Below are 71,037 nucleotides of genomic sequence, written 5' to 3'. Positions count from 1 at the left end.
CTTTTTCGTTTCAATAGTATTTATTTCTGCTCTGATTTTTATTATTTCTCTCCTGCTGACTTTGGTCTTTATTTATTCTTTTTTCTCTAGTTCAGTTAGGTGTAGTTTAAGATTGCTTATTTGGGATTTTTCTTGTTTGTTAAGATGTGCCTGTATTGCGATGAATTTTCCTCTTAATACAGCTTTTGCTGTATCCCATATGAGTTGGTATGACATCTTATCATTTTCATTTGTTTCCAGCTATTTTTTTATTTCTTCTTTAATTTCTTCAAGGTTCCATTGCTTGGTCAGTAGTGTGTTGTTTAGTCTCCACATCTTTGTGCCTTTCTCAGCTTTTTTCTTGTAATTAATTTCTAGCCTTATAGCATTATGATTGGAGAAGATGCTTGTTATTATTTCAATTTTTTTAAATTTGTAGAGGCTTGCCTTGATTCCCAACATATGGTCTATCCTAGAGAATGTTCCATGTGCACTTGAGAAGAATGTGTATTCAGCTCTTTCAGGGTGGAGTAATCTATATATGTCTATTAAGTCCAATTGTTTTAGTTTTTCGTTTAGCTCCACTATTTCCTTGTTGATTTTCTGTCTGGATGATCTGTCAATTGATGTGAGTGGGGTGTGGAGGTCCCCTCCTATTATTGTGTTGTTTTTAACATCTTCCTTTAGGTCTGTTAATAGTTGCTTTATGAATCTTGGTGCTCCTGTGCTGGGTGCATAGATATTTATAAGCATTATTTCTTCTTGATGAAGTGTCCCTTTGATCATTATATATTGTCCTTCTGTGTCTCTCTTTACCTGTCTTATTTTGAAATCCACTTGGTCTGATATAAGAATTGCAACACCTGCCTTTTTTTGCTTGCTATTAGCTTGAAGTATTGTCCTCCACCCCTTCACTCTGAGCCTGTGTTTGTCCTTGGGGCTGAGGTGTGTTTCCTGGAGGCAACAAATTGTTGGATCTTGTTCTTTAATCCATTTTGCCACTCTGTGTCTTTTTATTGGAGAGTTCAATCCGTTTATGTTGAGAGTGATTATTGATGCATGTGGACTTAATGCCGTCAGTCTCTCACTCATTATCTTGTTTTCCTGCATTTCTTTTCCTGTTTGCTTTAGGCTACCCATTTAATACTGCAATTTCTTATGCTGGGTTTCTCAGATTTTTCCTTATTTACGTTTTGTGGCTCTGTTCTGTTTTTCAGTTTAGTGGCTACCCTGAAGTTTGTATTTAGACTCTCGTGTATAATATAGGCTATTCTCTGGTGGTCTCTTACTTACTTGGCCTAGACTGAGTTAGACCCTTTGTTCTTCTCCTCCTAAATAATTATTTTCATTTCTTATTCCAACTCGTGTTATGAATTTGTAGTTAGAGTGCTAAGATCGTCCTTGTTTTGGTAGTTTCCTTACTTTACCCTAATGCTATAGTTGAATATTTGCTATCCTGTTCTGGTTCTATCCATCAGTCTCCCTAGTCTGTGGTTTGTGACCCCTTTCTCCCTTTTTTCTTTTTTCTGGTATGAGAGCCTTCTTGAGGATTTCTTGTAGTGGAGGGCTTTTAGTTACAAATTCCCTTAACTTTTGTTTGTCTGGAAAAGATTTAATTTCTCCCTCATATCTGAAGGAAATTCTCGCTGGATAGAGTATTCTTGGCTGAAGATTTTTATCTTTTAAAGCTTTGAATATGTCACTCCATTCTCTCCTAGCTTGTAAGGTTTCTGTAGAGAAATCCGCTGAAAGTCTGATAGGAGCTCCTTTGTAGGTTATTCTCTTCTGTCTTGCTTCCCTGAGTATTCTTTCTTTGTCTTTCATTTTTGCCAGTTGTACTACTATGTGCCTTGCAGTAGGTCTTTTTACATTGACAAATCTAGGAGATCTGAAAGCTTCCTCTACACACATTTCTCCATCAATCCCTAGATTTGGGAAGTTCTCTTCTATAATTTCATTAAGCACACTGTCTGCTCCATTTTCCTTTTCCATGTTCTTGGGAATTCCTATGATCCTTAAGTTCTTTCTCCTCATTGAATCCACTATCTCTCGGAGATTTTCCTCGTTTTTTTTAAAATTCTTGGTTCTCTTTCTTCCTCTGTCTGGAGCCATTCAGCCTGTCTATCTTCAATTATGTTAATTTTCTCTTCTATGGTGTCTACACGGGCATTCAGGGGATCCGTATTCTGTTTTATCTGGTCCATTGTGTTTTTCATCTCTAGTAATTCTGTTTGATTCTTCTTTATAATTTCAATCTCTTTTGTGAAGTAACTCCAGAACTCATTGGCTTGTTTCTCTATCTTTCTCTCTACCTCATTGAGTTTTTTGATTATAGCTGCTCTGAACTCATTTTCACTTAGTTTACCTAATTCCAAGTCCTCAGGACTTAATTCTATGTTTTTATTGTTTTCCTTCTGGTCTGGGGCTTTTACAAATTGCTGGATGGTAGAGGAGCGGTTTTTTCACACGGTGGTCGAATTTGGTTGCAGTTACAGCCTGCCACCACTAGATGGGGGCTGAGAACCACACATTCTGAGCTCTCCACCTTCGGGCAAGATGGCGGCACCCAGTGGCTTTGCCGTGAGGGAGGGGCTGCTTTTCTCTTGCACCAATCTGGATTCGGATCAGTTCTGTTCTCTGGTCTCACGAGGCCCTGGGTTTATGGGGTCCCCGCGCGGAAGCTTTCCCCTGTCAGCGGGTTTCCATTGTACCAGCTGCGGGAGTCCTGGATGATCCCCCAGTCGCGCGGCCCCTCCCCCACTCCTTCCCAACCCGCGCCGCAGCGATCGCAGACTCTGGGGGGGGAGCGATGTTCTCTCCTACCGTTCCAGCGCCTCCAAGGCCAGAAGCAAGGTCTCTGTCCTCCGCCTTCTTGGTATTGTAGGTCTCTAACGTGTTGGCATTAGATTTATTATCTGAAATTCAGTTTTTCCAATCCTTTGTTGTATTTTGGAGGGGAGAGAGTCCCGGGTCAGCTCACCCCACAATTTTGCTCCGCCAGTCATCTCTTTTCTTATTGAAAATGTACAGTTTGATGTTTGACACATGTATATATCCATAATATTATCACAATCAAGATAACGAACATTTGCATCATTCCAAAAGTTTCTCCCAGGCCACCACTAATCAGTTTTCTGTCACTATAGATGAGTTTGCACTATAGATTAGTTTGAAATAATACAGTATGTACTTTTTTTGGTATGGCTTCTTTCACTCAGCAGAATTACTTTGGGATCCTTGCATATTGTAGCAAGTGTCCATAGTTCGTATCTTTTTATTGCTGACTGGTTTTCTACTGTATGGATACACCTCAATTTGTTTATCCTTTCACCTAGAGATGTACTTTTGCATTGTTTCCAGTTTTTGGCTGTTACAAATAAAGCTGCTAGGAACATTTGTGTAAAAGCCTTTGTATGGACATAAGCTTTAATTTCTTTGGGTAAATAGCTAGGAGTGGAACGTTGGATCACATGGTAGATGTATGTTTAACTTTTTGAGAGACTGGCAAACTGGTTTTGAAAGTGGCTGTACAATTTTACCTTCCTAACAGCAGAGTACAAGAGTTCCAGTTTCTCCACGTCCTTATCAATATTTGATGTAGTCAGCCTTTTACGTTTTAGGCATTCTAATGGGCGTATAGTGGCATCTCACTGTCATTTTAATTTAATAATTTCCCTAATTACCAGTAATATTGAGCATCTTTTCATGCGTTTATTTACCATCATATGTCTTCTTTGGTGAAGTATCTATTCAAATCTTTTGCCCATTTTTTAAACGAATTGTTTGTTTTCTTATTATTGAGTTTTGAGAGTTCTTTATACATAATACATTTATACATCTAGATATAAATCTTTCTCAGATACGTGATTTGCAAACATTTGGTGCCACTCTTTTTATTCTCGTAACAGTGTCTTACAAATAGCAGAAGTTCCTAATTTTGTCAAAGCCCAACATGTCAATATTTTCTTTTATGGATTGTGTTTTGGTGTTGTTTTTGTGATACCCAAGCTCACAAATATTTATCCCTTATATTCTATTCTAGAAATTTTACAGTTCAAGGTTTTAATTTATGCCTATGATCCATTTTGAGTTAATTTTTATATATTGAGTCAATTTTATATATGTAAATATATATTTATAATCTATCTCTTATTGAGTGAGCTTTGGTACTTTGTGTCTTTCAAGGAGTTTTTCCATTTCATCCATGTTATCAAATTTATTGGAATAAAATTGTTCATAATATCCCTTTATTATCCTGTCCCCTTGCTGTGTTCGATTGGGTAGAAGCAAGTCAGCCTTGTCCAGGCCCAGACCATCCTTCCACTCACACCAACCACAAAGGCACCACAGCACCTTCTCTTTTACTCCAGAGAGCAGCCAATGTGTTTGGATGACCCTGGCCTCACTTGGCCAACACTGATGGGTGGCTCCTTCATTGTTTTGCTCTTGAACCACTGACTAGGCCCAGCACTATGAGACCTGGGCTTCCCTTCAAGGCAGGCCCAGCTGCGGATCATGGGAATGTCCTCCATTTGGGGTATGTGATCCAGGAGGGAAGAATTCTGCGGAAGAATCGCAGCGGACTCCTGGAATTTCTGACTGAAAGATGCAGGCTAAATGAGCCGCATGACCTGCTGGGGCCACATCTCAACCTCCTGAAGACTCGGTCTCTGCCACAGGGCACCGCACAGACCTAGATAAAGAGAACCAGGCCTGGTGGAGACTCTGGGACGAGCATGCTGGCGGACTCCACTATCATGTATGTTTTAATAGCATAACCCCTGACACCTGTAAAATGCTTCATAACTTACCAAGCAGTTTCACCTGGTCTATCCGAGGCACGTATTATCAGCCTCAATTTAGAGATGCAGAAACTGAAGCTAAAAGAGATCAAGTAACTTACTTGCCTAAGGACCAGAATAGGGGAAAAAGTTGGGACCAAAAGAAAGATCTTGTGGTGGTTTTAAACTATTTCTGCAAATTCTTTGGCACAACTCTGTTCAAAAGCTGCATCTAATTCCCCTCACCCTCACTGTGGGCTGAAGTCAGTGACTAGCTTCTAGCGAACAGAATGTGGCAGAACTGATGCTATTTCTGTGACTTCCAAAGCTGGAAGTTTGTGTGCGTAAGATTCTGTCTGTTTCTCTCCCAAGAATCCAGCCACCAAGGTACAAGGAAGCCCAGGGCAGGCGTTGGTTTCAGCTGACCTCCAGCATCGACCATTAGAAATGTGTGGGAACAAGGCCTTAGCTAATTTTGGTCCCTGCCTTTGAGTGTTCCAGCTGAAATCCTAGAGGACATGAGTTCCCGCTGAGCCCTGTCTGAATTCCTCTGAAACCACGAGAGACAATGACTGTTATTGTTTTAAGCCACTACGTTTTGAGGTAATTTGTTACACAGCAATAGATTAACTAATGATTAATGTACAAAGTGATAAGTGCTCCAGCGGAAAAAGGTACAGAGTGTTTGAGGAGCCCAGAGGAGAGAGGGCCTCCCCTGGACAGACAAGCGAGCTTATAAAGGTGCATTTAAGTGGAGTGTTGAAGGCTGGGTAGGGTTTTGATAGTTTGGGTGCAGGGAGCATGAAAGCACCCAGGAAGAAAGGCTCAGAAGTCTGAAAGTGCTGGGGCAGGGGGAGGGGGCAGGAAAGCCATGCCACACCAAGGGTCCGGGCCTTATAATTGTGGGTGACAGAGAGCCATCCCAGGATTTTGGCAGGGAGGTGACAAGGTCAGGACAGACTGTAGGTGTTGAAAAGTGATATAGCGCTTTTTCTGTTTCCAAGGCAGATATCAATTGGCCCAACCCAGGGAGGGTATTTTCTTGAAAAATTGTTTTTCTAAACAATCCCAAGAACCCATCTCTTACCCAGCTGCCCCTGGGAGCTGTGAACACTGACCAGGATTAGCTGGGCAACCCACAGCCAGAGAGCGAGAGAGGAAGCCTCCCCAGGAAGGCAATGGAATCCAGAGCGTTGGCTTCTTGTTCCTTCAATTCTCTGACCAACACAGTGTTAGGGATTCGGGCCCCCACAGCAATTGCTGAACTTGAAAAAAGTGCACCCCAAATCATAGCAGTTTTGGTGCTAATGTCGAATCAGAGAATCGGGCCTTGCCAGTCAACACTCACCCTCCCGCCTGTCCTCCTAGGCTAGCCCTCCCAGGGGTTAGTGTGGGAAGCTAACCACTTCTCAATGAAATCAGGGACTAAACTTTCCAAAGTCTCCCAGATGCCTCTAGGGGCACAAAATCCTCAGAGCTGTCACTTCCCTTGAGACCTGGGGTGGGGAGTGCCCTTTCTCAGAGAAGGAGGGCTTGAGTGTGGTGCCCGGGCCACACGCAGAGCCGCTGAAAGGTAGTTTCCTTGGTAGGCAGAGACCGCAGGTGAGGCCCGACATCTGTGATTTCTTCTTTCTTCTCTGGAATCTCCACTCTGTTTCTTTTGGCAAAAATTCGGTTTATCTCCACAAATGTTTGACCCTTGGTCTCAGGAATAACCACACAGATGTAAACAGCAGTGAGGAGAAGATTCCAGGAAAGATGACGAAACTGTAGGCACCAATGACCTCCTAGGTGGAGACCAGAAATGGGGGAATGGAGCAAGAAAGAAATGACAGTGTCAATTCTGGGTGAGGCCTGCGCGAGTCATAAAGGAGTCTGTTGGTGGCCAGTTTTACTCCGTTCCCAGAGGAGTGAAACAGGTAGCAAACTGGGTCCTGCCGTCCTGTGTAAATGGACTCCTTAGCCTTTAGAAATAGGGACGTTACGTCCTCTGGCCTTTGAGGGGTGGAGAAGGCAGAGTCACCATGCACGTCTCCAGCAACAGAGGAAGGAGGCGGTACCAGGGGCTCTGCTCTCTCGCCCTGGCTCAGCTCACTTTCTCTTGCCTTTGAACTTGGCAGACCCGAGCCCCTAGTAACTTGAGTGAGGGAGCTCCCTGCAGAAGTGGGAAACTGGCGTGTTCCCAGTTTGGCTGAAGTGGCGCATGTGTGTTTTATGGACCTTGAAAGTGTCCAAGAGCAGCCCCCTTGTCAATGAGCAGATGTTCTTAGTAGAGGGAACCACTGCTTATTTCCTGGGGCCCCTCCTGCCTCGGGGGTGGGCAGTGTGGAGCTTCGAGTGGGAGCAAGGGCCACCTACCTGAGCCCCACACTGGGCATCCCCGCTCACCTAAGGGAAGGGAGTCCGAAGGCCACGACGGAGATGGAGAGCTCTGTCCACCAGGAAGGCGGCCCTGGGGAGGACCACAGGAAGACCTCGGTCCTCACCATGGAGCGGACGGGACCTCGAGGGCAGACCGCACGGGACGCGTGGAGCAGAGAGGGGCTCAGAGAGCCTGCAGGGCTAGCGGTCCCCACGGGCCCAGCCCTACACCCAGGCCCCTCGGCGCACAGTCCGTTCCAGATGGCGGAGGGCACAAGCTCACAGCTCTCAGCCAGCGCGCCCTGCTTCCTCCTCTCTCTGGGCGCTCCTCCTAGGCACACCTACTGCTGCACCCGGGCCGGGAGGGGACAGCCTCCCTCTGAGGGTCTCAGGGTCACATAGAGTCCACTCTCCCCAGGTGTCGCTGTCATTGTGAAAATCTCAGACAGTGAAGGGGTGCAGAGCTCACCGCACGCTTGCGCCTGGCAGGTGCTGCCCGCGGCAGGTCTGGGGGACGTTGGGCGCCTTGCCTCCGGCTTGGGATCTGCCTCAACCTTTTTCCTAGGAGACTTGTCTAAAGTGTTTAGAGCCATTTTTTTTCCTTCCTAATCACGATTCTTCATGAATTTTTTTTTTTTTAAAGATTGGCACCTGAGCTAACAACTGTTGCCAATCTTTTTTTTTTTTTCCTGCTTTTTCTTCCCAAATCCCCAGTACGTAGTTGTACATTTATGTTATGGGTCCTTCTAGTTGTGGCATGTGGGACGCCGCCTCAATGTGGCCTGATGAGCGGTGCCATGTCCACCCCCAGGATCTGAACCAGTGAAGCCCTGGGCCCTCGAAGCGGAGCGTGCAAACTTAAGCACTCGGCCATGGGGCTGGCCCCCCTCCTGAAATTTTAACACCACAGATATACTGGATATCTGTTCATGTCCTATATGTCTATCTATGGCTTTATACATGAAAAGAATAAGATTCTGTCCCTTCCCTTAACCAATTTCTGACCCTGGGGGGTGACATGGCCCCGTGGAAAATGCACAGCCCCAGTGGATGGAGATGGAGAGGAATTCAAGGCCCCGGAATGAGCTGCCCTTGGGACATCAAATGTGAAACTCCTACAGTCCAGTGAGGATGGGGCCCCTTCCTCAGCGCTCTGTGCCCCTAAGTGGGCACTGGAGGGAAGTGACCTCTGCTGCCTGCGGGTCCTGCTTCCCTCCTGCCCTCCAGGGGACAGCGGAGCAGTCCCTTAGGACCTGCTCACCTGTCAGATCAGTCCACCATCTGATCCCGAAACTGCCATCTGATTCCCCACGATCTTCAAGCAGGAGCCCACCACCCAGAGAAGCACAGCGGCTTGCTCCAGGGGACACTCAGGCAATAAGGAGCGGTGCGGCCCAGAGCCCACGTGTCCTGACACAAACGCCAGCACTGAGGCCCTCCTGCCTCAACGTTCAAGGAGCACTGGCAAGGCTCCCTGCTGAAAATCCCCCTTAAATGTCCTTAAACACTACTGTGTCTGTCCCGTTCATGGCTGTGTCCCCGGGGCCTGGCCCAGCATAGACTAAGCAGGCATTCCATCAGTGTGTGTTGAACGGATCGACACCTTTGTTTTGGTTTATGGACAGTTCTTTCAAAACCATTCCCCAGGGGCTGGCCCGGTGGCACAGTGGTTAAGTGCGCACGTTCCACTTGGGCAGCCCGGGGTTCGTCGGTTCGCATCCTGGGTGCAGACATGGCACCGCTTGGCAAAAAGCCATGCTGTGGTAGGCATCCCACATATAAAATAGAGGAAGATGGGCACGGATGTTAGCTCAGGGCCGGTCTTCCTCAGCGAAAAGAGGAGGATTGGCAGCAGTTAGCTCAGGGCTAATCTTCTTCTTCTTCAAAAAAACCATTCCCCACAGAATGTTCTAGTCTTAGGCGTCAGAGGTGCCTTTCCCCAGGCAGTGAGAGGGGGCTCCATTCCCACACAGGGGAGGGCAGCCTCGGGTCTGGAGGCTCCTGAGAGGTGAAGGCCCGAAGCTGCCAGTGTGTGGACCTGGGCCTAAGGCAACAAAGGACCATGACTGGAGGTGAGCGGGCCACGGGTGGGCTGGGGGCCTGGAGGCTAGAGCAAGTGTGTAGAGGGTCTGGACATGAACTGAAGTGCCCCCAGTGGGGTCTGTCTGGCATGGGCTCCCTCTTTGCAGAGGCTCATCTCCATCTTGGGTGACGGACCTGAGGCTGGGCGCCTCTGGGAGCCGCAGGGGACTGGTGGGGCCCCGGCCTGGCTGTGGCACTGGTTGCCACTTAGAAAATGTTTGTTGAATGAATGGATATCAGCTGGAGTGGACTTCAGGAAAAAAGTAAACTGAGCTGAGCTTTCAACTATGGGTGGAGTTTGTATAGGAAGAGAGGAGAACGTGGAGAGAGCATCATGAGCATCACGAATCAAGGACATCCATTGCCTCCGCAAATATCTACTGAGCACCTGCCATGTGCTGGGCCCAGGATGGCTGGTGGGGGTGTGCAGGGACTCACCGGGCCCAGTGGAAGTCTGCAGTGTAGGCGAAGACACAGCTGACACCGAGGTAAGACAGCTCAGAGACCCTGCTCGGTGCGGAGGGGTGCGGAGGGGCGGGGCTGTCTGTGCCTGAGGGCCTGGGACCTCCAAGAACTTGAGGCCAAGTGCCTCACATGCGTATGAGTCCACCTGTGGGGCCCACCTTCCTGCCACGGGAAGGAGCCACACCTGGACTTCTGAGCACCTGCGTAGGCCTCAGGCATCTGTGGGCGGGAGGGAGGAAGAGGAGTACAAGGACTGATGTCTAGCATTCTGATTTCCAGATGGCTTCCACACGCCTCACGTAATTGAGAGAAGTGTCACAGGAGGAACACCTCCGGCTTTAGGCTCTGCCTTCACAAATACTAACCCGCTTAATCTTCATGACAGCCCTGTGAGTGAGGGTATTATTGTTTCGATCCTGCAAATGTGGAATGAGAGCACAGAGAGCCTGAACACAGACCACGAGGGCACGGTCCCTCAGGGATCAAGCAGTGGCCCAAGTCAGACGATCAGCAGGGGACGGAGCTGGCACCCGGACTCTACACTACCTGACAAAATCCTTCTAGAAGCCACCGGACCAGGAGAGCTGGCAGACCACGATCTCTGCTCCCATAGCCAGGACAACGGCTGGCACAAAACCAGGGAACAGACTTCAACCAAACTAAATGGGGACCCCAAACTGACTACGCAGGTCACTATGTCACTACAATTAGGAAGAATGCTGCAAAGCAGGAGTGGGTCCAAAGCTGGCGGTGGAGGTGGGCTGGGAAAGGCTCCTTCAGTGAGGTTGTCGGCTGCGAGGTGAAAGATGAGCTGGGAGAAGGACGGCCTCCCGGAATGGAAGGGAGGGACGTGGATGACGTGGGGACACGGAGCTGGCGGAGGCTTCTGAGCAGAGGAGTGACAAGCTCTGATTCGTGTTCAACGGAGACAGTGGTGGGCGGCAGGGCAGAAGCAGCAGGCAGGTGGGGTCCCTCTCAATACTTGAAACAAAAGAGGAGATGGCTGAGGCTGAGGGACCGTCCTGGACGTGGTGCCAGGGGGCAGCTGCCAGCCACGTCTTCGGGCAGAGCCGATGGGACTGGCGTTGGTTGGAGGGAGGCAGCGAGAGAAAGAGTTGCCAGGGACACCCCAAGTTTTCCTGAATGTAACCAGCAGTTATCTTTGTAGATAATGCCCAGTTTTATTTACTTCTTTTCTCTTGCCTAAAGTCCCTAAATGTTACTAAGAACTAAGATTAGTTTTAAAATAAGAAAATAAGGTCTTAAAAAGGAAACTTTAATTAAAGCAGAAAAGGCGTGTAATTAGCGTTTTCCTCGCCAGCTTCATCCGTCACTCTCTGCCTCGCCTGTCCCTCCACAGGCCTCGTGCCTTGCTGTTCCCTGAACACAACCAGCTTCGTCCACCTGAAGGTCTTTGCACTCGCCTGTAGTTAAGGAGCAAGTCGTTACAGAGAGGGCAGCTTGGAAAAGAAGGCAAACGGCGGACATTGTCTCTGAATTACAGAATAACCTCTTCACACGTTCTCACCCTCGTGTACAATTGCACAGTTTCCAGCTGTGTAGTTTTAATTGACAAGGGTTTCTGTCCGCTGGCACAGTTACTGCAAGGATATACAAAATGCTGGTTGTTTTCAGGATATTCCATATTATGGCCATCCTATGTATTCTCAAAACTTTCGTAGAAGATGGATAATAAATACATGCTGAGAAAACTACAAATTAAAATGATGTCTTTCTTGCTTGGGCGCCTATTGTGCTTCCATCCGACCCTGATGCTCTTCCCAATTACTCCACAGCCTCTCCTAACACTTTCTTGTCCCGTTTCATCCTGATCTGCTCCCCAAGATATTTTTAATATTAGAGACTGACATACGTCCTGGCATTAGGATTTCAAGATGAAAGCTGTGCCCCATTTTATAACCTGAGGGGTTCTTTTGCCAACACGTTTATGAACCAGACTGAGCTCATTTGCTAGAACATCACGTTCCTTCCTCATGTTCTCCATCCTAACCTTCTAAGTTGCCATGTGTGTTGCTATTTTCCTCTCTCTCTCATCACAGGCAATTACATTTAATTATTACCTACCCCAACATTATTTATTCTGCCAACCACGCCGACCTCTGTTTTCTTCTGCTTCTTGAATGGAATGAAAGCCCCACAGGCCATTGCCCATTCACTGGCTTCTGCCTGGGCTGTCTGCCACTCCCAACATCACTTGTTAAACATCCCTGAGTCCTTGAAGGCCGGGTGCCACCTCTTCCTGACACTTTCCTTGAGCCCCAACTAGATTCCCCATCCAACCTCCGACGTTTCCTGAAGTGACCCCCCCACACACCTTTTTTCAGATCTCTGCCCTTCTCTCCACATCATTGATAGATACAGTTACAGCAAAAAAATCCCATTCCCAGAAAGCAGTGCCACCAGTGGTCACAGCTGAGTGGGTCCAAGGTAGGCTCCTGACCCAAGCTGTCAGCTACCTGACCTGCATTGGGAACCAGAAGTTGGTCCCAGGAAACCGCCAGCCCGTCTGTCCAGCTGGTCTCTTGTAGAGAGGCTAAAGGACTGCTGGCGGCAGACATTTTCTCTTGGGGACTGGAGAGCAAAGGAAAAGGTTCTGTAGCAAGAGAACAGCAAGGTGGGCCTGTGGGCAGAAGCGGAGCTGGGAGACAGAGCCTCCTGGGTTCCCTCACGACGTTCCATGCCTGCGTCCAGGCTGTTCCTGACGCCCGTCTGCATCCCCGGCCTTCCGCTGGTTGAGCTGTTTCTGTAAATTAAGTCCAGTTTTGCTTAAGCTATTTCCATAGGTACCTCGCTCCTTATAAACAAAAGCATCCTGGCTACCAGAGGGTGACTGCCCGGCTGCCCCGTGTTCAGGACCCTGGCCTCTCCCGCCCACAGAACAGCTGATTCATGTCCACCAGCTTTCCACTCTCGTTCCTCTTGGATGCAGAACTCAGCGTTGCACACTTTGAACTTTGATATAATATGAACAATACAGCACTAATACGAATACTGTTCATCATAGTTCACTGAACGTTTATTGGGTTCAATTATGATTTAGTTATGATTTGATTAATGGCTTTCTGGTGGACTGGAAGTTCTGAGAGGACCTTGCATGGACGCCTCAGAAGCCCCCACTGCAGGGCTGATGTCCCACCTGTTGCCGGGCACTCGGGCAGCACCCTTACGGCCCTGCACACCGTGTTGAAAGCTGCTGGCCGCCTATGAGCACCATGACAGAGATGAGCTGCCACAGAGAGGCTGAAATGTGAAGAAGTCGAGCTGGACAGGCAGCCCTTGGCCTTCTTGGCCTGGTCCTCCATGTCATTTCTTCCATCTCATCCTCCACATCAGCCCAGCCTCTCATTTCCTCAGCTGTGGGGAGCAGAGCAGCCCCATCTCGTCACTGACACTGGCCTACCCAAGGCTTAGGGAAGCAGGGGCTAACTCCCCAAGAACTTGGCCCACCTCTGGCCACAGCCTAACTGTTTTCCCAGCGTGAGTGCTCATTTGACCCCAGCTAGGTCCCCAACACGGTGATGCTGTCCCCAATCACAACCACAGCCCCAACCTGGCCAAGCTCTCAGCTCTCAATACAGATCAACCAGGATGCCAGCTCTGACCTTGACCATGTTACCCCTTGGACCACACCCCAGGGTTGCCCTGGACTCGCTAGCGCCTGTGGTCCCTCTATCCTATCTCGTTGGTGCCTCATCTTGGAGCGCATCTCCCCGTCTTGTCACCGGGCACTAGGGAGGACATCTTGGCAGGGCTGGGAGGTGGCAGGAAAGTGAACAGGGTGAGAGGGTCTTGACAGAGCAGCCTGTGTCTTCAGCACTCGTCGAGCTGATTCTTCATCTCTTTTCTGAATCTGGATACACTGTGGCTCTCAGGGAGGAAGTGCAGAGAGAGGGACCGAAGCAGCGCGGAGACCCCTGTCACTGTCAAGAGCCCGGGTCTGGAAGGGAGCAGCAGCAAGAACTTGAGACTGACCGGCCAGGGATCCCTGGGGGCTCTGGGCGCCCTCCAGCTGAGCTTGCTCTCCTCTTACAATGTCACTCACCCTCAGCATTCTAGCCCTCCGTGAGAGCCAAGGACAGCAGGGACCTAGTCCTTGCCAAGATGTGGCTGCCCGGTGTCCCCCACAAGGGGTTCCACATTTGAAAGTAGAGAAAACAATTATAATTTTTAAAAGATATGTTAATTCATTTTGCAGGAAGAGCGTGGCTTTGCTTAGGAACAGTATGTGATTTAAAAGTGTGAGCCCTAGGGGCCGGCGGCGTGGCCAAGTAGTTAAGTTCTCGTGCTTCGCTTCTGCCATCTGGGGTTTTGATGGTTCGGATCCAGGGTGTGGACATGGCACCGCTCATCAGGCAATGCTGAGGTGGTGTCCCACACAGCACAACCAGATGACCTACAACCAGAATATGTACCTATGCAGAGGGCAAGAAGAAGAAAAGAAGATTGGCAACAGATGTTAGCTCAGGTGCCAATCTTCAAAAAAAAAAAAAAGCGTGAGCCCTAGAGAAAGTGAAGCCATGTCTTGTTCGTAATTTTATGGCTGGAAATGGCATAATATCTACCTCACTAGAGGCTGGGGTTGGAGAGGGGGGTGGTCCCAGCACTGTGGCTGTGTGAGCTCCTTCTGGAAGGTTTGGGTTAAGGCACGGTGCTGAGATTCAGCTAACCCTCCTAGCTATAATGGGAACTGGATGAGTTATTTAGCCAAATTCTCAGTTTCTCATCAGTAAAATAAAGATGATGATATGAAGATGACAATGATGATGATAAAGTGCCACGCACAGAGTGGCGAGGGTTGAAAGCGACAGCACACACCAGGCATCCGGACAAGGGGGCTCTTGGCAACAGCAGGCCAGCATGGCTTCTGTCAGGATCCCCTTCGCCGATCGTGTCTAACGTTTAACCTCACGGGGCAGTTTGGGAATCGTTAACTCTAATGACCTTTCCTTGAGTACCTGCTGGGTTCTGAGCTCTTCACCCTACTGAGGGGAATCCCTAAGACATAAATCCACCCATTAAAGGAATTTGTGTGGAATTGGATAATTTGAAAATGTTTATTAAAAAAACAAAAACAGGGGCTGGCCCGGTGGCACAGTGGTTAAGTGCGCACGTTCTGCTTCATCCGCCAGGGGTTCACAGTTCAGATCCCGGGTGCGGACATGGCACCGCTTGGCAGCCATGCTGTGGTAGGCGTCCTACATATAAAGTAGAGGAAGATGGGCATGGATGTTAGCTCAGGGCCAGTCTTCCTCAGCAAAAAGAGGAGGATTGGCAGCAGTTAGCTCAGGGATAATCTTCCTCCAAAAAGAACCCCCAAAACACCCCACTGTGTTCTTGTAGGCCTTTAATGCCGACCTGCATTCAAGCCACCCTTCCCCGTCCCTTCTCTGGCCCACTCCCCTAGATGACAATTTCCCCTTTCTCCTCTCTCCTAAACCTCCACCCTCCCCAACCCTGCCACGCTCCCCCTCCCTCAGGCAATGGCCTTGCCTCTTATTTCACTGAGAAAGTGGAAACAACCAGAAGAAAACATCTAACAGTGCCACGTCCACTTACATAACAGTAACCATGGCTGTGTGCCCACCTGCTCCTGCACGGACTTCCTTCCCTACTGGACCATTCCTATACCAGTCAAGCCAGGATACTGTTATTTTTCCCAGCTAAAAAACTACTTCTTCATGGGGCCAGCCCCGTGGCATGTTAAGTGTGCACATTCCGCTTCGGTGCCCTAGGGTTCGCCAGTTCAGATCCCAGGTGCGGACACGGCACCACTTGGCAAGCCATGTTGTGGTAGGCATCCCACATATAAAGTAGAGGAAGATGGGCACGGATGTTAGGTCAGGGCAGTCTTCCTCAGCAAAAAGAGGAGGATTGGTGGCAGATGTTAGCTCAGGGCTAATCTTCCTCAAAAGAAAAAAATACCTCTTTTCCCCACCCTACTGCCCCTTCCAGCTTCCACCCAACTTCTGTCCTCCCCTTTATAGCAAAACTCACAAGAGGTGTGTATGCCTCTTGTCTCCACGTCTTCTCCTTCCGTTCCCAAGCACAATTTGTCCCCATCACTCACCAAAACTCCCCTCATCAAGCTCACGCACGTCCACCAAGCTGCTCATTGCCCGACTCAAAGGTCACCTCTCGGCCTCCTCTGATTTGATCCGCCAGGAACATGGGCACAGCTGAGTGAACAACTGGCCCTTCGTGGCCCCCACGCACCCTCTTCTGCTTTGACCTCGGCATGCTGTGGGTCCCTGTATAACAGCTAGATCTTAAGTAAACATGAGGGAAGCCATCTTAGGGAAAAGAAGCAGTACTGTAACTATGCCCCGCCTCACTAGTCTCTGTGAAGACATTCTAGCCTGCACGTAGCCTAGATGATTAAGCACCTCTCGCTTTTACAAAATACATGATCTTCTAGTTCTGTGACTCTTGCTTACGCATATCCCCAGCTGTGATAAGACAACTTTGTTCTCTGAGTTCTTCAGGAACATGATGACGTCCAGAAAGGAGAATTCTGTGTTGGTACCCATCATGAGTGACAGAAGAAAGAAATAATATGGCACCTTGAAGTTCGTCACACCAGATAATCAACATCCCTGACCCCCTCCTCCCCTGCCCATTTTCCTGTAGAACTGTCTCAAGGTTCTGCATGGTTGTAAGATGGTTTCAGGACACTAGTCCGCCACCTTCCGATGACGCTAGCTAATTGGATAAATTTTCCTTTCTCAACCACCAGCTTGTTTGCAATGATTGACACCAGATTGCGGTGAGCAGAATGAGCCCCTTTTTGCTCGGTTACACCTGTAGGATTGCCCAGGATGGCCTGCAGGCTGGAGATCTGCGCTAGGAAGATTCCCACAACGACAGAAACCTTGGTCATTGCTCCCAGAGTGCCCCTAAGGTTCTAGGGAGCCGACTGTCCCACTTACACGGGAAGGGCACTGTAGGAGACGCCTGGTTCCAGCAGAACAGAAATCAAGGGAGGAGAGAAGCAGCCCCAGCCTCCTGTGAGCAGGGGGCCTGAGATTTAATTCAGCCGCACTCATCATCCCCGAGCTTCTCCACGGTGTCAGCCGCCACCGACATGCAGCTTGCACAGCCCCTCTGCCCTGCCGCGGGGATGGAAATGGGCCATGTGGACTGTTGAGTAAGGAAACCCGCGCAGAATCCTCAGACCCATGATGAGGACGTCCTCTCCCTCCTATTTCCAGAGTTGGGGCCGCTCGTCACAGACAAGGAGTGTGCCCTTAGGTATTGGGACTTCAAGACAACTCTTTTGCTTTGACTTATTTTCTGATTTTACTAAAGCACAGTTTACTTGTAGCACTTTTTTAAAAAGATAGGAGAACCTCCTCCAGTTAAGAAACCTCACTCCCTGGCTGACCGAGGCCCCAGATTCTGTATTCATTTGCTTGAAGCCCCTCATTCTCAGTGTAAACCGTACATCCTCCTCGGAAGATACCTTGTAAAACTTTATCAGTTATTTATACTTTAAGATAAAAGTGTACTTTTAAAAGATCTTTCCCTGATAGAATTTTTGCTTTTTTTTTGCTTGACAAGCAGCGCCATGTCTGCACCTGGGATCCCAACCAGCGAACCCTGGGCAGCCAAAGTGGAACGTGCGTCCTCAACTGCTGTGCCACCGGGCCAGCTCCCATGATAGAATATTTTATTAAACGAGGGGAAGGGGAGAGAGAGCATGAGGTTTGCAAGGGCCTGGGAACAAAGATAAGAGGATGCCTCAAGAGAGAAAAGGGCCAGGCAGAGCCAGGAAGGCCCTCGTCCTCTGCTCCAACCTCGGCCAGTGGTGCGGGCCATGTCACCTCAGGCCCTTCAGACCCGAGCATGTGCTTGGGCCTTCGGCTGTCACAGACTCCCAGCACCACCGAGAAAAGGTGATCAGCTCAAAAGGCTTGGTCATTTCGCTGACCCCCATCAGGACAGCTGGGACGGTGGTAAAGACACTGTTGATCAGCAGGGCCCCCCTTCTGCAAGGACAGCAGAGCCCAGAGGGCAGGGGGCTGAGGCAACAGCTCTCCCAACACCAACTCCTGTTCTCCCAGCCAGCCACTACAGCAGTGCCAGGGATGTGCCTGAGAAAGGCTGAGGGCTGGGTACAGCGGGAAGGTAGGGACCACTGGGCAGAAGTCCCAGGAAGGAAGGTTTGGGGCCAGTGGGGCTGGGTTGGGGTTGGGAGCATGCTAACAACTGGAGCCGACTGAAAACAGTAGGGAAGGAAAAAGGAATGGGCTGCCTCTGCAGGTAGGGAGCTTCCTGTCACTGGTGGTATTCAAGCAGAGACTAGACTAGAGGAGGTTGTTGGGAATGTTGAACAAGGGATCCCCAAAACATGTGGGATACGGAGTTGGACTAGATGATCTCTAAGATCCCTTCCAAGGCTGGGAACCACGAGTCTGTGATGGAGAGGGAGGGGCTGTCAGAAAAACAGAATCTGCTGGATGCCCCCAGCCTACCCCCAGGATCCATCCTGACCTTCCAGACCGGGCTGTATGCCCCAGGCTGACTTGCATCAGTGGCTCCCTTGCCCCTCCCTCCCCAACCTTTGGCTTGGGTTTTGCTGAAGGAGAAACAACAGTGGATCAGGAATGAAGAGAGCGCCCCAGCTGAGGGTGGTTGCTGGCTGCACCGCACTTAATGTCCCCACTGTGCCCACCTGGAGGACCATCAGGACCCTGACTGACACACGTGCGCTGAGCCAGTCAGCCAAGGAGGTGGAGTTCTGATGCCAGGACTGGGGGCTGAGGGGTCTCTAAACCCAGAAACCCAGAGACCCCTCCTGAGGGGTGGCCATAGGGGTTCTATGAAAATCCCCTGCTTGGCAACACTGTGGACTCCCCAAATATGCAGACTGGCTTTCTCAGGCTGCTGCTCTCTCCCTGGGGCAGCTGTACCCCTGAGAGCTGCCGACAGAGCCCGGACTCAGAGCTGAGGACCAGCCAGCCCTGAGGCCCAAAGGGAACAAACCGCCCACACATGCCTGCCCTCCTCCAGCTCTTCCTGGCGAGCAGAGGCCTCGGCTTAGCTCAGGGCTGTCCCGACCCCGCCAGGACGAGGCCGCTCGGCCACACCTGCAGGTCTCAGGGTCCTCACCTGAAAAGTGAGGTCAGTGACGGGACCATCTCTGAGGTCCCAACTTCTGTTACTCTGGGGTTAGGTGAGGAAGTGGAGGCCAAGCCTAGGCTTCTAGAACAGTCCAGTCACTCTTGATCTAGCTGAGAGCAGCACACTCTGAATTACAAAAAAGCCTGGCTTATGGCATAATTATAACATATGGAATGTTCTCTTCATTCGAGTATACAATGTATGGCAAATTCACTGTTAATCAAGTATTTAAAAAAACAGGTCCTATGGGTTTTGCTGTAATAAATAATTTTCATTTGGCCACATTTTCTTTTATGCATGAAAACTGAATTGCTACGGTTCTTTAAAAGTCAGTTTTCTTTGGAGGCCTTTCCACTCCCTCCTACAAACTGCCACCCTTGGCACATCGGGTCCGAGTGTGACTGTGACCCCCAGGGTGGGATCTGGCCAGGTGGAGTCCACGGTGCCGCACCCCGAGATCTCGGCTCACGCCCGCCTTCCTGGGAACCTTGACCTGGGCATCCTTCCTTATCTGTGGAGTCCTGTCCTTGTAGCAACTTGGGTTAGGCACAAAGATCAGTGAGTCCATGTAAGCCAGAAAAGCACAAGGACTGTTCCTCGTTCTCAAACAAGACATGAGCCGGGCACGTGGGGTGACTCAGGCTGAACCCCAAACCTCAGAACAACAACGCTGATGAGGCCGAGCAGGGAGAGGCTGCAGCTGTTACCACAGATCACCTGATGGTGAATTAAACCCAATCAACAAGTTTATCGAACACCTGCTGGAAGTGCTGACAAGGCACTACGCTAAGGACCATCAAGAACTTTGCTCTCGAAGGCCGTACGCACCACCTCCGTGGAGTAGATGACCGAGGAGCTGCTGTTCCTGTGCAACTGACAAGGGGAAGAAATCCCAGAGAGATTCAGAGACTTTCTTTAAGGTCGTGATGTCTATGGGAAAGTGGGGACTAGCCTTCAGGCCTCCTGATTTTCAAGGTCACACCAACTCCCCGCCACATGCACAATGGCCAAGAGGCAGTGTGGTTTACTAAGGTGCATTTTAACTGGGAACAGCTCACCTCCTCTTTACCTAATGCCTCCATCAGCCAGCAGGCCAACTGTCAGCGACCCCAGCGCGCGGCCCAGAGGAAACACGGATACGGTGCAAGAAAACAGGAGCACCACAACCTTCTCGTCCCTGAATGTTCCATGTCGCTTGAAGTAGATTTTGTTACAAAATGACTTCAAGGCCTGGAAAACATTGCCCCATCCGTAGCCAAGGATATTGGGCAACTCATGAGAGCTGCTGAGGTAATGCTCTCCGTTGCCTCTTGTCATTGTACTGAAGGATGTTTCTGCCAATACCCTTGGACACAATTGATTCTCTGCTGTCACCTGAGAATAAAAAAGCCTATTGTATGATGGGGTGAGATGGGGAACCCGACTGGACAAAAAGTTGCTAAAAATTCACTGTTAAAAAATTCACTTTGCAGAGCCTTACTCTGCAAGAGGCCACATAAGAAATACTGTGTGACTTTGGGCAAGTTATATTACCTCTATAAGCCTTAGTTTCCTCCTCGGTTACAGAAATAATATATATCTAGCAGAGAAGTTGTGAGCATTCAATGTGCTATAGTCATGGTACATTGCTTGACAGAGAAAAGATGTTCCATCAATGTTAATAATTATGAGCGTAGTAATATACGCCATGAGCAACGAGTGCAGTACCTCCTATAAAGCAGATGCTGAACGGAGTGTAGCTATAAACAAATGACATTGATTTCAAAAGTGCAGCGGAACTCATGTACCCAAATGAGCGGGAGTAGTCACTGGGTCCCGTCCTTGCCCTTTCAGGGACTTCTCTCTGCAATTGTCTTCTGTCTGTCTTGCATCATTGGTCCTTCCTTCTTTGTGGCATCCTTCTGGTGAGTGTACAAACACGACTTCTGCCCTATAAAAGCCTAACACGACCCCTTTATCTCCCTTCACTAAGCCGCATTTCTTGAGCAGCAGAACTCCTTCCCACCCACCCATTCTCCTTTGAACCCACTCTAATCAAGCTTTCGCCTCCAGTTCTCACCTCAGCTGCCCTTGTCAAGGTCACTCACACCCGCCATGAGGTCAAAACCAGCGGTCAGTTCTCAGTCCTCCTCTTGGCTCATCAGCAGGGCCTGCCCTCCCTCCTGACTCATGTCCTTTACTAGGCCTCGGAGACTCTCTGCCCTCAGGTCTCCCCCACCTGACAAGAGCCCTGTCTCTTTTTTCTTTGCTTCCCCTGACCCCAATCCCAATCCCTGAATGCCCCAGGGTTTAGTCCTTGACTTCATTCTCTTCCCATCTGCAAGTGACCTTCCCAGGGGAAGGGCAGTGGAACTCAGGCCCAAAGCGACTGGGAAGGGAATCCAGGGCCCTCTCACATCCCCCTCCCGTGTCCCAATGTGCCTGGAAAGGATGACACTCTGGAGAGAAACAACCCTAGTCATCCCCTGGTCTCTAGCAGTGGGTGTCCATGAGAGTACTAGACAGTGGCTTTCAGAAGGAAGATGGTGGCCTCCAAAAGTAAGATGGCAGCTGCCTCCCATCCACCTGAGCCTGCCTTGTGCAGCGTGTTGACCACAGCCATGTTGTAGCCATACTGGAAGTCTGAGCCAAAGGCTGCGCTTGGTGTTGCCAGCACCAGAATGGGATGCAGCTGCTGCAGGAGATGAGGTCTGTGGTCAGGGACTCTGGGGGGTTGGTCCTCAGGACCTCCAGAAGTGGGGCCAAGGCTGGAGTGGGGAGTAGGGGACCCCAGGCCGTGCCCAGGGAAGGTAGAAGCAGCGGCCGGATGGGGAAGGCGATCCAACTAGGAGGCCTGGACGGCATCACTTCCCATTCCCCACACGCATTCATTCTCTCCTCGAAGACATACACGTCAGAGCATCTGTGTGTCTGGCCCAGAGCCTGGCCCGGGGAGGAGTGGGCAGAGCTTTCGGAAGAAGGTCCAGCATTGTGCCGCTCTCATGAAGCTTACATTCTAGCAAGGGGGAGGCCAAAAAAGAAAGACAAACAAATACAAGAATTCCAAACGAGGATAATGCTATGAGGACAGTAAAGCAGAGCAATGGGATGGAAGCCAGTAGCGGGGTGAGGGGCTGTGTTCAGTAGGGGGAACAGAGAAGGACTCTCTGAGGAAGTGCCTGTGGGCTGAGACCTGAATGGAAGAAGTGGAGCAGCCTCTGAGCATCTGGAGCAGAGTATTCCAGACAGAGAGCAACACACACAGGCCCCGGAAGACCCACACCGCTTGTCCTTCACTCCAGGACAGGCCCTCGGGGACACCAAGGTGATCTCGTTTCCATGGCAACCACAGCACCCAGGGCAACCGGCCAAGGGCTGAAGTCTGCAGAGGGGGCGGCAGAATTGGGGTCCAGGGCTCCAAGAAATTAGCTTGTCTAGAGCCACAGCCCCTGGGCCATCCCCCTTCTGCTTGCCCGTTAACCGCACCCCTGACCGCAGCCCCCCTTCCCCATCAGCTGCCTTGACTGTCCACAGCCCTCAGCCCTGCACACCAGGGAACCAGCCTGGCAGAGAAAAGCAGGATCCGGGCACCTTCCGTGGCTGAGCAAACAGGATGCGGGTGGCGGGCAGAGGGAGGGTGGCGTCCTCAGTGTCATCCAATCTCCCTCACTTCGCCGGAGCTGGACTCAACCTCCCCTCTCGTGTCTGAGCTGTGATGTTTGGGGATGCTGCCTTCCCCCCACTGCTGGCCCAGGGCTGGCGGCCCCCCAGGAAAGGCAGGGGCCGTGCCGTCTTCTCCTTGCTAGAAGCATTTCAGGAGCCTCCCCCTCCCTCCACAGGGCTCCTCTACTGATGGGAAAGGGACAGTGACGGTGACAGTTTCCTCGACTTGGCACGTACCCCCTCTCTGGGTGGGGGAGTCCCTGGCCCTTTTTTCTCCATGCTCGTTCAGGTGAGAAGCAGATGTGCTCTGCCTCCCAAGTGAAACTTAACGTCCTGCTTTGTGCTGACCGCTCGCAGGACCAGCCGCATCTCGGGGGGCCTGCGTGGCTTTCTTACCCTTTTGGCTTCTGGACCCTGTCGACTTTCCCCAGGAGCACATTTTCCTTAGATGCGTTGATAAGAGTCACACACAGCATGACTTTTGTCTTTGCTTCCAAGCCCCAAACCAGAAGCTCCCCAACTGCACGGGGAGGGAAAAACACTGCCCGCCATTGGTCCCTAGAAATGAGGGATCTCGGGCACCGAGTCGGGCCCAACTGCCTGCCCCCTGACGCCTCCCTTGTGATATTTCTCCATCTGTGCTTCCTTGTACGAATTCGGACTAATTGTCCATTTGGGAGAAAGAGCAAACTAAATACTTTTAAAGAAATACAACTAAATTATTCCTAATTACACTCACTATTAAGTCAATAAAATACTGAACAAAGGTGCTCATTTCAGAATGATCTCTATTAGCAAAAAAAAAAAAAAATAGAGAGTGACTGAATAAATCACGGCAACCAAGTGATTGGAATGCCAGGCTGCTGTGTCAAAGGGTGACGATGAAAAGTACACAGGGACGTGGGAGCATGTTATGAACGTTAAGTGACTGAAGCGAAATACACTGGTGTGCCTGGGTGAGAGTGTGTTGGCATGGGGACGCACAATGGCGCGCCACGGCAGTAAGAGAACGTGAGGTCCTTGTTTCTCCTAACAGTCTGCTCATGACAATCTAGGTATTCTCCGAAGGGCTATTTGTTTTCTCTGCTGTGCCCCTCGTTCCTGCTGAGGCCTCGCTAGCAGGGTCGTTAACTGTTAGGAAAGGCACGTGCCTTTCACTCTTGCTAGCTCGGCCACATAACAATGGGCCCTGGGCCCGGGACATCTTTGTACCAAGGCATAAAGAGACCTCACAGCCTGGGCTGGCTTAGCGCCCCTGGCGGGAATGAGTATCTTTCCCTGGGTCAGGCTCAGGGTGTGCTCCTGTGTTCTGCTTAAAGCGCATGCGGCAATGGCCCTCAGGCAAGCTCGCAGCATTCTGTATTTCAGACCCCAAAGGAGGAGTTGGGGTGCGTGCAGCCACACTGCCCTCCAGGGCTGCGGAGTGGATCCACCGGCCATGGGGGCCGACACATTGCAAGGGGCCGCATCTTGGCCTTCTGTCTCCCCTCTCTTCTATGAGTAGACACCACATCACTCACAGCCTGGCATGCGAATTGTCTGTTCTCAGTGACCTTGAGTCATGTCCTGGTCTCTCCCCTGGGTGGCACTTACCTACCTGCCTTTTAACCTTGGCTGCACAGCCTGGCTGCCAGGTGGACAGTGAAGTATTGACATTCATATTTCCACTAGCAATCTCTTCAAGGCAATCCAGGCCTTTTCTATCATGCCTCTCAAAATCTTCCAGCCTCTGCCCATTGCGCAATGCCAAAGCCATTGCCATGTTTTTAGGTATGTGTTAAAGCTTCCCCCACTTCCCCGTAGCAAAGTCTGCATCAGTTTCCTGTGGCTGCTGCAACAGATTGCCACAAACTGAGTGGCTTGAAACAACACACATTTACCACCTTACGGTTGTGGAGGCCGTAAGTCTGACATCGTCTCACCGGGCTAAAATCAAGGCGTCAGCAGAGCTGTGCTCCTCTCGGGACTCCGGCGGAGAATCCATTTCCTTCCCTTTTCCGGCTTCTAGAAGGCACCTGCACTCCTTGCTCATAGCCCCTTCCCCCATCTGCAAAGCCAACACCAGACTGAGTCCTTCTCATGCTGCTGTCTTTCTGGTTCTTCCTCTTTCCTGTGAATACACTGGGCCCACTTGAATAATCCAGAATCATCTCCCATCTCAGGGTCAGCTGAGCAGCGGCCTCAATCCCGTCTGCGATTTTAACCCCCCTTTGCGCTGTAACCCGACATAGTCACAGGCTCTGGGGGTTAGGACCTGGACACACTTGGGGGCATTATTCTGGTGAATGCAATCGTCTTTAGTCTGTTCCTAAAGACTCTTGAATGCTAGTCCACCAGCTCGTTATCAGCCGCCTGAATTCGGAATTCATTTGGCACATCTCCTGTGTGCCCGGTCACAATGCTCGTAGTCTAATGGCATCGTTGAAACTCTGCCTCCCTCACTTTCCTCTGACTCGACCACCACAACAAGGTCAAGCTGACGGCAAAACCAGGCTCTTCCTGCTGTTCCTTCTGCTTGAAACATTCCTTCCCCAGGTCTCAGGTCAAATGTCACCTCCTTGGGAGGCTCGTCCCTAGGACTGCCCTTTCTAAAGTAACTCCCACCCCTCGCCTGGCACTCTCCAGCACTTTACCCTGAGTCCATCGGAAATGACCTTAAAGTATTTGTCTATTTGTATTTTTGACCATTAGATCCATTATCTCCACTGCCTGGCACAGCAAATATTTGTTGAATGAATGCATGTCCTTGACTCATGATGCTCATAAATCTCTCTCCTCCACCACCCTCTAAAACACTTTATCCTCCATTCCTCCACAAATCCCACCCATTACCTTTTCCTTGAAGACCATTCCTGTTTGCATTCATTCATTCAACATTTATTAAGTGCCAACAAGTGCCAAGCTCCCTGTGAGGCTCTGGAGCTGCTCCGATAATTAAAACCATGCTCATGGCAGACTCTAAACTAGGTACGACAGTGTTCTATCTTGTCAATTCTCATTGCCCCCCTCACCTCCATCTCTCTCTCTTGCTAACTGCCTTGACCTTCACTGACCTTGATCAGCATCCAGAGAACCTCCCATCTCTTGACACTTCACAACCCCCCCAAAGCGTCCTTCCCCCCAGCTCTCACTTATCTGTGTAGGCAGCTGGGCCTGCAATGGTCTTCAAACTCCTTCCATTGCACTACTCCGTCAGTGATAAACTTTTGAACACAAACCTCCGGTATATGTATATTTATTTTTCTAATTTATATACATATAAATGTTATGTGATAAAACGAACTCTCAAACAGGAATTATGAAGGGAGGAAGGAAGAAATAAAAATAAATTTAGGCTCTACTATTTTTCTCTCTGCCTCTGATGTGGCCCCCACCCCGGTGGTCTCCCTTCCGCCCTCGCTGTCTTCAGACTGAGTCCTGGAATCCGATGGACGCTTCCTTTCTGGTTCCAGCAAAGTGCTGAGCTGGCAGCTCCGTCTTCTTTGGCGGCTCCTCTGTGTCCCTCATTTGATGGTGTTTCATCTCCTGCTTTCTATCTTCTCAGTCTGTAAACCAGGGCAATCTTATGCTAACTCGGGGCTTTAACCTGTTTGAGGATTTTGGAAACCATGAGATCTTCTTCAGGGCTGCTGGAATGACTCTTGAAATTGCAAATTAGATTAGGACACTCTGGCTCGAGTCAACCAGTGGCTTCCCATCACATTCAGAATAAAACCCCAAATCCTCCTGGTGGCCCACTAGGGAGGCCTCTGCACCATAGCTCCTTCCTCTCCCCTTCTCCCTTTCTGTTCCAGCTCCGTGGACCTCTCGTTTCTCCCTGAACTGCGGTCAGCCCTCCCTTGCTTTAAGACATTTACCCCTGCTGTTCCCTTGGCCAGGCCCACACTTGTGCAGATTCTCATGGCTGCCCCTCCCCTCAAAAAATAGCAGCTCCCCCTCCATCGCCCCTTATGCTACGCTGCTCGATTGTTCTTTATCACACTTCTCTCCCCATGACGTGGTTCTCTTCATTGCTGTGGCCCCAGTGCCTGGGACACTGTACGTGATCAACAAATGCGTGCTTTTTCCCGCAAATCTACACGCCTGCTCTCCTGAGCTCCAGGTCCATGAGGCCAACTTCCTTCTAGACATCTTTTGCATGTCCCACGAGCTCCTCCATCTCAACATGTCCAAAAATTTTACTTCCTTCTCCCAAAACTGGCCACCCAGCTCCTCAAGCCATTCACCATTGGCCCACATTAGAAACGTGGCAGCGGGGTCCGGGCTGTGTGGCCTAGTGGTTAAGTTCGCGTACTCTGCTTCTGCAGCCCAGGGTTTCGCCGGTTCGAATCCTGCGCATGGACATGGCACCGCTCATCAAGCCATGCTGAGGCAGCGTCCCACAAGCCACAACTAGAAGGACCCACAACTAAAATATGCAGCTATGTACTGCGGGGATTTGGGGAGAAAATCAGGAAAAAAAAAAAAAAGATTGGCAAGAGTTGTTAGCTCAGGTGCCAATCTAGAAAAAAAGAAACCTGGCAGGAATGCCAGACTCCTTGCCTCTGACGGCCAAGCAGTCCCTAAATCCCACTGAACCTCTGCACTCTCCCTTGCACCTCAGCCCCACCGCCGCTGGCTTTGCAGGGCCCTCACTCTCTCTCACCAGCTGGTCTCCTCAACCAAGTCGCCCCTGTCCTTGTTGCCACCTCAGCACTCTCCGAAACTCAGTGATCACTTAATGCCAGGATTATCTTGAGGACAAAGTTCAGACTCAGCTTGGCTCACAAAGACCCGCAGGATCTTGTTCAGCCTTTCTGGCTTCGCTTTCAGACCAGACTACCTGGAGTTTCCCCTAAACACCTCTACCTCTCTCTGTTCTCTCTTCTCACCTGAAACGTCTTTCCTTTACTTTCCTACTGCCTCCGCTCTGCCTGGAGAAATCCTTTTTGTCTTTCCTAAGTCCCCATCTTCCTCCTGTGCTCCCATAGCACCAGGCCCGTACCTCTCTCCTCTTGTACTTTACTAACCCATGTAAATACCCACATCCATAAATACTTCTTTACGCAGCCATCTGTGTCTATAATAAGCTGAACGTGAGCTCATACCACTATCTCCTACTCTAATCTATTCCCACCTGGACTGTTCTAGACTCCTTCTCTTGGCTCATCCGTAATTTCCCACTGCAGCAGTGAGACGGTTCCCACCACCTGCCATCCACTCACTTAATGTTTAATCGCAGCGTACAGGTATAGTGGTCTCTCACCATATTTGACCTGTGGGTTTATTTGTCCTCAAGATCGATGCTCATTCCCACGCACTTAAAAATAAGTGCTTAATACATGCCAGGCATTGATCTAAACACTATAAAACATTACTTGATTCTCACAACCAACCACGTGAGACATTTATCATTAGCTCCATTAAACAGAAGAGGAAACTGAGGTACAGAAACACCAAGTAAGTCGCCTAAGTTGCACAATTACTAAGTGGCAGAACCAAGCTTGTCCCCAGGGAGCGGACCTCCAGAGTTCTGAACTCCACAGCCTCCCCTGCGGGTAATGTGAGGTGAGATAATAATGCCACAGTCCCTTGACTTCTGACATTCTGGCCTAACTGCTCTTCAGTGTCGACAGCTTCCAGCGTTGGCTGTTTTCTGTGCCCCCTTCCGCACTGCCGACCCTCGCTGCAGGTGGAGGATGGTTCAGTCACAGCACTGCACTATTTACCTCACCCACGCCCTCATTACTCTTGTAAGCTATTTAATTCATCACCTGGGGAACCCCCATTCCACTCCCACAATAGTTGCTCCCAACTCCACCTCGTCCCCTCCAGGCCCTGGCCTCTGCCTCCCTAACTCCCAGAAGATTTCACATCCTGTCAGAGGCCTTTCAGCAGTGGTCCCTCCACGGTCCTTTCTCACACCTCAGTTTTCTCCACCTTTTTGTACACATCCTCTTCACACACACACGTCTCTAAGAAAATCCTCTCGCTCTGCTGTATGTGTAGGGACACTCCCTCCTTCTCCTGACCGCCACCTCTGTCTCACCTTAAGGACCTCAAGACAAGCAGATGCCTCCCCAATCTTAAATTTTAATAATCTAAGGGCCGGCCCTGTGCTGAGAGGTTAAGTTCGCGTGCTCTGCTTCAGGGCGCAGGGTTTTGTGGGTTTGGGTCGTGGGCGCGGACATGGCACTGCTCATCAGGCCACGCTGAGGCAGCAGCCCACATGCCACAACTAGAAGGACCCACAACTAGAATATACAATTATGTGCTGGAGGGATTTGAGGAGAAAAAGAAGGAAGGAAAAAAAATTGGCAACAGTTGTTAGCTCAGGTGTCAATCTTTAAAAAAAAAAAAGAGAGATAAAAATCACAACTTTGCAACCATTTCATCTCTCACTTCTCCCCTCTTTCAGCCAATCTTGTCTGAGTGCCTCCTCCACGCCAGGCCCTGTTCTAGGAGCGAGGTTTCTGGGATAAACAAAACTAGCCAAACCTGTGACCTCAAGGGGCTGACGCTCTAGGACAGTCAAAATGCTCGAAGCAGCAGGGAATGCCCCCCACCTTCCACTTGCTCACAGAAAAGAACACATCTTGGTGAAAAGTAACCATTATTCATTTTATTGAGTATACAGATGCAATTCTGTTGTCCCCTAACAATATAATTTATGATCAATAATCTCTGACTCAGTTAAAATCTCCACAGGGACCTGTTCCCCAGCTTCTTAGACATTATTACTTGTGACAACACACTTTCCAAGACTGGTGTTTCTGGAGGTGGATCTGACAAGAGAATGAATTCTGCTCTGAACACAGGCTTGTGGCCCCCAGAAGACTCGGAATTAAAGAAGAGTTTCTTTCTCTGGCAAAATTGTATTCCTTCCATCGCACTACCCTACCAACGATTCTTATCATAAGAGCTGGCGTCACCCGGAGTCCCACAGTGGCTCACCCAGCACAGCTAGGGGACAGCTGCTCGCTGTGACTTGGGGTTGGAGATGGGTCAATCTGGACAGAGACAGCTTGGCTTTCAGAACCGCACAGAAGCCTTTCGGACAGTCCCATTGGGGCCTGCATTCCACACTGGCCTTGGCCTAGTGCTGGATACTCATAGACAACTTTTAGTCAGAAAAAAAGCCCAGGAGGGAAGCTCCACACCGACCGCTTAACAGGCCCCTCCTCTCAAGCTACAGCTCCACGGCAGAGAGGGGGATGTCCTTCAGTTCATCCTTTGCCGGGTGCACGTCTGACACCTTATTCATCTTGGTGAAAATGTGATTGATCTCCACGAATGTCTTGCCCTTGGTCTCAGGGACAATCAGGAAGATGTAGATGGTGGTGAGAAGGCAAATCACGGCAAAGATGATGAAGCTGTAAGCTCCGAGGCCCACCTGCGGGAAGGGGAGCCGGGTTCACCTTCTCGAAAAGGTCCTCACTTCACTGCTTGTGGATTTTGTGAATCCGGGCCCCCCGGGATGCACTTACTTGAATGAACGGGAAGACCAAGCCCACAGCGAAGTTGGAGAGCCAGTGGACGGTGCCCCCCACCATGTAGGCGGCCGACCTGGAGGACTGAAGGAAGACCTCCGTGATGAGCAGCGCCGGGATGGGACCTTGGGGGAGGGAGAAGAAGAGCTGGCTCCCCTGTGGGCAGAGCCAGCCCGCAAAGGGTCCTGGTGCCCCTGCCATGTGCAAGGCGCCCTCAGCACCTGGCTGGGGGGGCAGGGGTGTGTCTCCCGGACTCCTGGTCTTGTGGAGAAGCAGTGTGAGAAGGCAAATAGCAAGAGTTCAGCACAATAGATGATATCCTGTGATTCCCGAAAAGGGGCCATGACCACCCGTAAGGCTCTCTATGCCAATCACACAGGGCACCTACACAGGCTGCTTTACTGTCATCGCTCTAATTATGCTCCACCCAACCCCCTCTGAAATAGGAAGATGAGGAGAGAAGCCATGTTGGGGCTGCATCCTGCCCTCCCTGGAGCCTCTCTGATGAGCTCAAGCCAGAAGTTTCTAGGGCTGATGCAGGAGAGGGGGCAATGAAACCACAGAACCAGCTCTGGGTACATACTGGGCCCAAGGGCATGTCCTATGACGTAGGAGATGACACAGACGATGCTGATGTAAGGCATCCAGGATACCCTGTCCTGTGGGGGGAAAACAGAGTTGGATAAACCCTGGGCAAAGGAGAGACAAAGCTGGGATGGGGATGTCAGGAACCTTGGTCCCCAGAGGGCCAGGTACTCCACCTGGGCTGGGAAAGGATGGCACCTGGCTGCTCCTTCAACAGGCAGAACCACCTGGATGCCACTGGAAAATTATCTGGAAGTGGGCAAGGGGGCTACTGAGGGTGGGGGGTACAGCTACACGTGGTCCCCAGGCATCTGACTCATCCTAACGGCTATAACAACGTCATTTTGGTCTTTTTTCCTATAACGTAAGTGAGGGCAGAGGGTGAGAGTGACACTGCTCTGGCTTCTGGGCGCCTCCACGTGGGGCCCAGCTTCCTCACCTGCAGAGCCAGAGCGACGGTCAGCACGCAGCAAGCGATGAAGCAGACAGAGAAGCCCAGGAGGAGCAGGGCCCTCCTCCCCAGGTACTCCACCACGAACACCTGGAGGGAAGGGGCGAAGGAAGCAGCGGCGATCAGGAGCCCTGCACCCGCCAGGCAGGAGGTCGGGTGGGCCCTGGTGGTCCAGCCACACCCCTGACTGGAGCTACCCCAAGAGGAAGCCCCTGGCCCATCCCAAACACCTACTTCTGAAGGGGCAGCTGTGAGGAGAGCCTGGTGGGTTACATGCCCACCTGTGTACATATGTGTGTCCCCAAGAGTATGACCTTGAATGGCCATCAGGCCACCACACTGCCCAGTCCAGGTGCTGTATTTGTTCCTGTCAGACTGTGGCCCTGGCCCCAAGTGTAAGATGTTGGAGAAGAGTCACCTCACACAGAGGAAACTACTGGAGTAGGGGGCAGGGTTCTCCATCTTTGGGGAGCCATAGGCTGTCCCCTACAAGAGACAGGCTATCTCAGGAGAGCCCAAGAGGCTAGAGATAAGGGGACCAAGGAGCATCCTGCCATCTTAGATCCGGGCTCCTTCCTTGGCCAAGACCCCCATTCTCAAGATTCTCTCCAACCTTGGCAGTGGACAGGGAGTCAGTTCCCCTGGACACTCACAGCGCAGATGGTCATCAACACGTTGACAGCCCCTGTGCCCACCGTCACGTACTGGACATCCTGGTCTTTGACCCCAGCGCTCAGGTAGATCTGGTCTGCGTAGTAGTAGATCTGGAAGGCAACCCCAGAGGCTGGTGGGGCCGGGCAGGATGCAGCCTGGACCTGGGGCAATCCTGCACCTGGACACTGCCCGCTGTCCCTGGCCCTGGGCAGCTCCGTACCGCATTCACTCCTGACAGCTGCTGGCCGCCCATGAGGATGATGATGGAGATGACCTGCCATCGCAGGGACCTCATCCTGAACATCGTCAGCACGGAGATGATGCCCGCGGCCTTCTCGGCCTCGTCCTCCAGCTGGATCTCCTCCATCTCGGCATCCACATCATCCCAGCCACGCAGCCTCTTCAGTGCTAAAGGAGGGGAGCAGAGAGGGGTCTGAGAGTGGACCATGGCTTCCCCGGAGCGAGACGCTGCGCCCTTGGCTGCTTTTCCTCCTCTCACAGGGAAGCCTTACCGTTTTTGGCAGCTGCTGCATCTTTCTTCTGAATCAGCAGGTACCTGGGGCTCTCGGGGAAGAAGGGCAGTAGAAGGAGCTGCAGGGCTGCTGGAATGGCAGTCAACCCGAGGAGGATCGGCCAGCCTACAGGGAAACCAGTGTCTCAACGTGAGACCTGGCTCTGACGCCATCTCTGGGAGAGGCCCACCAAACCCAGCATCCAGCCTCCAGCCCCCGCCCTGCCCCCATGGTGCCCAGCTGGCCACGCTGCCCCATTACCCTGGTGAGTTTTCTTTGGAGCTGGTACGCAGGTTCTGAGGGGCAGGGGCTTGACTTTCTTACCCCCGTATCCCAGCACTACGGATGGTGCCTAAGAATAGCAGACACCCTAAATAGTCCCAGAATGGGTAATGATGAATAAGCCCTGCCCACCTACCAGATGGACAAAATGAAAAATTCTGAGAATAACAAGTGCTGACGAGAATGTGGGTGAATAAGAAGTCTCCACACTGCCATGTGCGGACATGCAGCATCTTTAGAGAACAGTATGGCAGGAGCTGGTGACGCTGGCCACCTTCACACTGTGACCCAGCAGTCCTGTTCAGGTGTATGCCCAGGCCACCAGGACCCCTGAACTGGAATCGTCAGAGCAGCACTGATCAGAGAAATGAAAACTAGAAACAATGCAAGCGTCCACAATGGCAAATGGATACACAAATCACGGTGTATTCATAAAATGTAAATTTATACTGTAATGAAAATGAAAGAAGCCAGGACAGGAGCCAATCCCACAAACACCATGTCGGAGGCAATAATCTGCACAATGTGGTTCCCTTCGATAAAGTCCAGAAACATTAACTCTAACCTTCGCGAAAGGTAGTGAAACTATAGGGAAAACCAAGGATGCGATGATCACAAATAAAATGTCAACACAGTGGTTCCCTTTGGGAGCTGGAAGGCTGTGATTGAGGGGTGCACAGAGGACTTCTGGTGGGCTGGTGTTGTTCTAGTCTTGGACCTGGGTAGTGGTCACACAGGTGTTTGATTTGTTTGACTAAATGCACGTTTACGTTTTATGCACATTTCCTTACATATGTTATATCTCACAATAAAAATGGGTAAATAAGTGAATGAGTAGTTCAGGCTCCTTCTAGGAGTGGTTAGTGCCTGACTTGCCCCTCTTCTCCTAGGGCTTGCAGTAGGTGACAACCATGGATACCTGCCTGCCAGGCCCCAGTCTAATGGCTCTTCACTCCCCCATCACAGCAACATCAAGAGGCAGGTACCGAGGTCAGTCCCATTTGACACCTGCAAACGCTGAGGCTGGAGGGTGGAGGCCTCCTGCCCAAGGTCAGCATTTAGGAGCAAAGCTTGGATTCGAACACAGGCGCGGCCACTCTGGGTATTCTTAACCACACATTACACAGACTCTTAGTCAAACTTAAAACTGTGACCACCTGACAACCCGTGATTTACCATCAATCTCTTCTAAAATAGAGTCCAACTACTGAAACAGAAGAGAAATCAAGGAAGAACACCCTCATTTAGACATCATCTTTTTCAAGCCATATTTCAACCTCTGAAGCTTCCCCCATCCTATAACCTCATTGCTCTTCACCAGGAAAACGAGTGCCAGGCAATCTTAAATTCACCTCCTGCCCTGCCCACCGTTGTACTGGCTGGCTGATCATCTTCCCGACCTCGGCTCCGAATCCAGGGCCCAGCTAACCCTAGCTAACCTGGGGGCCTGCCTCACCCAGCACGGCCTACAGCAACAGTGGACGTACCTGCTGTCCAGGCCACTGCCATCCGGCCTCTGGCCCCACACTCTACACTGAAAACCTTTTCCCGAGGTCTCGGAGACCCCTCACTGCCAAATCCAGATACCGTGTGCCAACCTTGACCCCTGGCTTCTTTGCAGCCTCTGCACGGTGACCTTCCGCCTCCCGTGCCACTCTCTTCTGGAGGCTTCTCTGACACTATTCTCTTCTGGTTCTCCTTCCTTGTTCTTTGAGCACCTATTATGTGCCAGGAATTGTGCTGGAGATTCAAAAATAGATAAGGCCAAGCCCTGCCCTCCACACACTCTGTCTAGAAGAAGGGTACTGATGGTCAAATACTCAGAATAAAGGACGGAGGGACAAAATGCAGCCCCCCACCACATCTGCAGTTCCCTGAATGTGGAAGAACTTGTACACTTCTGCCCCTCTGCCCGTGTCTGGAACGCCCATCCTCCATACCCTTGGTCCAGGCCTCTCTGAGGCCCCCTCCCTCCCGGGAGCACAGCAGAGAACACTTCCCAGATGCCGGTGCTGCGGATGGCTCTGGGCGCTGCTGGTTGTTTACATGCCGTCACTGGGAGACAGGACGCTCGCCCCTCACTCCTGGGCCCAGCTCCTTACAAGAGTGATTCAAAGGCAGGAGACAGTGGCAGTTAAACATGGATGTGGGCCTGAGCTGCCTGGGCTGGTGTCCTAATGAGACCTTGGACATGTCATCCCACCTCTCCATGCCTCAGGTTTGGCACCTGTAAAGTAGGTATGATACCAGTACGTGCTTTGTAGGCTTGTTCGGGGGATTCAGTGGATGAATATGAAAGCCTTGGTGCTGGCCTACGAGGAGTACTTCATACGTTTGACTGGTGTTGTTATTAATGGTGATTCCCCTTTCAGAGTTTTGAGACCCATGACAAAGAGAGGGGAGGTCTCGCAGACACAGTGATGGTTGCAAGTTACTGTGCACCTACTGTGTACAGGTCCCAGGCTCCTGGGAGGGGGCGCAGCTCTGGAGTCACGGTCTGGATGAGACTCGCCACCTCACCCACACGTGCCAGGTGGAGGGACTGTCTTTCCTGGCTGTGGAAAGGGATCATCACAGAGCCCCCTGGGCAGCGGCATTGGGGCGGGGGGTGGCTCCAGCGAAGCAGTAACACAGGTAGCTGGCATCACTATGCCCCAGGCCCCCATACGGACAGCCACCAAGCAGGCCTAGAGACAGTCAGACAATAGCGCTTCCTGCTCACTCAAAGCCACCTCATCCGTGTCCTCAGAGGGACTAGGAAACATCAGCCAATCCTTCCCCACCAACTTGTTCAGGGCCTGCTCTGTGCTAACGCCATACCAGCATTGTGGGGTCAGGGCAGTGTGGGGCCCACAAGGACAGCCAGTCGATTAGAGAGAAAAGACAGGCTCACAGAAACGTCCAGTCGGAGCAGAGGGAGGGCTGCGGGTCCAGAGGCACCCTGAGCTTACCTTCTTCAGTTGCAAGGAGACTCCGAAGACCAACGATCTGGGCCACAAGGATGCCAACGGTGATGAAGAGCTGGGGCACCACCCCGAGAGCCCCCCTCAGGTTCTTAGGGGACAGCTCCCCTAAGTACATAGGGACAACGTTGGAAGACAGACCTGGGAGAGGGGTTGGAATGAAAACATGACCAGGAAACGTTAGTCTGGCAGGGCCAAGGTGTGTCTCCAAATACATTTATTCTTACTCAGCAATCACACTAGTTGGGATGAAACTTTCCGGAAGCTGCAGGAGTATGCAAACGCCTCTTTTAATTCTTAGTCCTTTGAACTTTTAAGGAAGGAGAAAATAGTCTGACCAAAGAAGTTATGAACAGATGCCCTTGCTTCTGGCCTGGTGGTGCCTGGGGACAGAGGCCTGCCTGACCTCAGGTCTTCCCTCCTGACTGGCTTGGCCTCAGAGAGGAAAAGCCCGGGTTGGTCTAGACACTCTCTCCTCTGCTGCTCCCTGGGGAGTCTGTTAATAAAAGGCCAAGGACCCTGCCCGCTTCTGAGACAGTATGTCACATGATAAACCCATCATAGATACCTTGACAGACACTGAAACACAAGCTTTATTTATAATAAACGTTAAAAACTTAAATACACAATGTGGAACAACTGCCACCTGGGACGTACGTAACGCCTGGATTACTTCTGAATCCCCAATATGTAAACTTGTAAGTTTTCCCATCTGACTAGAATCTGATCTTAAGAATAGTTGGAACTTGGGGCTGGCCCGGTGGCCAAGTGGTTAAGTTCGCACGCTCTGCTTCACTGGCCCAGGATTTTGTTGGTTCGAATCCTGGGCACGGACCTAGCACTGCTCATCAAGCCATGCTGAGGTCACGTCCCACATGCCACAACTAGAAGGACCCACAACTAAAATACACAACTATGTACTGGGGGGCTTTGGGGAGAATAAGGAAAAGTAAAAAATAAATCGTTAAAAAAAAAAAAAAAGAATAGGTGGAACTTAATTTTCAGGTTCTGAAGCATTTTCACGTACATTATCCCTTTTAATTCTCCTAAAGGCCCAATGAGAGGCTAGGAGTCTCAGAGGAAGGTCAGACGGGTTGTTACAAGGTGGGTTGTTAGTCCAAGTATCCTACACGTAGTCAGAACTCTCAGAGAGACGTGGGGTCTGCGGGAGACTCCGGCCACGGGGAGACGGAGTGGAAACGGAGCCTGGGGTGGGCAGAGGCCAGAGCTGCTGCTCCTGGGACGGCCTTGGGAGACACTGAGACAGGAGGGAACTGAAGGGCAAGTTCTCAAGCTTCGCCATTCTGCCCAAGGGTGTCTCTGTTTAGTATTTTAAAAGAGACATCTGCGTTCATCACCATGGGTTCTTTCTGGTTTTCCGAGCACAGGAGGCAGTCTTTAGAACAGCCAATAGGGTCTTGTAGGGGAGGCACCCCGCAGGCCCGGTGCCTCCTGTGGAGGACGCTGAGGCCCCGTGGTCACCACTCAGGCCGTTCTCAGTGGCGAGTGCTTCTGAACCTGATCAAGGACAGCGCTGAGGCGTCAGACAGCAGGAGGCTGCTGAAGAGATGCGATTCCCTTCATGTTGGTGGAAGCAATCTCTATTTTGTCTTAAAAATGACTCCCTGGGGCAACCCCAGCCGGCCTGTTCTGACACAGAGTCAGAGAGAGTGGCTCCTAACGTTTAAAGTCCTTGAGCGAAAGCCTTCAGCCTTCCTGCCAAAGCTAACTCAGCAAGCCAGTAACCCGTGAGCATCCTCTAGTCCAACTCGTATTTCTCTCTGCGCCCGCCGGCCGCGGTGGTTGTTTACTTCAGCATCAGGATGTCTAAGAGGCATGCAGCTTCATGCTGCATTTTCCTGACTTTTTCAAGAACTAACTGCAAAGGAACTATGCTTCTGCGGGTGTTCTCTAAGCTCGACCTGAGGACCCAGGCTCCTGACCCCTTTCTAGGGGGTCAGTGAGACCAAAACTATTTTCATAAAAATCCCAAGATGTTATTTTTCCCTGTCATCCTCGCTCTCTCGTGAGCACACATGGAGTTTTCCAGAGGCTACACGCCGTGTGCGATCACAAGCAGCAGAGCCCAGGAGCAGGGCTGAGGGTCTGGCTGTCTTCTACTAAGTCAGAGGTGAAAGAGATTTGCAAACATGTAAAGCAATGCCACTCTCCTCGCTAAATTTTTTGTTTCAGAAAATACAGTTATTTTCACAAAGACACGTAATGGGCTTATTATTGTTATTTTTAAAGGAAGTAAGACATTTCTTGGTTGCAATTTTCTAATATGGTAAATATTGATCAATAAATCCCATATCAGCAAAAGCTCTTTGGGGCCCTCAATAATTTGAAGAGTGTAAAGGGGAAGTGAGGCCAAAAAGTGTGAGAACAGCTGACTGAAAGGAACGCTTGCTCAGGAGTAAAGGTGGGTTTTTAACCGTGATCTGTCATCTATGGGAGCCTAATATTTCACTGTTGGAACCAACTCTGAAATGTTGGATGGTCAATCAAAAAGCGACTGCCTCAGCTCACAGCTGGCAACTTTCAGGAATCGTCTATTTTCCTAACGCTGAGCCCCACCGCAGGGCCAGGGGCGGGGCCAGGTGCCCTGGGGGCTCAGGCCAAGATGGCAGAGACCCGTCCGGGCGCCCCCAGGGAATGTGAATATGAAGTGAAGTTTGCCAGGGGGCCCATCATTCTCTCCTTGAAAGGACTTCTTCTCCCTCCAGGAACCTTGTTTTCCTCTTCTGTCCCCAGGCCTGCAACCCCTCACCATTTCCCCTGACGCCAGGCTCCTCGCCGGCCGCCGGCCCCTCCGCCCCTCCGCCCCTCCGCCCCTCCGCCCCTCCGCCCCTCCGCCCCTCCGCCCCTCCGCCCCTCCGCCCCTCCGCCCCTCCTCCGCCCCGCGTTGTCAATGAGCTCCAGCGAAAGGCTTTGCTGCTATCTAGCCAGAGGATCCCTTCATCCCTATCCCCGTGTTTGGAAGGAGAAAATGAGAGTTACTTGGCAATGCCAGAGCCGGGTAGAGGGGGCAAGGGAGGTGCCCCGGGTGCAGCATTCCCGAGGGCGCTCCCCTTCGGAGCCCACCCTGAAGGTGCACGCCCCGAGAGCAGGCGCCTCCTTGCTTTACACCCAGGCGCCTCACTCACCTCGACTGACCCTGGGAATCACTGCCTCAAGAGAACGCCAACTCGGGGGGAAGGCCACGGGCCGGCTCCAGCGACGGCTCCTCCTCCGTCTGAAGCAATTACGGGGGAGTTTTCTAGAAGCACTCAACAACAGCCTGGGCTGCATGGCTTTGCAGGGCTTGCAAACCAGCTCCACAGGGGCTGAGGTGAGAGCTAGGCCGCCAGCAGGCGGGCGCTGAAGCACTAAGGGAGCCAGAACCCACGAAAAGCCCTTCGCACACTTTAAAGCCCCACGCAGGTGACAGGCTGCTATCCTTGACTCCCTAAGTAGAGGGCTTCGCACATTAGACTGTTTCTCAAGCTGTTTTGACTCACAATAGAAAACGCAGAAATACACTTTACACGGCCACCTGGTTCACATACGCACACAGATGAGCAACTGAAACAAAAGCTTCAAAAGATAGTCCTTACTTTTATGACACGTGACACAGTCTGCTCTAGTTAAAAAAAGAAAATCCTGCTCACTAAACAGATGTCAGCACCCACTAACTGGTCCCAACCTGCAGTTTAGACAATGCTGAGAAGAGAGACTGGAATGGAAGGATCCTTCGGAACCTAAGATTCTGCATTTCAGTCTTTCAAAGAACAGCTTTCTTAGCAGGAAACGTCACAGTGAAGATCCGCCTGCTGTCCACCCCTGACACCAACGCAGGGGCTCGAGCATCTCCTCACGGCAGAGGCAGAGCAACAGCACGAATCTATACGCTCAGACACCAGTGCCTGTTCCCCTCCTCTTGATTATCCTAAATCACAGAACCGTAGCAAGCGTAGCATTGTTACCTGCACATATTCCCACCAAAAGTCTGGACAAAATTATCATCTCGTACGACCTGGCAGTTTTGCTGGTTCCCATTAAGATGGCGGGCACGATGGAAAATATGTTGTTAAACAGCAAGGTCCCTTTTCTGCAGAGGACAAATATCAATTAATTGTCTGGTTTAAGAATTCACTCATTCATTTAACAAACGTTCATTGAGCATCTATTCGGTTCAAGCAGTAAGCTTCACTGTTGTGTTTTAAGCTTTGCTGTTGACTGAAGACTGACACAGGTCAAGTGTGGAGCCTGGTGTGGAATAGTCTCTGTGGGAGCAAACGGAAATGCCCACAGTGCAGAGGGCATCAGCGGTGGCGGGTAGAGGGAAAGTCACAAATTACAATACAGTAAAGGGCTTTTTCAATCATAAACAAACATGATTTTAGTGTAATCTTGAAATTCAAACTGGGTGAGGATATTAGAAGAAAAGTGTGAGCCAACTTCACTTACCAACATAGATACAAAAATCCTAAATGAAATATCAGCAGATTGAATTCAACAGCATATATGAAAAAGAACTTTCAGTGTTAAAAACACCATATTAAAGATTACACTGGGGAAAAATATAGGATTATCAACTGAAGCAGCAAAAGAAGTCAATAAAATTTGATACTCATTATGATTTTTTTAAAAACCATAAAAATAAGGGAACTTATGTAAGCTGACAAAGGGTATCTCCTAAAAACCTATAACATCAAACTTAATAAAACTTAAAAAGCACCTCCATTTAAGTCAAGACTGGAGGTGGACTTGGGCCCTGGAGCCTGACAAAGGCACAGGGAAAACTTCTCGAGAGGCTCCTCACATCGGGCTCCCCAGGGGTCCCTCAGTCAGGCCCGCGAGCGATGGAGCCCCACCATCACAACACACACAACAAGCCACCATATGCAAGAGCTGCATGTACGAACAGCGCAGTTTCAGACGACAGAATCGGACAGAGGCTACAAAATGTATTACACGGTTAGTGTCAGAAAACAAGGAATCAAAATATGCTAAAGGGAGAACAAGAAACTATATAAAACAAAACCTATCCGAAACAATATCAAAAAGAGAGACAAATTTTCAAAACAAGTAAACAAAACTTCTTGAAATGAAAAGTATAGTCATTGCAATAAAAAATTTAGTAGGGGAATTACGGCTGAGGAGAGAATTAATGAATAGGGAGGTAGACTCGAGGAAGTTACATAGACAGTAACAGAGAGGGAGAGAGAAGAAGATGGGAAATAGGAGAGATTAAGACGTGGATTATAGTATCATTATTCACAAAAGCCAAAAGGTGGAAGCAACCAAATGTCCATCGACAAATGAATGGATAAACAAAATGTGATATATTCATACAACAGAATGTTATTCAGCCTTAAAAAGGAAGGAAATTTTGACACATGCTACAACACGGATGCACCTTGAGGATATTACGCTAAGTGAAATAACCTAGTCACAAAAGGACAAATCTTGTATGATTCCACTCATATGAGGTCCCTGGGGTAGTCAAACTCACAGACGGAAAGTTGAATGGTGGGTCCCAGGGGCTGGGGGAAGGCGGGAATGAGGAGTTCTTGTTTACCGGGGCACAGTTTCAGTTTTGTAAGATGAAAAGTCGTGGAGATGGATGGTCGAGGTGGTTGCACAACAATGTGAATGTGCTTAATGCCAGTAGCCTGGACACTTAAAAATGGTTAAAATGGTAAATTTTATATTATACGTATTTTACCACAATTTTTAAAAAATAATTTTTTGAAGAAGTCAATAGGGCAGCAACAACAACAATCAAAGATATGGAGGAAATCCATGGAGTTCTAGAAGAAAGAATATAGAAAATGGAGGAGAGAGAATATTTGTAGAACTGACGGCTGAATTTTCCAAAACTGATGACAAAGACATGAAACTTCAGATAAGGAACCACAGCGCATTCCAGAATAAATAAATTAGCCCTCGCTTGCTCACGAAGAGGGATGATTCAACAGCGTAAGGATGTCAGTTTTTCTCAAATTAAATGATAAATCCAAAGAAATTCCAAGCAGAATCTTTCCTCAGGGATGTTGACAAATTGATTTAAAAATTAACACAGAGGAGTAAAGAAACACAAATAACTAAGATAAATCTGAGAGCAACTGACTTTTCACATGGGAAAAAAATAAAATTAGCTTTCTCTCATCACTCACTATATACAAAACAAAATTCCAGATCTATTTGGGAAAAACAAAATTGTAAGATTATTTTTAAAATTATAGAAGACTATCCTTATGATTCCAAGTAGGGAAAGCTACTTAAGACACAAAAATCAGAAACCATAAACGAGACTTAAATTTGACCACATGAACATTTAAAAATTTTGTATAAAAATGATACTATATGTCTGATTAGAAAATAAAGCAACAGATTGAGAGGACGTCTGCCCAATATAACAGAGTACAATGTGGAGTTTACTTGCACTTGCTCAGAAGTGAAATTTCCTCCCAGCTGTGTAATCTTGGGTATGTTACACTGTCTCTCTGTGTCTCATTTTCCCATCTTTGAAAAGCGGATGGGGCTTTTGTAAGGATTAGAGGAATCAATAACCCTAGAAGCACTCAGGCTAGATCCTGGCACATAGGAATCCATCAATAAATTGTTAGTTGCTACTGTTCTTTAAGGAACACCTACAAATCTTTAAGAAAACCACAAGCAACTGAATAGGATTTATCACATTCTCAAGCAGATGGTTGGACAAGCAACTGTCGGCTCCATCTGCACACCAGATGGCAAGTCCTTCACTCAAAGAGAAGCGTCCTGCAGATCTCACTGTGACTTGACTGATAGATGTCCTGCCCTGGGGGTCCCAAGGAAAACTGCGAGTTCAACATCAACCCTCCAGAAAGACCTTAGGATCTTAGATCCCAAACCAGAGGTTCTATGTTTCTATTCTCAGATTCTTTTTGAAAAATACTGGAGAAGGAGTTAAGGTCTGGGTTCTGACCTTGACTCTTGAGCTAACTAGATCTGTGGTCAAGAACAGCGACTCGACCTCCCCCAGCCTCTGTGTACCCATTCGTGAAGGGAAGGGGTTGGAGGGGAGGAGCTGGGAAACGCTGTTTTTAAGGGGGCTGCTCTCTCCTGTCTGTGGAATTTACCTGGGGGAGTGGGATGTCTTAAGGACATGTTTTGGAATCAAATACAGAATTTCTAATGCTTCTAGAATTAGGGGCAAAGATATAAGCTCTGCCCTTGGCGTTCACGACACTCACAGTCAGACTCACTCTGGGACCACAGTTTCACACTGAAGTGCCTGACACTGATCTCAGCCATTTCAAAGTTTTACATGAATTTAATTTGGGCTAAATTTTGCACATTACTTGATCCCAAGGTAAAAGAATGGAGCAGTTCGTTTGTGTTCCTTTAAGAGGCAGAGATCAAGGACGCTGCACTGTGTTCTCGGGTGGGACTAACATCGTGGCCACATCATCTGGTGTTCCACCCTTCGAAAGGTGAAAAAAGAGGAGAGAACTTGTTTTTGGCTTTGGTAGGGAAAATATCTTCAAGGCAAGAGAGCAGAGACAGCAAGAGTGAGTCCGGACCTCTGAAGCATACTCTGCTCTTTCGGTATCCCACCCAGAGCCTGAGCCTCATCACCCCTACTTCTGGCCCTCAGACCTTGCCTAGGTCCCCAAACACTTGGTCAATGTCTAGTCTTATTCTTAAGATCATGTTAGAAAACAGAAATCATCACAACGGTTATAAACTAGTTTTCCAAGAACAATTTCAGCTTTAGGCCTAGGGGTCAAACTCTGAAGGAGTCTATGAGTTTTGGGGAATTGAAAATTACCTTCCCTTACCTGCCAAGTCTATTCACCAAGGGGCCAACCATGAGGGATCCGACGAAGCCTCCAAAGGGAAACATGGACACAGAAATGGACCACAGCAACGTCAAGGAAAACTCGCTGATGTATTCACTGAATCTACTGTAGTGGGTCTCATTATAAAATGCTTTCATGAGCTGGAGAACAAAGCAAAACAGAACACCCAGATCATTTGGCCTGGTTTTGCAGAAAGAGCCACCTAAGTTGTTGGGCCACCCAATGGGATGAGCTGGGCGCACAAATATCAACACTATTAAGTGGAGGAAAGGGCGAAAGTTAACAGCAATTAGCAGGGGGCACCCATGGGGAGGGCTGAGAGGCCTCTGAGAGGCCATCCGCCCGGGATGTCTCTACCACCAGAAAGGACTGACTCCAGTCTGCCAGTCTGTTGGGCGATCCCTGCCTCTGCAGACTCCTCTGTAGATTGCAAGCCTGCAGATCAGACCCTGACCCCAGAGGCCAGCCCACTGTGTGTCCAGCTGGCTGGCTCTCTGTGAGAAGCTGAGGCCTGGGCACTTGGTCCATCCCCATGGCCCTGTGCCTGTAAGTTCCCAAGCCCTGCACTGTCTCTTGGGTGTGTTCCCCTCCTTTCGCTTGAGGACCCACTGTGTGCCCTCAGTGTGTGTGTGCAGTCTCACCCTGGCGACCACGCCCGGCACGGGCTGCTCCCAACCCACCTCCCTGTTTACTGGGGGCTGCGTCTCCCTCACTACAGCCACCTACCTCGGCAGGGGAGTTGACAGCGGCCACGTTGTACCCATACTGGAAGGATGATCCAAAGGCAGCTATCAGTGTCGCCAGGGCAAGCACAGGTGTCAGCCTCTGTGGGAGGAGAGGTCAGGGCTCAGGTCAGGAAGCAGCCCGGGGTCGGACGGAACTCCCGATTTACTGCAAAGTCTTGTAGAAAGGCGTAATACAATCTGAAGATCCGCAGCCGCTCCCTAGCTTGAAACCTCCCCTCTCCCCACCTGGCATGAGAACAGGTTTTCTCAACTGTAGCACTTAGGGCCGGATAATTGTTTGTTATGGGGGGTGGAGGGGGGGGGACTGTCCTGTAGGATCAACCCTCCTCCCATCTGTGACAACCCAAATGTCTCCAGACATTGCTAAATGTCCCCCAGGTGGGTGGGGCATTGCCCCTGGTTGGGAACCACTGGGTCGGAAGGAAACTGAGGGTCACCTACTCCAACATTCCATCTACCGTCCGCACGGCTTCCCTGACATTCCTGCCACAGGGCTGCATTTGCCAACTGTAGCAAATGTGCTCAAGCACCATCTTAAACACAAAAGCCCCTAAAAATGGAAGAGGAAAAAAAAAGCAAAAATTTTTAATTGTTTAGGGTCATTGATTAATTTCCTTTAGCCCCTGGACTTTTGCTGTAACAGGCAAGGCACAGTGAAAAAAATATTTGAACATAGATTTCTGGGGACTCTTGAACAGACACACCCTATGATAATATCCCCTTTTGACACAAGAGGAAAGTAAATAGTCGTTTAAGACAAGCTTAAATGATAAGAGGGAATTCATCAGTAAAGTAATGACAAGCAGGAGAAAAATAAAGTGGAAAGAGGTTTGCTCTTAGAATCTACAGATCTCATTTTGAATTTGCCGCTGCCACTTTTTACCTTAATTTTTACAACCTTCAGCTTCCTCATCTTTAAAATGAGGATATTAGTACTCCCTCGGAGCTGTTGCAAGGATTAATTAGGAAAGCGTCGGGCCAAGAGGTGAATCCCCTGCGGGTGAGGCCTGGACACGGCTCTGAACCCTCCGCTGAAGCCCCTTCATTCAGGTACTCCGATGGAGGTCCCCGTGACACGGGACACGTGCCCCTCCAGTGGCAAGCCGAGGTCCTCATGTCTTCCTCTGGGCAGCATCCCTCCTAATCTAAAGAGGACCTCTTGAGAGATAAGTGAGGGGCAGGACAGGCCCAGAAACAACAGTCACTCCTGCCTTGTCGCGGTGCCCCTGAGCGGACAGGCGAGCCAGTTAACCTCCGCAGAGCAGGAGCAGGACCTGCAAGGAGCCCTGGTCAGAGCAAAACCACAAGTGGGACTTCGCCCTTCTTCTCCCTGCACCAAATGAGTTAGCAAGCGGTTAGTTCAGTAGGAAGTTTCTGGTGAGGAAGATAACAGCCGCAGAGCAGGCAGCCTCTCAGGGAGGAGGAGGCCCTGGTTTCCAATCTCTCCCCAGCTCCCACCATCCTCTGGGGCCAGCGAGGGGAGTGGGTGACAAAAGTGGTGGGAGTGGGTGACAGTGCCCAGGAAGGAAAGCGGGTTCCAGGCCTGTTACTGCACAGCCCTGTATTTTCTAAATGCGAGGGGTGCACAAGCAGGCACCCCGCCCCTCCCCCCGAGATGCAGGGCATGGCAGACTGAGCTCCCCTCCCTCCTGAAGTGCTCTGAGGACTCATTCCTTCACTCATTCATTCAATATACTGAGCACCCACTGTGAGCCAGGCATTGTTCTAGGTGCTGGGAACATGGTGGAGAACAAAACAAAGATCCCTCCCCTACAGCAGTCTATTAATTGATTTTGTGGAAAGAAGGAAGGAAGGAAGGAAAGGAGGCAGGGAGGGAGGAAGGAAAGAAAAGAAGAAAATGACGATAAAAATTTCTCCTCTTCTAATTCTCTTCCCCGTAAACAATTAACTACAAATGCAACAGGCTTCATGCACACTGCCAGGTGGAACTCCTGACCACTCTCTGCTGTGATGGGTCCTAAGGTTTGAAGTCCTTAGCAAAGCTCAGCTGGGGAGCTGGCTGGTAACCCAGACTGGGGGGCATCCTGCCAGGCACCATGGCAGGATGGGATGGTGGGGTCCCAGCAAAAGTGATCAGAAAGACCTCAATAGAATCTCTAATCATAGAGCACACAAATTCAACTTCTATTCTCCGGCTTCCTCCTCGAATTCAAGGCACAGGCACATTCTATGGACCCATAGGAATCATAGCTTACCCTCTGGGAAAATAGCAGAGACATTCTGAGTAGGTTCTCACTGATCTTGCTGGTCCAAATGCCTTCACTCATTAAATATTCATTGACAGCTGACTATATGTTCTAGCTGCGGTCTGGTGAGCAAAACAGCTACTCTCAAGAGGATTACGGTCCAATGGAGAAGACAGACATTTAAAAAACTACATGATAATTTAATAATTAAACTATAACTGTCACATGTTCTAAGAAGAAAAACCACAGAAGTGGTTAAAACGGGGAGTCAGGAAAGTGGCAGAGAGAGGATAGGGACTTGGGTAAGGGTGGTGGCTGTGGCAGGGGCAAGAAGTGTCAGCTTTGAAGACCATTTAGAAACTAAAATCAAAGGACTTGGTACCCCATAGGAAAATTCAAATCAAACCCACAATGAGATAGCACTTCTTACTAGGATGGTTAAAATCAACAAGACAGGTAATAATAAGTGTTGACAAGGACATGGAGAAAATTGGAACCCTCTCACAGTCTGGAAACTCCACACAAAGTTAACCCATATGACTCAGCAATCCCACCCCTAGGTACATATCCAAGAGAAATGAAAACATATGTTCACACAAACTTTACCACAAATGTTCACAGCACCATTAGTCATAATAGCCAAAAAGTGGAAACAACCCAAACGTCCGTCAACTCATGAGTGGATAAACAAAATGCGGACTATTCATATGATGGAATATTATTTGCTCATAAAAAGGAATGAAACCCTGATATCAGCTACAATGTGACGAGCCTTGAAAACATGCTAAGTGAAAGAAGCCAGTCACCGGAGACCACCTATTGTCTGGTTCCATCAATGTGGAATGTCCAGAACAGGCAAATCCATGGAGACAGAAGATAAATTAGTGGTTGCCTAGGGCTGGAGGAGAAGAGGAGGGGATGGGAGGAAATTCAGAGTGACTGCCAGTGGGTATGGGTTTCTTTCAGGGGTGATAAAAATGTTCTAAAATTGATTGTGGTGATGGCTGCACAACTCTGTGAATATACATTGAATTGCATAGTTTAAATGGTGAACGGTATGGCATGTGAGTTATATTCTCCATAAAGATACTACAGTCACACAACACAGAATGGCGTTTCTGTCAACAGCGAATCCCGCATATAACAGCGGTCCCGCAAGATTAGCACCATATAGCCCAGGGTGCAGTGGGCCATACTAGGTTTGGGTAAGTACGCTCTCTGATGTTCACACAACAATATCAACTAATGACACAGCTCTCAGAACATATGGCCACTGTTAAGCGACACATGAATGTATATTTAAAACGGCATGTATGGGGCCGGCCCCACGGCCGAGTGCTTAAGTTCGCGCGCTCCGCTTCAGCGGCTCAGGGTTTTGCTGGTTTGGATCCTGGGCGTGGACATGGCACTGCTCATCAGGCCGTGCTGAGGCGGCGGCCCACGTGGCACAACCAGAGGTACTCACAACTAGAATATACAACTATGTACAGGGGGCTTTGGGGAGAAGAAGAGGAAAGAAAAAAAGGCATATGAAAGAAAGCCAGGCTTAAGCTTTCTTTTTCTCCTTTCTTTCCCTTTTTTTTTTTTACTTTCCAGGAAGGGGGAAAAAAGGGAATTTGGTACCAGGCTGAATTAGGGCATGAGGGAGAGGAAGAGGCCAAAGAGGATGTAAGGTCTCTAACCCGCCTGCTAAAATGACAAGTGGCCCAGTGGCCTGGAGACATGAATGGGAGGGGGCTCTCCTCAGAGGCCAAGGCGAGCCACGACTCTCCCTTGAGAGAAACCAGGAACAGCATCCCTCAAGCCCACAGTCAACCGGCTTCCTGTTTTTCATAATACTGAGAACATTTGAGACTTTAGTAAACTGACCACCTTCAGGGCGGGCCCTCTGGCAGTGTGATTCAAGGACACTGGGAAGGAAGCCCTGCCCTCACCATCTCCCTGAGGAATTCGTCTCCATATTCCATTTCCACCGTCAGAGAGACACTTTGCTGATAAGGTTTTTCTTTGTCAGGAATCTCTAGGCAGAATGCAAATATCTCTGGAGTTCTTATAAATTATTAGCACTTGAAGTCACACTGTGAACCCCAAGTTTTTATCACACCGTGGAACCCAAAGTTTCACCAGCAGACACAGGTTTAAGAGGTGAGGGGAGAGAGAGATCAACATCACCACATTTTAGAGCTGGGGGTGCCCTGTCTCGTTGCTGTGGGGTTCAGAGCACAGCCCCTGCAGCCCGAGGGCACAGGATCGAAGCCAGCTCTCCTGCTGCTGGCTGTGTGGCCTTGGTCCAGTTACTGAGCTTCTCTGTCTCTGTTCCTTCATCCGTAAAATGGGGACAACTATACTACCTTCCTCATAGGATTGAAACCAGTGGTCAATTAGTCATTAATGATTAGGTAGCTAGTAACTAAAGATTTTTTTGGCAGTTATTAATTGTGGCCTTTGCTTGTTCGCCTGCCCATTGTTAGCTGTGCTGCTTATTTTTAAAACCACGTAGATAGGCAAGGTATTGTCTGACTCCCACTAGGTTCCTCATAGATAACATTTCTGACGCTTGGGTCACCATGGTAACGGGTGTGTAAGTTTTTCAGGAACCGAGAGTCTACTCCTTGTCCAGTTCAGGCCAGTTAAGACCACTGACTCATCCACTGGGTGACCTCCTGATGTCAGGGAGCCAAAAACTCCATCCTCGGATTACGCCAACACTACCATTTTGTGAACACCGTCCTACGAAGAGCCACGAAGCTTGACTACGCTTGCGCAGATCAATTACCTGACGACTCCTTGCCTCCAATTATCTATCTTCAAACTTCAGACCACCGCCCCCTTATCCCATACACATCCCTAGTCCCCATTTTTCAGGAAGGCGGATTTGAGATTTGTTTGTGTGACAGACGTAACGAACCTGGTTCGGTAACAGGAGTGACGTGAGGAATGAGTGAGTTCGTACATATGAAAAACACTTAGAACCACACCTGGCCTGGAGTAAGTGTTACACACGGGGTTGCTATCATTATTAATTATTAATAAGAAGGACTCAGAGGGGAAGTTACTTGCTCCACGACACCAACGAATTGGTGGCAGAGGCACTCCACAAAAAAGTAGGTGCTTTCATTTTCCAAAGCACTTTGCCATTTTTTTCCCTTAATCTATTTTATTTTTTTCTCTCAGGCTAAGAGTCCTTTTTCCTGGCAGAAAGTCTTTGATGTACATCAGAAAGATTCTGGTCTTTTCTCTTTACGTATGAGGAAAGCAAACGCCAGTGAGGTAGAGGTCACACAGCCATCAGGGGACAGAGACCAGGCCCTCCCGGCCAGCCGGCGCCCTCCTCACCAGCCCACGCAGCCCCTGCAGCCTGGCCCTCACTCTCTGCAGCCTTTGCCGGCCTCTTCACTTCTCCTTGGCTTCTAACCCCCCGCCCCCCCAGCTTCATTTAATGATTTCCCAGATTTTTATAAGCAGTCACCACTGAAGAGTTTTGTAGGAAGCCCAGCACATGCCCTGGCTTTCACCCAAAGGGGCAGGTCTGCCCTCAGGTGGCCAGGAGGGGGAAGCCATCACCCCACCTGGCACCTGGAGGGAGAATGGAGGGGGCAGGTAGCTATGATCTGTGACCATTTTAATCATTTCGTTTCAAAACGTATCACTCATTTTCAGGGAGCACCACTCAGGGACATTTCCATTCTTCCACAGCCACACCTCGGGGGCACAGCTAGGGGGTGGATTTCTCTTTGAAGAGGGGCCTCCCTTGACTCCCAAACCCCGAAGTTCTCGTTAGCTTACAGTTCCTTTTCTATAAGACAGAGGGGCCAACATCTGACTCGCCTAACACTCTCCTAGGTTTTGTGAAAGTCCAACACGATAATCCATGTGAAGGTACTCAGTAATCTCTAAAGCAGAGATTCTCACTGGGGCAAGGATGGTACTGGCATCCAGTGAGGAGAGACCAGAGATGCTGCTCAACAGCCTACAACACACAGGCCAGCCCTGCAAAGCGAAGAATTATCCAGTCCCAAATGTCAGTAGTGCCCTGCTCTAAAGGATGATCAACAAATAATAACATTTATGCGGGATTCACTATGTGCCAAGTAATTTACAAACATTCTCTCATTTAATTGTTCCAGCAGCCCCATGAGGTGGCATGTTTATTATTTCCATTTCAGAGACAAGAAAACTGAGGCACAGAGCAGTTAAATAACTTGGCCAAGTTCCCACAGCTAGAATAGGAAGAAGCAGGGATGAATCCCAGGTATTTCCACCTCCCAAACCCATTCTTGACCTATGAGCTACAGAGCATGTTCTTGACCTCCCTGTGGCAAGGCCTCACATCCATGACTGAGTAAATAATAATTTGCACAAATATGTACCTCTCCCCCGATAAATATCAGCAGATGCTGTTGTGGTGAATAAAATGCAAACTTCTTAAAAGTATCAATAAATTATCTTTCCGTCATTACGCATTTTCCTCGACTGAGGAATTCTAAAAGTACAACCATCATTATATGGGGGGCAGGTGCAGAAAAATCGTCTGTCAGTAAAAGGAAGTCTCACTATCTAAAAGCAGAGAATCTCTGCTACAGATTTGAGCTTAATCCAAATCTCGCAACATCTCTGCGTCTATCTATCTTCTTTTCATGGCTTAGCTATGTTACTTGCTGAAAAGATTAATCGAAATATCTCTAAATCTCTTCTCTCTCTAGTCCCTGTGAAAGTCCAGCTCCTGGGTGAACTCTGAGGGGCAGGTACCCCCGAAGGTCCTCCCCAGCACAGAGCTCCCGAGAACATCCCCCAGCCGTGCTGAACAGGCCCAGGCAGCGGGCTGCTCCGTGCTCTGTCCCTGAACAGCACACTTACCCCTTCCTTCTTAATCGGATCCTGCTGCTCCATCTCTGCTCTGCAAGTGCAGAGTGCAGCTTACCTCCTCTCAGCCAAAATAACAAATGCACTGAATGGAGAGAGAAGACATTCTGGCTGCACTTTGGTCGCGCCAAGTAACAGCCAATAGCATTTTTATGGCTAGTCTAAGGCAGAATAACCCTTTCAGGAACCCAGAGGTTTGTCTTCCTTTCACTTCTTCTAAATTAGATGTCTGGGGTTTAGTTTAGCAAGTGGCCGCCCCCTGGGGCTGTAGGCACAGTGCCTTCCTGATTGGGACAGTCTGCAATATTTCCTCACTGTGAAAGCCACCATTAGTCAGGCTAATAGTGAGTGACCGGAAGGGTTATTTCTGTCACCAACACATGGAAAGCAACAGCTGCCACAGACCCTACACCATACCAGGTAATATGGGGGCAAGAGACAAAGTCACTAGAGGCTTCTCAGAAGCGGTCCCTGGTAGGGAGCCGGCAGCCAAGTCTTGCTACTGGAGAGTCAGCTTTTGCCAAGATGCCCACGCAACACTTTCTTGGAAAGTTTCTTCTTTTCCTTTTTAAGGAACTCAGAGTGGCCTAGAGATGTTACTTTCTGTGTATTCATCACTATGCAGAGGCAGTAAATACTTCAAAGCCCTTTATCTGCAGGGCAGGGAAAATGAGTCACAGCTGCTGGTCTGGGACCTCCACGCCCGGCCAGGCCACTGCCAGCCCCCTGTGCTCCGCACGTGTTCAGCTACCATGGGGCATACCAGGGCAAGTGGCCAAAATCCAGAGCAAAGTCCCACAGGCCTGCGGGCTTTCATCTTCACAGGACATATTCCGTGCTTTATTTGCTGGGCACAAATCCAGTTAATTCAGTCATTCCTTCTCCTCATTCACTTTCAAATTAACAGTTAACTGGGAGCCCACTATGTGTCAGGCACTGTTCCTGGCATCAGCAACAAACTAGGGAATTGTGTCCAGGTTCCCCTGTGTGGGAGACTGTGAGGAGGGCAACAGTGTAACAGCCCGTGTGTGTGTGGGGGGGGGAGGGGTGTATGTGTGTGGGTGTGTGTGTGGATGTGTGTTGGGGAGGTCCCTATGTCCCCATTCACCAAGGAGGACTGACCATTTCCTTTCACCAACTTCATTTACTGTCCTTTTCCTTCTGTGCCACAGCCCTAATACAATGATTTCCAAGTAAGGTTTGGCAAGACCAGAGGTTTCCAGTTATTTCAGAGTTTTGAAAAATTCTCCAAAGAAAATGCACTTTAGTTGGGGAGGGGGTTGGGGGTACGGGGAACGACTATTGAGTGAAGGGGTAGGTTCAGACTGCACAATCAAAAAGAAATGTCAAAAGTCGGCAATCGTTAGTCATTGTCCAGCGCAGAGGAAATCCCCTGCTTGGCCCAGATCCTCCACCTCACGCCCCGTGTGCCCCTGGGCCGGTGGGGAGCTGAAAACTGACCGGCGATGGCGGACGCAGACAATCCCCACCCCTGCCTCGACTTCCCCCAGGGGAGGAGACAGCGGTCCAGGCCCACAGGCCCGGACGAGACTGTCTGGGGAGGTGAGGGCCGCAGTACCTGGCTCCTGGGAGTCCCAGGGCATCGCAGGCATAGCCGTGGCGTCACCAGCGCCTCAGTGGCGGAGGGAGAGGAGCACGAGAAGGAGAGGGCGCAGTGGGGCGGCCGCCATGCTGCCGGGCGCGGGCAGGGAGGTGGCCATGATGCCGGCCGCAGGGCAGCCCTGGGTCAGCCTCCGCGGCGTGCGCTGCCAGCCAGCTCCGGCGCTGTCCGTGCCCGGGTCCTCCTAGGCCCCTGCCCGAGTCCTCCGTCTGGCCCAGGACCCCGACCCTCGTAGCGGGCGGAGCAGCCCCCAGCCCCTCACCTCGGGCCACCATTAGGCCTGGCTGAGGCCTGTAGCTCTGAGGGTCCCTGGGGATCCCGGGGCGGGGGAGGGGGGGGGAGGGTGTGGGATGTGGGAGCCTGGAACAGTCGAGAATGGACCCAAGGGCTCCGGGACTGTCCCTACTACCCTTGTCCTCTGTATCCTTCCCGGCCCCTGGACTGGACCCGGCAGCCTCGGGCCCAGCACCTCAGGCTGCCACGGGCCCGTCAGGGGTCCTTTGGGCTCCCAGGATCTGGGGGCTCAGATGGGGGAATGGCTCACTGACTGGAGGCGGTGACTGTCTCTGGCAGGGGTCCTCCCGGCCCTCCACCTCAGGCTGACCTGAGGTGTGTGACCTTGGCTCCCCCACTGCAGGCGGTCTTTTTGTTTTTCTGAACTTAAGTGTTAATTTTTACCCGTGGGAGCTGAAAACTGGGGGGTGGGTCTCAGATTCCCGCCCACTGGGTCTCGCCCTCCCCACCCCTCCCCGCCCTCGTCTCTGTCCTGTGGGACTAGGAAGGGAACCTGACAATTGAAGCCTATCTTTGCCTTCGAGTTTGAAACGACAATGATAAACAACACTGATTAACCCAAGGCCTTCTGCAGATAACAGGCTGAGGCGTGTGGCGGAACACGTACTAGAATTTCCAAGAAATCCCATACTCGTGTTTTGAAACTACCTCTCCCCTCTGGTGAGAGCCAAAGAATCACTTTTAAAGTGAAGGGACAGCGGGCAGTTGCCTGGCCAGTCCCGTGGCTGGCAGGGCCTGCCTGACTTCTCTTCCCACCTTCCATACGGTTTGACTCTTTACAGGGAAATGATGCTAGGATCTCATCACTGAAGGAGAAGAGGACCCAAAAGCCAATTTTCTTGTCAGAGGGCCATGGGTTAGGCCCTCTAACCTCTTGCGATGGGGAAAGTGCTGGCGAGGAATCCTTGCTTGCCGAGGATTCTGACTTGAAGGTTGGGGTTCCAGAACTCAATTCACAAGTCGTTATCACTAACATAAAAATGTAAATATGTTAGCACACAATTTGATGTCTAAGACATCAAAATCTGAAAGCGGTAGTTGTTCTGGGATGTGAGATTACGGATGATTTTAATCCTAGAATAAATTTATGTTTATATTTACTACTCTACTGCTGTACTGGGGGCGGAGTACAACAGGGTGCAAAAATGAAATAGCCTTGGCCTCATGTGGGTTAGACTCTAGTTGAGGAAACAGCATTTAGTTAAATAAGCATATTGACGAATTTGTGACTATAAGAGGGCTCTAAAGATGGCAGTGGGGAGGCGGTCCTGGTTGGGGAAGGCTTCCTTTAAAAAGTGAGCTTGAGCTGAGATGGGAAGGAAGGAGGAATAGAGTTTACCTAGGCAAAGAGGGGTGGGGATGGGCTGGTGGAGCGAGTCTTCCAGACGGAACAGCATGTGCCAAGGCCCTGTCATAGAAGAGAGTGTGATGCCATCAGGAAATCACCAGGTCAGTGTGGCTGAAGAGCACAAAAGCAGAGAAGAAGAGGGAAGGAGGAAGGAAGCAGGGCCAGACTACATTTAACACTTGTAGACTTGATTTTTATTCTAGGAGCAGAGAGGTGGCAATACGAGTTTTGGAGAACAATCAGATTTGCATTTTTAAAAGTTCACTCCGGCTGCTATGGGGCTGGCCTGGTGGCATAGTGGTTAAGTTCAAGCGTTCCACTTTGGCTGCCTGGGGTTCGCAGGTGCGGATCCCAGGCATGGACCTACACATCGCTCATCAAGCCATGCTGTGGCAGTGTCCCATATGCAAAGTAGAGGAAGATCGGCATGGGTGTTAGCTCAGGGACCATCTTCCTCACACACACACAGAAAAAGCTCACTCTGGCTGCGGAGAGGAGAACTGGTGAGGGTGCTGCCGACCTAATTGGTCAGAAGGGCTCAAGGAAGGTTTCCGAAGCATTTAACTGTTTCTCCAAATTATTTTTTTCTTTTGTTATGTTAAGGAGATGCAATCACCAACTATGGTGAACTGGACCAAGCCTCACCACAAGAGCTACGCCTATGACCTTTGCCTTATTTTTAATGCTAAGATCTCCTCTCTGGGAGGAGCTTGGGTCTTATCAACATAACCTGCAGAGTATGTGGAAGCATGTTTTCTAGCTGAGCCTGCGCTAGCGAACACCTGCTCACCTCTCCCTTTTGAATATTCATTCCCCATCCGAAATAAAAGGCCCCTGCTGGCCCCTGCTTGGGGACGCCAGGACTCTGGAAGTGATGCTGCATGGCCTCCTATTTGCTGTAAATATACTTTACTTTGTGTAACAACTACTTCTGGTGGAGCGTCTGATTTTAACTTGCCCGAAGGTGAACCCACTTTCGTTTGGTAACAAGGGAACAAGAGTTTGAGGAAGGGAAGAGGGAGCCAGAGTTCTTTGCCATAGGACAGGTGACAGACAGCGGGGACTTGGACCGGTGTGGCGGTAGACATCAGAGAAGTAGATACTTTTAAGAGATATTTAGGATGTAAAATTGACAAACCTTGGTGATCAAAAGGATGAGGGGAGGAGAAATAACAGAATTTCTGTATTACTGTTGTAATAAAACAAAAAATTAAAATGATCTAAGAATCAAGCTTTTCAGAATTTAAAAAAGAAAAAAGAAGTTTACATAGGAAAATTTCACCAGGATGTAAAATGCTGAATTAGCACCACAAAGCAGGCTGGCGAATCCCGGGGCTGTTCTGAGGTCAGACAGTGATACCAAGACTTCAGTTGGTCTCAACCTCCTCTGCGAATGTTCTAGAACTTTAAAGTTTTGCCACGGGCCTCTATTGTACAATCTGTGTTGGCGCCTCCTACCCCTCTCCAAATCATTTTGATCAGTTCCTCTTTGACAGTAATAGAATTTTGAGCAAGACCTGTGGCTGCCCCAAGAGAAACACTATGTTTCCCCTATTGTCCTTGCAGGTGGCACGGATATATGACAAAGTTCTGTCTAATGCAAAGTACCCAAAGGTGTCACGTGGTGGCTTCCAGGAACCTTGCTCTCTTCTTTGTCCCTTTTTCCATTCTGTTGCCTGCAATGTGGGTACCAACAGCTTGGACCATGAGGTTGAGGCCACACAGGACAGAGTGAAAGATGGATCCCTTACCACGCAGAGGGCTTCACCAACCCCAGACCACCTCCCTGGGCTTAACATGAAGGAAAAATACTCCTCTAACCTAGTTCTCACTTATATAACTGCTAGACACACCCCAAAGTCAGTGAAGACATTTTCATATATATTTGTTTCAACAGACTACGGCCTAAATCAGATTTTAAATTTTGATGAACTGGCTCTCTACCAGAAGCAAATGGCCTAAGGACATTTGTCTTAAGGCAGAAAGCGTCTGCGGCCAGCCCCGTGGCTGAGTGGTAAATTCATGCTCTCTGCTTCTGCAGCCTGGGGTTTTGCTGGCTTGGATCCCGGGCATGGACATGGCACCGTTCATCAGGCCATGCTGAGATGGCGTCCCACATGCCACAACCAGAGACACTCACAACTAGAATATACAACTATGTACTGGGGGGCTTTGGGGAGAAGAGAAAAAAAAAGGGAGATTTGCAACAGATGTTAGCTCAGATGCCAATCTTTTAAAAAAAAAAAAAGAAGAGAGAGAAAGCATGGACCTCTGTGCTGCAGGGTGCAAATGTCAGTGGAAATTTACCCAGGCTGCTGTTTTCATTGGGATTGCATTTGCTTTTGTTTGTGTTCGGATTAAAAAATTGCATGGGGTTTGAGTGGTCCGCCCCAACCCTATTTTTCCCTTAAGCCCTGTTACTTCTATGTGCCACATGGTAGAATGTGGGGTTCTTTAGGAACATGCATATCAAATTATAGCAGATATGCCTGCATGTGCCTCAGAGCACACAAAAGGAGGCTGCCACCAAGGTGCAGTGTGTATGCGATTGCTTGATTGGAGGGAGGGGCAGGAAGGGAGGAAGCAGAGCTCTGGGTCATCCCCATTCCTAGTTTAGATAAGGCAGGAGTAATTAACAGGTCCCTGTGTGGATCCAGCCATCCAGCCGTGCCCTGGCTTTGCACAGGCAGCGCTCCTGGTGAAGGAGGGCAGAGAGGTCCAGTTGGTTGACACAAGACTTCCCAAGCCCAGTGCCCAGTGGGGCCAACCACACTCTACCCAGGCTTGCCACCTGGCCGTCAGAACCCACCTCTGCAACGTGTGTAGAACGAGGAGGGAGATTACACGCCAGATCCGAGTTAGCTTTCTTGCTCTATGGGCCATTTCCATGCTCTGCTGTCGTAGAATCCAGCCCAAGTTTCTATCAGATGTCTCCAAGGCCGGTAGGCTGGCTGTTGATTACGTTCTGACATGCATGGTGAGTAAACTTCAGAGACATCATAAGGTTTCTGTGTTTTCTTACCAAGAACAGAATTTGACCTTGCCTATCAGACTGCATATTCACAAAAGGGTGTGTCCCTCAGGAATCATGGACAGAAAGCTTGAAAGCCAGGGAGTCACGAGACTCCTCAGGGACCCAACTGGCTTCTATTGGTTACACATTACCTTAGGTAGACAATTCTTTTTTTTTAAGCTGTGGTTAAAAAAAAAAACAAACCACATACCAAAATTTACCATTTTTAAGTGTATAGCTCAGTAGTGTTAAGTATATTCACATTGTTGTGCTCTACTGGTCTCCAGAACTTTCTCATCTTGCAAAACTAAGGCTCTCTATCCACTAAACAACTCCCCATTTCTCCCTCCCTTCAGCTCTGGCAACCTCCATTCTACTTTTTGTATCTATGAATTTGACTACTTTAGTTACCTCATCTAAGTGGAATCATACAGTATTTGTCTTTTGGTGACTGACTTATTTCACTTAGCCTAATGTCCTCAGGGTTCATCCATGTTGTAGGCAAGGATGTGGGGAACTTGGAACCCTTGTACCTTCCTAATGAGAATGTAAAATAGTGCAGCTGCTGTGGAAAACAGTGTGGTGGTTCCTCAAAAAGTTAAACATAGAATTACTGTATGACTCAGCAATTCTACCCCTAGATCTATGCCCAGAAGAATTACAAACAGGTACTCAAGCAAATATATACATATATGTGTGTATATATATACATATGTACACATATGTATACATCTTCATCTTCATGGCAACACTATTCACAATAGCCAGAAGGTGGAAACAGCCCAAATGTCCATCAATGGATGAATGGGTAAACAAATTGTGATATGTACACACAATGGATTATGCAGCTGTAAAAAGGAAGGAAGTACTGATACATGCTACGTGTACCTCAAAAACATTATGCTAAGTGAAAGAAGTCAGGCACAAAAAGGTCACATATTGCATGATTCTATTTATATGAGAAATCCAGAATAGGTAAGTCCGTAGAGACAGAGAGCAGATTGGTGGTTGCCAGGGGCTGAGGGGAGAGGGGAATGGGGTGTAGCTGCTTAATGAGCGTGGGTTTTCCTTTGAGGGTGATGAAAGTGTTTCAGAACTAGGCAGAGTTGGTGGTTACGCAACATTGTGAATGGGCTATATGCCACTGAATTGTACATTTTAAAAAGGCTATTTTTATGTTATGTGAATTTTGCCTTAATAAAAGAAAGGGAATAAATCCTCAAATGCTCTATGATGGTATGCTACAGCCCATCTCTTTCTGACTGTACTTAGTGACCTCACATTAATAGCGTTAGAGGAAATTTTCAAAAAAAAGGTAAAAATTATGACTTTCGTACAAATGACAAATAAGCACGTGTTTATTATAGATTTTATTTAACCCACTTTTGGCGCCCTAGGCAGATGTTCTAATTGATTTCAAAGAGAATCCAAAGAGCTGACACATTCATAGAAGAGGAATGTTGAAATGAGTTTGCAAATGGATCTACGTGGGTTCTTGAGAGGGAGGGACGTCAGCGGAACCTCCCCTGACAGAGTTCATTTGCATGTTTATAGACAATTAGTTTGCACTAGCATCGGTTATCTACAACTTGCAGAATTGTAAGCTCAAAGGCATGCTGAGGGCAGAGCCCTGTGGAATCAGGAAGTGCACTGTCAGCAATGCAGTTTTCCACTGAAACACACATCTTTCCCTGCAGTCATCTGACAACGGCATCGGTGGGAGCATCACAGTTATCAGCAAGGCCCCCCACCTCTAGTCCAGCCCTTGCAGAACAGTTACAGCACCCCAGGAAATCTAGCACTACGTGACGCCCCAGGACCAGATAACACACCCTACATTTCCAACCCAGGATCTTGCGGAACGTGTTATGTGTCAGTGCAAAATAACCAAGAACCAGTCTATAGATAAGAGACATAAGGTGAGTTTTACTTGAGCCGGGATGAGGAGTATAGTCTCGGAAGGCAGTTTCCACAAAGGAAGAAAGCATTCTGGAGAAGCATGGTTTTCATTACAGTCTTAAACACTTTTAGAAGAAAGAATATACATTAAATATGCCCAGAATACATAATCATCAAAGTTTCAAAGAGGTATTCAGTTGCAAGTTAGCAGGTCAACGTGACCCTGAAGTCTGGAAATGGAATAATATGGTTACCAAAAGGGCGTAGGAGGGGAAGTAAGCATTCTTATCTTGAGAGCGTATTCTTTAATTTAATGGTTAAAGCAAATGTACAACGTGTGTTCAATAGGCCATGAGTCAGCTTCTTTAGTTCAAGTCAAATCAGTTTTTGAACCTGAATAGTTACCCCATATGCCTCAATATATGAAAATCTCTTGTCATATGGAAGCCAGCAGCCTACAGAGGCTGCCCAGCCACTCAAGTTCCCCTAGAAACCAAAGCGTGTGAGCATGCCCACACTCTTGAAGCCTCTGGAAGAGGAGTTCCTCCAGGCCTTCAGGTCTGTGGGCCGGCAGCAGCCACGTCACCTGGGCAGACTCCTGGGCTCCACCCCAGACCTGCTCAATCCAAAGCTGCATTTGAAGCAGATCCCCAGGCGGTTCCGGCTTTCATGAAAGCCTGAGAAGCACGACTGTGCTTTTCCTGAATGTGCCCTCAACAATTCCTCCCTGGACACCCAGCCCCAAGGCCTCCCGGATCTGTGCCCCACCAAGGCAGACTCACCCCTGGGACCGACACAATGTCCTCAATCCTCTCCTCATCGTTGCTCATCTGGGCGCTGGCTGGCTACCTTCGGGCAGCACACACACCTGCCCTCAGACTCTCACCTCCTGTTTCTCCTTCTCCTCCCGGGGTGGTGGGGCAAGAGGCAGGGAGGAGACAGACGCTGGCTGCAGGAGGTTTTCTCCGCTGGTATTTGAGAAGCTCTCCCTGATGCAATGGGCCCAGACAAACCCAGGGATTCGCTGCCAGCCAGGGAGAAGAAAAGCTACAGAGAGGATTAGAGGAAGGGAGTGTCTGCTCCTGTCTTTGGCACAATGGCCCTGAGAAACTCCCCAAATGCTTGCGAAACAGAGGCCGCCCGACAATAGGTTTCAGATTCCTCCCTCCAAGGGCCACCATGGTCTGCTGGGACTGGGCCTGGGGCACTGGAAACAGACTGGTGGAACTAGCTGAGTGGGGTGGGGCAGGGAGTGGAAGCTTTAGTGTCACTGAGATAACACAAGAAAGGCTAGCAGTGATAATGATGACAGCTGCAGTGTGCGGAGCTCTGTCTCTGGCTCAGGTTGTGCTGAGCACTGGCTCTCATTTCAGTCTCATGATTATCCCCATTTTAAGTGAAACCACAGCTAAGAGAGGTCACAATTATTTGCCCAGAGCGATACAATTATAAATGGCAGAGCTGGGGTTGAGCCAGTATCTCTCCTTCCAGAGCCTCATGGCTCAAAAACCTGGCTGTTGGGCTCACCTTTTCCTCCTGATCTCTTTCCTTAGACCATGGCTTGTCTGCCATAACATGGCTGGATGGAGACCAGGCTGCCTCCACCAACATTGCTTTACTATTCCCAGGAAACTCTGGCCCAGAAAGATACAAATTGCAAATAACTTTATTGTTCACTCCAAGAACTTCCCAGAAAGACTCCACAGCTCTTCAATAGAAAGCATCCAATAACACATTACACCCAAAACTCTTTAAACTCTTGAAGGGGTTCAGAACAAGCCTCCCCAAGTTGCACCACTTTGGCATGTGAAATAATTCCAGCTAAAGGATCAAGACTGATGAGGGCTTGGTGAGCTGAGGAGTCGAACAAAGGATTTCTTGGAGTCTCAAGGTCTGGTCGTAGTGCTCCTTTATTCAGAGAATAGTATGGAGACGGGACCCCTGGGCAGTAAGAGCTGCAATGGGTTGAGGGTAGGGTTAAATTTATAAGGCATAATTATGCAAGTTATTTTTTTACAAGACAAAGGAAAGATCATGTAAAAAAGTCATTAAAATTGTGTCAGTGTAGGTTATTGTGCTGGTTATTGTGTGGTTGTATAGCTTTAGATACGAATCAGGTCGGGATGTCCTATACTCCCCAGAGGGTGATATAGATTGGCATGTAGGCCAGAATGCCTTGGGCTTCTCTCTCTGGGGCAGCCTTGATCCTCATTGTAAAACCCCCCCTGAAACCATTTGGTTCCGAAATCCTTTGGGGATATGGACAATGGTCAATCTTCTGTAACTACTCCCAGCTGTACAAGGTTGTAGAGCTGGCCCTAAATGGGGCTACAGGGGTTCAGGCAGAAAGTTCAGTGGACTGGAATGTTGTGGCCATGGAATCCAAGGCAGACAAGTTATATAGATCCTCTGGAGACGAGAGAATCACTTGATGAGAAGTGGTCCAGGAGATGCAACTTTGTTGACGTGTGGAAGACAAACAATGAAATAGACAGCAAATTATAATAAGAAATACAAGCAATGTGATTTACCCAATAAATAAAGCGTTGGTAGTAGTCCAGAGACCTGGACTTGCCCAGGAGTGCAGCCAATCATTCAGGGATAGGGTAGAGTTGGATGTGGATTTAATTTAGTGGCTCATATTGGATGGGAAGCCAGAAATATTTTGATGGTAACCAGGAATATAGACACAGCATTTGGCTTTTATAATGGCACAAGTGCCCCCAGTGCTGCCGTCAAGACATCCAGTGCCATTTGGTTTTGGAGGACCACCTTATGCATTTGGGATACTTCTAAATTGAGCAGCAAAAGGCTATGTTGTGTATCATTTAATGCCTTCATGGTAAATTTGTTTAGGGCTTCCATGTGCCAGAGGACACTTTCGATTCCTAACTGGGTAAGGAAAAGTGAGGCAAGGTGATCATACCAGTGGAAGACAGAAGGGGCCCAGCGTTGTTGTGGGTTGGGTAGGTTAGCAGGAGGAGATACAGTAAATGTAGTTCTACCTTGCATCCAGACGAAGCCTAGGGTGCATCGTCCAACCCAGCCAGGCAGCAGCCAAGGCCATAAGTTGGAGCCACGTAACCACTGAGTGCCGTTAGGGGCTAACCAACGTGTGCTGGGCCATCTATCCCAGTCAGTCCCAAACCAATCAGTATTTTTTAAGGCTATGATATGAGAACACATATAATGGGGAATTTGTCCCATAGGTCGGGCGCTAGTAGGCCACGTAGCACAGGTGTGATTGACAAAGAAACTTGGCTACTTCTGTGACATACAACACTTCAAGACAGTAACTGGAATTATGGCTGACAGCCAGGACAGATCAGAATTTTAGGAATGTTATATAGTTTTAAAACATTTATATCAATAGCATTCACCCACATAATACCACCTAAGAATGTTTATCATCACTTATTTGACAATGCTTCCCACGTGATTTAATAGACCAAATAAGTCTAATTACTTTAGTATTTTCCTCCTTATAGGAAGAGAGAGCAAATCTTTTTGAGAAATCTCAGGGGCCCTCTGAAAATCCTCCTAGAAAGCCTCTTCCTTCTTCCAGGTCAAAAGAATGCCTTTATTCAGGACTTGAATATTTGTTTGAAGGAGAAGCTTGCCAAAAATATCAAGAGGTTTTAAAACACTTGTTCGAATAAGATTCAAAGTGACAACAGAAACAGTCAAAAGATCTTTAACAGAGAGACCTCAGTCCTTCTGAACATAGAGAATTATTTTATTTTAACAAAACATAGATTTTCCATCTTTTAGGTAGACTTACTCAAAGAAACACCTTTTATAACCTCTTTATCAAGAGCAGACCAGGGGCCAGCCCGGTGGTGCAGCAGTTAAGTTCACATGTTCCACTTTGGTGGCCCAGGGTTCGCTGGTTCAGATCCCAGGTGCAGACATGGCACCACTTGGCAAGCCATGCTGTGGCAGGTGTTCCACATATAAAGCAGAGGAAGATGGGCACGGATGTTAGCTCAGGGCCCGTCTTCCTCAGCAAAAAAGAGGAGGATTGGCAGCAGGTGTTAGCTCAGGGCTAATCTCCCTCCAAAAAAAAAAAAACAGCAGACCAAAATTTTAAGAAAATTATCCTTTTGAGAGAGAAAACAACTTTCGATTCTTGTACCAGCTTATTTTTTATATTAAAACTGATTTACTTGGGCTGGCCCCGTGGCTAAGTGGTTAAGTTCGTGTGCTCTGCTGCAGGCGGCCCAGTGTCTCGTTGGTTCGAATCCTGGGCACGGACATGGCACTGCTCATCAGACCACGCTGAGGCAGCGTCCCACATGCCACAACTAGAAGGACCCACAACAAAGAATATACAACTATGTATGGGGGGGCTTTGGGGAGAAAAAGGAAAAAAAATAAAATCTTTAAAAAAAAAAAACTGATTTACTTAATTGGATTTACTTTAATCTTAGCCAACTTGACCAGGCATAAAACTCTCTCAGAACTTCTCTTTCAGAAACCTTCTATAACTTTCTTTTTACATTCAGAATTTGTCCCATGCTTTCATTCTTCCCTTCTACTACTTTAGGATGAATTTATCTTTCTTAACCCAACAAACAAAAATACTTCCATTCTTTATACCTTTTTTACTGAAAATAGACATTTTAATTTCCTTGTATACAGAGCTGTTTTTCTTATTAATTTTTAGTAGCTTTAATTACATATACTAATTAGAATTTTTAACCTTTAACAGACCCTAGTAAAAAACTAAAAAGGTAAGCAATTATGAACTGTCTTTCATATCAGCATTCTAAATACTTTTCATAATTTCTAGAAAACATGCTACTTCATAGTAATAAAACACAGGCATGTTTACTAATAGACCCAAACATCCTTTAGCCTCTCTGCAATAAGAAGCCCAAAGTAGATAACTTAGACATGTTCAGCAATAATGTTTCATGTTCCATCCTATCTGAAAATGACCCAGATACTCAACAGATTTTTATCATTTAACTTAACTTGGCAAAACTCTAAAGTTTTAAGTTACCAAAAATAATTTAGAAGCTGTTTTTTCACCACTTATACAGACCATAAAACATAATTATCGTACCCAAAAACTCTTACCCATTTTAATCTATCTAAATCATTTGTTTCCAACAATTATGTTCAGATTACCCCCCAAAACTTCATGAGACATTAGACAAAATTAGCTATCATTTAAAGCTATTATTTTGCTGATGAATTTCTAACAGACAACACGAGTTTATTTGACTAGTAAACCCAGGCTGCATGCCTGCATCATATCCAAATACCAACAGCTCTGATGACATGCCTATTTCAATCAAGCCAAGAATCTTAAACAAGCTTTTGTTTACCAAAGATTAATTTATCTCATGTTAACTTGAAAGACACTTGGGTTAATTTCTATTACATTTAGAATTTATGTAAGTGCTTACTTTAAGCCAATTAAACAGAGCTCTTGATTTTGGCCATACAATCTAGAGGTAAAATATCACACACATATAACATACATATAGACACACATACACAGAATCTCCACAGCTATTGTTTTAAAATTACTGCCATGAATCAGGTACAGTAATATAAAGCTCCCTAGCTATGGATGCAAATTTTGTTTTGAGCCTTTTTACTAATATTTGTGGAGAAGACATTTAAGATGCTAGATTTTTTGGCAAGGGCATGCTTACGGCTGTTTTTTGGCCTTTTCCCCTTTTTTTCCTTCAGTCTTAGGAATTAGTGATGGGCTAGACAGTCCCCAGAGGATTTGGGAGCTCTTTGAGATGAGGGAAATGGGTGGAACCTGAACCACCTCCAGAGCTGCATTTCCAGCCTTATAAGGATTTTCCAAGGACAGTTGCTCTTGATTTCTCAGAAACTGGGTTGTAACTCAAATGACAGTATAGGTTGATCTACCTGTCCAACGACATCATAAAGGCACAGAGAAACCCCTCAAGTTTTCTCCAAGATGGAGTTCCTGGGACATAACCCATCCAGTTGAAAGTGTTTCCAATTAATTAAAATGCACCCAAGGGGTGAGTCTCCAGGGATGCTTGGGGCATCCCCCATGGCAGTAAAACTCTGTCAGCATCTGACTGACAGTGGGCTGGAGAAGGGTGCAGAGCCTGACTGTGGGCATCAGTATAGTTATAAGATTTAGTCAAATCCCGCTCAACCTGGGCACTTAGTCCCTGAACCAGCACAACACAAGCCAGGGAAGGAGGAGGCAAAGGCCTGGAGCTGGAAGGAGGCTGGGTCTCCTAGTGCCAGAGTTGAGAGTTAAGTCCCTGGGAAAAGGTTTTCAAGTTTTTGATTTTACAGAAAGTCCAAGCTCTGCTTAGGTGTGGCCTGAACTTAACCTCGACTTGGTGACAACAGAGGAGGTGATGAACGAGACAGACAAAGAAAGGAAAAGAAGAGATCAGGCCTCGTCCTCATGGCCTCTTCCCAAGGGTTATCAAGACAAGGGTCACACGGGGCTGGCCCGGTGGTGCAGCAGTTAAGTACACATGTTCCGCTTCTCGGCGCCCCAGGGTTCACTGGTTCGGATCCCAGGTGCAGACATGGCACCACTTGGCAAAAGCCATGCTGTGGTAGGCGTCCCACATATAAAGGAGAGGAAGGTGGGCATGAATGTTAGCTCAGGGCCAGTCTTCCTCAGCAAAAAGAGGAGGATTGGCAGTAGTTAGCTCAGGGCTAATCTTCCCCCCCCCAAAAAAAAGAAAGATAAAGGTCACACAACAGTTCCCACACTGGAGCACACAACCCCAGTAGGACAGTTCACAGAATAAGTCACAGGTTGCTTATCCTCATAACCGACTCAGTAGGCGCCTAAAATACTCAACGAGTCAACCGCCGAGAAAGGGCACCCCACTTGGGGTCGCCTGGGGTGATCAGGCCTGGAAACCAGGGGCTCAAAAGAAGCCCAAAATGGCCACTACAACTTTAAGAGAGTTGAAAGAAAAGGGTCCATTACCTTGAAATTCCCCCCTGAACCTAGGGCAGTGTCCTACTCATTGTTCTGCCTGTGGGGTTCCTATAGCAAGGGGTGATGGGGGCGTCCCCCTGCATTGCATCCATTGTATATGTTCCCTATTATGCTTGACAGTAATAGGGGCCTGGTGAATAGTCTTAGAGGTAAAAGAGTAGAAGAAAACAGTGAAGAATTTTCTGCCAGTCTAGGGGACATTCTACTCAATTGCATCCTGGAGCCGTTCTCCCAAGAAGGGGTTTCCATACTCAACCAAAGGTTAGAGTTCAGTACTTTTGTTGAACTGGAGTCCCCATTGGGACTTTCCTATGGTTCAGAGTGTGGCCAGGAGCCATAGGGAGGGATACCAATCCAACCTTAGGAAAAGAAACCTGCCATGGGAGTCTTGGAGATTGGTGACCATGCTAATAACTTAAGTGGTTGACCTGTGCCCATGTAAAATTTATATATTAGAGACAGCATTAGGAAGGAATGGATTAATTCATCTTCATCACCCTCAGGCTTAAGGTACTGATTCTCTTCAGGTTGAATGCCATGGTTTGCCCCCTAGAGTAGCCACGGGCAGCAAACGTGGATTCACACAGCTGTCCGAGAAGGTTTCTGATGAAGAAGTGAATTTAGATCCATCCTTGAAAAAGAGGAAGGCACAAGGAAGAAAAGTGCACTTACCAGAACTTCAGCTCACAAGCCAGTGAAGCAAGATCCCGGTATGGGCTACCAGAAGAAATGACGTGGGCTTGGTGAGCTGAGGAGTCAAAAGAAGGATTTCTTGGCCTCTCAAGGTCTGGTAGTAGTGCTCCTTTATTCAGAGAATAGCAGGGGGACAGGACCCATGGGCAATGAAGAGCTGCAATGGGTTGAGGGTAGAGTTAAATTTATAAGGCATAGGTACGTGGGTTATTTCTTTATATGACAAAGGAAAGATCACGTAAAAAAGTTGTGAAAATGGTATCAGTGCAGGTGGGGTCTGGTTATCCTGATCAGGTCAGGACGTCTTATACTTCCCGGATGGAGGATGCTATGGATCAGCATGTAGGCCAGAACACCTTGGGCTTCTCTCCCTAGGGCAGCCTTGATCCTCATCAGAGATCCTGCAGGATCAAGAGAAACTTTTACCTCTCCCTTAAAGAATTTACATTGGAGGCCTTGCCTATACTAAGAGTTATTACCAGAAATAACTTTTTATCACCTAGCTATATGGCACAGCAAGTCTCTAATTATGGAACATCTGCTCTTCTTATCGTCTCATGAATTATTTTCCTCCCCTCTGAAGCCTCAGGCCCCTATCCCATTCCTGAGCTCAAGATGGCATACGTACCTCATTTTACCTTTTTGTCACTGACCCTCTCACATATGTGGGGTTCCAATACATATGAAATTAATTACACTTTACTTTCTCCAATTAATCTGTCTCACGTCAATTTAATTCTTAGAGCAGCTGGAAGAGCCTAGAAGGGTAGAAGAAAATTTCTTCCTCCCCCACACTTTTTACCTCCACCCCATCATCTCACTGTGCCCATTAATCTGAAACTGTGATATCATGATTCTTGCCAATCCCAAGTGCATTGAAAGACCCACCTTAAACCATACCTCAAAAATTATCACTAAAGGGGCCGGCCCCCTGGCTGAGTGGTTGGGCTCACACGCTCCGCTTCAGTGGCCTGGGATTTCTCCTGTTTGGATCCTGGGTGTGGACATGGCACTGCTCATCAGACCATGCTGAGGCGGTGTCCCACATAGCACAACTAGAAGGATCTACAGCTAGAATATACAACTATGCACTGGGGGGCTTTGGGGATAAGAAAGGAGAAGAAGAAAAAGATTGGCAACAGATGTTAGCGCAGGTGCCAATCTTTAAAAAAAATTATCACTAAACATTCCAGTGTTGCCCCCCTTCCCCTCCTGCCCCCCGCCCCCGGCTCTGAGACCCTGCTGAGGCCCTCTTGCAAGAGTGCTTTTCCTGATCCTGGCAAGCAAGGAACAGCTTTGTCTTATCAATAGGCCTGGGTTGCTCCATGGGCCTGCACTGGTGCAGTCACTCAGTGCTCTGCACTGAGAGGGGCTACCTCATTTGGCCCCACTCACAGTAAGAGCTCAGTAAACATTAACTATTAGCTATTGACAATGTCCTGATCCCACAACATTGGACGAACCCTTTCTTCTTGGGGCCTGGATTCTGGACTCTGCTCCAGTAAGTGACTCTGAGAGGTTTTTTTTTTTTTGGACCCACATGCTTCATTCAGAAAGTGGGTCACCTCTTCCCTAGAGCTTCTAACTTTTCAGTTGGGAAAGGCCTAAACCCCAGGTGCATGCTGGGCTGGTCCTGAGAGGGTCTCATTCTGTGCCGGGAACCCAGCAGGCTCTGGGGGAAGAGGCTCGTCAAGTGGTCCCTGGAACTTCTGGTTTCTGCGGACAGCATCATCCAGAGGCCTGCTTAGAAGGCCAAAGAGCAGAGGGAGGTGCCCTTCAGGGTGTCAGCTGGTTACTGGCAGAAGCAGGAAGCCAGGCAAGAAGGGAAAAGGAGAGCTTTCCAGGGAGAGGGAAGAGCATAGGACAGCAGAAACAGCATTGTGACATATAATAAGAAATATATTTGATCTTCTTCCCATTCCCAGCACAAAGACCCTAAAATCCTTGGAATTCCCTGAGTGTTGAGAGGCTAATAGTGTCTTTGTTATGTTATGTTTTGTCATATTATATTATGTTATGTTAATGAGGTGACTTTTGGAAAAGCCCCCAGGTAAGCTAAGTATGGTACTGGTTGCCAGGGGAAGTAACCATGTGATTGGAAGGTTGGAACTTTCAGTCCCACCCACCAACCTTCTGGGAGGGGAGAGGGGTTGGAAATTGAGTTCAATCATCAATAGCCAATGACTTAATCAATCCTGCCTCTATAATGAAGCCTCCATAAAAACCCCAAAAGAAGTGGTCTGGAGAGCTTCCCAGCTGGTGAACACACAGAGGCTTGGGGAGAGTGGCACTCAGAGAAGGCATGGAAGCCCCATGCTGTTTCCCCAGACCTCGCCCTGTGCATCCTTTCCATCTGGCCGTTCCTGAGTTACATCCTTTTATAATAAACCAGTGATCTGGTGAGTAAATGGTGCTCTGAGTTCTGTGAGCCAATCTAGCAAATCAATCAAACCTAAAGAGGAGACCATGGGAACCTCCAATCTATAGATGGCTGGTCAGGGAGTGATGTCAGCATCATGGCAGAGCGAACTTGTCTGGAACTCTCTCCCCTCCACCATACAACAAAAAGGGGCATCCATACTCCAACAAAAGATACCCTAACAACACAAAAACCTTGGAGAGACATGCAGCCACACGATAGAGGGCAGAGAAGTGGGAGTCCCCTCAGAGGAGCTGGAACGGGGTAAGACAGATCTTTGCTCCCTCCCCTAAGGACTGAGATTGGGGCCAGGGGAGGATCCATGAAGGAAGAAGGAAAGGAGGGGTCACTCATTCGCAGGATCACCAAGGACAGCCTAGGGCCTTTGTAGCCTAGAGGGAAGCCCTCTAATGAGGTGAAAGCTTTCCCCGGGAGGGGTGAACTCATCAAGCCAAGACCCCAGGAGACCAGATAGCGAGAGCTGATGGAGAAATCCTGGAGTGCACGCAGGAGAAGGCACCCCTCCCCCATCCACCCCCAACCCACAGCTCCAGCGCCTGGTATCTCAGCTGAAGGCTGAGGGCTCAGACTGTGTGGCTCTCGACCCCCACCCAGTGGCGATAGGCTGTAACTGCAACCGAATGATATCAGAATGAGAAAGACCTGACCTTCCAACATCAGGCACTACATCAAATCTGCAGACCAGAGAGAAAATGATAAGCACCCAGAATTCAGTCCTGAGGACACAGAAAAATGTAAACTAAATGACAATGAATTCAAAATAGCTATCATCAAAAAACTCAACGAGGTAAAAGAGAATGTAGAGAAACAATTCAGCGAGTTCAGGAACTACTTCACAAAAGAGATTGAAACTCTAAAGAAGAACCAATCAGAAATATTAGAGATGAAAGACACAATGGAAGAGACAAAACAAAATACGTATTCCCTCAACGCTCAAGTGGACATCATAGAGGAGTGAATCAGCATAATCGAAGATAGACATGTTGAAATGCTCCAGGCAGAGGAAGAGAGAGAACTGAGACTAAAAAGAAATTAAAAATGTCTCTGAGAAATATTCGACTCAATGAGGAATGCAACATAAGAATTATAGGTATTCAAGAAGGTGAAGAGAAAGAGAATGGAGCAGTAAGTGTGTTCAAAGAAATAATAGCAGAGAACTTCCCAAATCTAGTGAAAGAGAGGGAAATATATGTGGAAGAAGCTCCCAGATCTCTTAGATTTTTCAATGTAAAAAGACCTACTGCAAGGCATATAGTAGTAAAATTGGCAAAAATGAAGGACAAAGAAAGAATACTAAGGGCAGCAAAGCAGAAGAAAATAACCTACAAAAGATCCCCTATCAGGCTTTCAGCAGATTTCTCTGCAAAAACCTTACAAGCTAGGAGAGAATGGAATGCCATAGTCAAATCTTTAAAAGATAAGAATCTTCAGCCAAGAATACTCTATCCAGCAAAAATATCCTTCAAATATGAGGCAAAAATTAAATCTTTCCCAAACAAACAAAAGCTAAGAGACTTCATAGCCATGAGACTCCCCTTACAAGAAATCCTTAAGAAGGCCCTCATACCTGAAAAAAGAAAAAAAGGGAGATAGGGGTCACAAAACACAGAGTAGGAGATAAATAGGTAGACAGAATCAGAATAGGATAGCAAATATTCAACTATAGCATTAGGCTAAAGGAAAGGAAAACACAAAAAACAACAACAATCTTGTCACTTTAACCACAAACTCACAACACAGGTTGGATAAG

At 48.7% G+C, this 71,037-nt stretch overlaps 1 protein-coding gene and 1 pseudogene across 4 annotated transcripts; both read right to left on the bottom strand.

The window, feature by feature from the left end:
• Positions 1–6,278: 6,278 nt before the first annotated feature.
• LOC139081865 (solute carrier family 2, facilitated glucose transporter member 7-like) lies at positions 6,279–22,730 on the bottom strand (annotated as a pseudogene).
• A 6,300-nt stretch (positions 22,731–29,030) lies between these two features.
• Positions 29,031–60,294, bottom strand: SLC2A5 (solute carrier family 2 member 5). Of its 4 annotated transcripts, none has more exons than XM_008509156.2 (12): positions 59,973–60,294; positions 43,926–44,024; positions 43,179–43,339; positions 39,333–39,457; positions 35,356–35,508; positions 32,123–32,248; positions 31,831–32,018; positions 31,610–31,720; positions 30,945–31,046; positions 30,504–30,579; positions 29,918–30,045; positions 29,031–29,823 (listed from the first exon to the last, which is right to left on the bottom strand). In XM_008509156.2, the coding sequence occupies exons 1-12, from the start codon at positions 60,018–60,020 to the stop codon at positions 29,620–29,622; spliced, it is 1,521 nt and encodes a 506-aa protein (XP_008507378.1). In that variant the 5' UTR covers positions 60,021–60,294; the 3' UTR covers positions 29,031–29,619. The 4 variants fall into 4 exon arrangements, with proteins under 4 accessions (XP_008507378.1, XP_008507379.1, XP_008507381.1 ...); XM_008509157.2 differs by lacking the exon at positions 59,973–60,294 and adding an exon at positions 51,010–51,488; XM_008509159.2 differs by lacking the exon at positions 30,504–30,579 and having other exon boundaries at positions 59,973–60,251.
• Between the last annotated feature and the right edge of the window lie 10,743 nt (positions 60,295–71,037).

Source organism: Equus przewalskii, chromosome 2 (genome assembly GCF_037783145.1).
Source record: "Equus przewalskii isolate Varuska chromosome 2, EquPr2, whole genome shotgun sequence".
NCBI classification, from domain to species: domain Eukaryota; kingdom Metazoa; phylum Chordata; class Mammalia; order Perissodactyla; family Equidae; genus Equus; species Equus przewalskii.
The sequence above is the reverse complement of the archived record's forward strand: the minus strand, read 5'-3'. Positions and strand labels throughout refer to the sequence as shown.

Coding starts and splice junctions, on each gene's coding strand:
- SLC2A5 (XM_008509156.2), bottom strand. CDS start 60,020: ATGAGCAACGATGAGGAGAGGATTGAGGACATTGTGTCGGTCCCAGGG. Junction 39,458..43,178: donor TTGGTGAATAGACTTGGCAG/GTAAGGGAAGGT, acceptor TGTCCTCTGCAG/AAAAGGGACCTTGCTGTTTA. Junction 30,046..30,503: donor AGGACATGCCCTTGGGCCCA/GTATGTACCCAG, acceptor CCCTCCCCCAAG/GTCCCATCCCGGCGCTGCTC.